The sequence below is a fragment of the Spodoptera frugiperda genome, chromosome 1 (assembly GCF_023101765.2).
Source record: "Spodoptera frugiperda isolate SF20-4 chromosome 1, AGI-APGP_CSIRO_Sfru_2.0, whole genome shotgun sequence".
NCBI lineage: Eukaryota > Metazoa > Arthropoda > Insecta > Lepidoptera > Noctuidae > Spodoptera > Spodoptera frugiperda.
The window spans coordinates 9,650,887-9,719,314 of NC_064212.1; the positions used below are offsets into that span (position 1 = coordinate 9,650,887).

At 37.6% G+C, this 68,428-nt stretch overlaps 1 protein-coding gene across 2 annotated transcripts; it reads left to right on the forward strand.

Moving 5' to 3' along the window:
* The first annotated feature begins 12,028 nt into the window (after positions 1-12,028).
* LOC118273442 (T-box transcription factor TBX20) lies at positions 12,029-46,280 on the forward strand. 2 transcript variants are annotated; one of them, XM_035590414.2, is made up of 7 exons: positions 12,029-13,580; positions 17,682-17,967; positions 34,477-34,750; positions 34,856-35,020; positions 44,222-44,298; positions 44,814-44,888; positions 44,980-46,280. In XM_035590414.2, exons 1-7 carry the CDS (start codon positions 13,337-13,339, stop codon positions 45,446-45,448), a joined length of 1,590 nt encoding a protein of 529 aa, XP_035446307.1. In that variant the 5' UTR covers positions 12,029-13,336; the 3' UTR covers positions 45,449-46,280. The 2 variants fall into 2 exon arrangements, with proteins under 2 accessions (XP_035446307.1, XP_035446310.1); XM_035590417.2 differs by lacking the exon at positions 44,814-44,888 and having other exon boundaries at positions 12,030-13,580.
* Positions 46,281-68,428: the final 22,148 nt, after the last annotated feature.

Sequence of the window (68,428 nt, forward strand, 5' to 3'; positions counted from 1 at the left end):
TTTTAAGGGACCAGACCTAGTTAATAAGGACAACACTACCATAACAATTGAATACAATGTCTAAGTACGAGGTATATTAATAGTCCAGTCAATTTAGGTCACCTCGGAATTCGAGATACCCATTAAATACTTGTATATTACCCCTAAAACTTGTCTCAAATGACAAACCCAGTCAAAGGGCCCAAAAATCGTTTTTTTGCGGTTTTTCGAAATATCTCATTTCCTATGGGTTTTTGGTAATTGTATTCAATAGCAATATTGTAGCATACATTCTCTGTAAACTTTTTTTTATAGTGAACCGTTTTCGAGATAGAGGGCGGAGAGCGCGCGGTCACTGCATCTCTTCAAAAAATTTTTTTTTAACTAACCTATCCGTGATGGTTGTCATAAAAAAATTCTAAAACCATTTTTCGTCAAAATCAATTTTTTGAAAGATAGGCGCTTCCAAAGTGAAAAAATGAGGTCTATCGAATGTGTCCTGCCCCTAACTTTTAAAATAAGTTAGTAAGAAAACTAAACAAAATATATGCTGTAGATTTTAATGAAAACTTTGAACGAAAATTGGTTTGAACGAGATATCATAATTAGTTTTTAAGAATTGATACATTTTTAATAAAAACACACTTAATTTTCCACTTTCTCAATTCTTTTAATCAATTCTTAAAAACTAATTATGATATCTCGTTCAAACCAATTTTCATTGAAAGTTTCCATTAATATCTACAGCATATATATTTTTTAGTTTTCTTACTCACTTATTTTAAAAGTTACAGGGCAGGACACATTCTATAGACCTCAGGAAGCGTCTATCTTTCAAACGATTGATTTTGACGAAAAATGGTTTTAGGAACCATGACGTATTTTTTTATGTCCTATCCATAGACAACCATCACGGCTAGATGAGACGAAAAAAAATTTTTTTGAAGAGATGCACTGACCGCCCGCTCTCCACCCTCTATCTCGAAAACGGTTCACCGTATAAAAAAAAAGTTTAAAGAAAAGTTGTAGAGAATTTTGTATGCTACAATATTGCTATTGAATACAATTACCAAAAACCCATAGGAATTGAGATATTTCAAAAAAAACCGCAAAAAAACGATTTTTGGGCCCTTTGACCCTGAATTTTAAGGGTTGCTTACACCCTACCATATGTAGGTTTTGAGACAAGTTTTAGGGGGTCAATATACAAGTATATACAAAATTACAGCTGGGTATCTCGCATTCCGAGATTCTTACCTAATTTAACCTTATTTGACTGGACTATAAATAGTTATTTGAAATGACAAACAGACAGACACCTGGTGTCACATGCTGTGCAGTGTTGGCTAAATAAAGCCATCTTCTCTTTCAACTTGACAAAATATTTAAGGGCATTTGAAAAGCTTTATTATTGGTTAATTTATAAACCAGTTGTAGGCCACAAACATTGTAACTTGTAGAAAAAGACATTCATTTCTTTGAGGGTTTTTGAAGGTGCACCTATGAAATAACGTAAGTAACATTATCTTTTCATCAGCAATGCTATGCCTTCCATATTATAAGGAGCACGTCTTTTGTCAAAGGTACATTAGCAAAGCACTGTTCCTGTCTCTGTGGTACCTCCTACTGAGAAATACTAAAACATAATATCTAGGTAGGTCATATTTTTTGGACTAGCTTGAATTCGAATTCAAAAATATATTATAGCTCTAAAAGATATATAGGTATATAAACACAAGAAAAATTATATGAGCATTTAATGCTTCAACGTTTTGTTCTTCACCAGTTATTTACTCGTGTATCGACCCGCAAAGTCGAGGAAACGGCCAATTTAATGTTCGTAGCCCATGAGCAAGCAAACGGTCTCAATTTACTACATACAGGTTCGTACTTAGCTGCACTGCTTCTTATGCAAAGCTACATTACATTATACATCCGGCATAAACAGACCTTGATTTGAACTTTAATAAATGTGAAGATATTAGGTATCATAGACCATATCATACTAAGCAGGGGATTACTCGCTGTAATATCGTGACACTCAGTAATGAGCCCTGATATTTATTCGTGGATTATTAACTTACAAAAGCATTATAAAATAAGACGGAATGCGCGTCGTGGCGAGTGAAGGCAGCGGCCAACCGAGCTAGATATGTCTTCGTCACAATTTACATAAATGATGTATGCGATCCGCCTAATACTGCGCTCCGGTCATTTATTAAGCAGTTGAGTAGTTGCGCGCGCGCAGCCAGGCCGCATAGCGCGCGTGCCGGCCGTGCCGTCGACAGCCGGTCCGGCGTGGACCACACCACAACAAGACTCCGACCTCATCACAGAATGCCATGCTAGTTCTGGGTCAACGTTGTTGACGTATGTAAATGGACTAAACGATTGTTATCTCCAGATAAGAAACATGGGACGCCACTCGTCTCACTAACATCGGTCCCATTCCAACAGAATGCAACTCGAGTGAAACTCCCGTTGTGCTATAATTTATATTTTTTTGCAAATATGTCATCTAGTCACAAAAACTACGAAATGTTGGGAAGTATTAGTGTGTATCCACGTGTGAGCGCGCACGCCCCCCGGCGGCCGGTGGTCGAGCGCGGGTGGTCTGCGCGCGCGCCGCCCGCTCCACGCGTCAGCTTCACACGTCTACTCGACACGATTCTATTACACGAATCTCATAAAACCCAAACAGCCCTACGGCTGACGTCATAAGATATAATTTCCAGCAATCCGGAAAACGTCATGATGTTACCTTTGAAGATCGCTGATGTACGGAGCGACTCATTATGTATGATAGTGGGTCTACCGAAAGTAAAGATTTGGATGTAATAACAGATGGGTGTTAATTGCTATCATGAGGCGTCAATAATTGTTTTTTTAGTCACTAATGGCAATGGAAGTTCCGGGTTATGAAAGTTTTTGTAGGGTGTAATCAAGTCGTAATCAGCGGTTTGGCTAGAGCGTGTGAGCTACTCCGCGGGCTCACCTCAACGCGGGGAAATTATTGGTTTGGTAGATCTGCTCGGACGCGAGTTCGTGTTGAGGCGCTGTGAGTGCCGTATGAAGACATTAGAGCGATCTTTATGAGCCGTTGCGTGTGGTTCAATGTGTAATTCATGGAGCAATCACACATCTCGTGTCTCAGTATTCATGACTAAATGTCACTTTGTAAAACCATTGAGTTTGGATTATTCATTTTTTTAGTCAGTCATTACATACATTTGAAGAGGTACCCGGAACTTTGCTACGTCATTAACCAGAAGCAATAAATTAAATAAGGCAAACACAAGTTTCGGAAAACAATTTGTAACGACTTACTAGCATCATAAATCACGGACATGCATCTTGTTTCACAGAAACGGAGCATTGCCGAAATATTTAGAATCGTTTCTGTCATCTCACGGGTTAGTTTTTGTGGATGCTGGTTTTTGTGTGAGACCGCTACCGACGGCGCTAATGAGATGAGACTGATGAAAGTTCCCTGCACCCACACTAGCTGTAAATTCATTAATGTTTAACCTAAATGGCTTTCAGTGTTAAAGATCTAATAAGTACTTTGAAAATAATGAAACAAAATTAATATTTTATTGTGAATGTACCTGGTAATGTAGGCACACTAGTTGTAAGTATACCCATGATATGTACAATGGCAGTACATTTGAAATTAGAAGCACATAAATTTTGAATGAAACTATCTCCAAATTCACAAAACCGATTCTTATCTTTTTCTATCTCAAATTCTCGTCTCACAAAAACAAATGCTACCATTTTTCTATATTTAGGGTTACACCATGGCTTCCTTCCTCCGAAAATAATACAATCAGCGTCATAAAAATGACAAACAAGAAAACGATCTTGCAAATAAAATTTTCTATACAACGAAACCGGGATTCGAAAGATCCTATCGCAAACCACTATTTTCCATCGAGGTCGGCCATATTTTTGTCAATTTTTCGTCTGACGTATCCCATTTCCTATTCAGAAAAAAACATGGAGCAGACGTGAAGTTGGAAAACAAGGGAACGGAAAAAAGAGCGTCTCGTTTGAAACGACAGATAATCGTGTTAGCCGGCCGCACCGGCGAATAACTGATGCGGGCCGCCGAGCCGCGCCCGCGCCCGCTGCACCGAACACAATGAGATTGCGGTGTTTTTTCCGCCGACGCTCCGCTGAGACAAACAAGGGATGCAAATTCGTGTTGACACCGCGATCCATCTTGTTCGCCTCTCCGGAGACCAGTTCCTGAATAAATAGTACCGTGATTGAGACGTCCCAGCGGTTTATTTGTGCGATACGTAGCACGGTTGCAGATGTTTTTCTTGGCGGTCGCACGGAAAAATAAGTCTCAATTTTGCTATGCGAAGGTAATAAATAAGCGTGAGGTCAGTGAGTAGTGGATGCCAGCAGTTTAGTTTCGCTTAATCTTGGAAACAAAAGTGGCGGTGTATCGTAAAACAGGGGCAGCGCGACCGCGGCGCGCTACAAACTGTGACCTTACTGAATGAGGAACGGCGCTCCACTCCAGCTTGGACGCAGACTAACGCTCTACATTCAATATGTAAATCTTTTTTAAGTTTAACATTTTTGTTTTGTTCTATATTGTAAATAAATTGATATCGTATTGAACCTTAAATATCGTTCTATTAATATCTATTCATGACCAAATAGGTACTTAGAAACAAACCACTACCATCTTGAATATTAGTAAAAGACACACTCTTGTGTAAGTATCTTGTTGATATCTTTACCAAGGAAATCTAATTTTCAGTAACAATTTCCTCAATTTTCCCATATGTGAGTTCCGTCGCCTACACGGTGGCAACGTAAGGGTACAACGAATAGATCATCCTCTGGATCGGGCCGCGCCGCGCCACTGTCCAATAAATATATTGTTTCGCGCACAGCCAGCGCAGATAAAGCAAGCTCGCGCCTCGCTCTGCCTCGCTGCCTTTGGGTTCCGCCTTAGTGATAGCGGGATCTTAAATACAAATACAATTATCACTTCTACAGTAATGAAATTAGCTGAAGATAAATCTCAGAAGTACTTAAACGATATAAAGTTCTCATTTTTCGTAGTTGATATCTTAAATAAACAGGCTGTATATACCGCTTGGAATATAAAAACTTCAAATTATAAAAGAATTTACATCATCAGCGCAAAAGACTACACGCTACGAGGCGGCTACGCGACGTATCGTCAGTTTTCGTAGTAGTAGTGATTTAGTTATTTTAATACTTCATATCCTCCTCTTTTATTTTGTTTCTTTTTCTACAGGATGAACATTAGGCTTCTTAACCAACCAATGGTTAAGACATACTTTAAGCTTACTTACTTGCTAAAGCAATGCACAATCATTATTGATTGAAATAATAATTTAAAAACTCATTCCAAAATGAATTCTACTACTTTTTAACGTTTAAATTTTCGTGACCAAACGTCGTCGTATATTTACTAAAGACTTTTCTAGATTATTGAGAAACAGCTGTTTCTCAATAATCTTATGTTTGCCGCTGTAACTGCGACCACTCCCCAGTTTCTATGCCCGGAACAGTGTCAGCCAAACGCGGAGAGCTTGGCGTTTGCACATTATGACTAGCCCAGGGTGCGTTATATTATACTTATTTATCATTTCAGTGTTTTACTACCGACCACTGCGGGTCAAGCATGAAATGGCTACTGGAAATTTGGGTGCAATCTTATTACTTGCATATTGTGTGCATCACACAACTTGATGGTTGAATATTCAACATCTAGTGTGTGTACACTAGAAGAGCCGTTGAAAGAGTTTGAATCCCTGATTGCACAAGGTATTTACTATATATTATGCTTAATCTATGACTTTTTATAGCCATTTTTCAGGATTCCAATTATAATATAGTTTTCTTTAAAACATTTAACCTTTACGCCAACACGTTTAACAAAATATTTACCCAGCTATCGGGGGCAAACGGGTGATCCAAGTGTGCTATCAAAGCGATGCAGAACGAAAAGAGGGCAAATAAACAAAAGTGGAGAGAAACCAATACGATTTAGCGGGTCCCCGGAGAGGGCCGGGACGTTCCCGTGTCGGACCGGACTGTATTGTCACTACGAGACGCAGATATGTTACACGTGGCAAGCTTTACACTCGTATGTCTTTACAGGAATATGTTGGACTTTTCTTGGTAGAATTTGCAAGGTTTTTAATAGGTTATGTTAAAAAAGTAGTCTGTAGAGTCGATTAACTAAAAATCAAGGTTGATCACGTACATTACATGTCTTGAGAGTCGTTAGTTATTTTTTTCCGTGAATGAATTGAATTGCAAAACTATTGATTTGAATCTACTCGAATTAATAAAAACTTTTATATTTTGCTTTAAATATAAGACATGTTTGTATTTAGTTTGATAAGCATGTTGAGACTTTCTTTTTGTAAGCTTTTCCTTCTATTTACTTATACTTCTACATCAGAAGTACAAAATAACATTTAGTTGACAAAGGTAGATAGTATTACTTGTTACCTTCTAATATTCGTCGTATACCTTCTAATTTCTTCTAAAGGTCGTGCTGGCCGTTTAAGACGTCTGCATCTCATGCATGAGGGTTCGTAACCTATCAACGGTAAGAATCAATGTGAATTCTTCCAAGTGATATGTACTTTCTAAGATTATTTAGACACCACTGACGTAGGCGTTTCGTCAGCAGTGGCCACTTATAGGCTGTTGATGTAACGTGCTATTATTCATAGGTCATCCTGTGCCTCGCCTTTGTTAGCTTTAATTTTCCTTTTGTATCTTTAAGCTCACAAAACATTATCATTTAGTAGACAGCACAATTTTTTATCATCAAATTTCGTGAAGATGGATTTGGGAGCAAAACACAAGTAATCTTGTTCGCTATAAACAGCCTATTAGCAAGTGGGATCCATTTGGGTCCTTACACCAGAGGCTCTTAATCACGATAAAAGTAGTCGTAGGATGTGTAGCACATTAATTAAGATCGGACCTTCGTATTTTATTCAGGTGACAAGGAGCGGTGCGACGCGACGTTTTGTTGCTGTCGTGTCGCTTGCAACGGTCGCAAGTCGTTTGCCACGTCGCGTAGTGGTCGTGCGACAAAACCGACTGAGTGAGATTGGGTGTTTAGCTGTTTTGTTTATTGTGGGTATACATGTTTTTATTGTTTTTACTTTTCAATTAACTAATAATTATGGATTTTGTTAACTCGTTTCTATAAAAATGCATGTAAAAACATATAACTTCAAAGTTATATCTATGTATTTATATAATTTCAATATCTATTGTTTTTTACCACAAACGTATGTGTTAAAAACATTGATATATTGATATAACGGCTTTAAATCAAATTCTTTGGTATTTTCAGGATGGCACAATAAAGGGTTCACAGAAAGAAAATGGATCGTGTTTGCTTCACCGCGGGTCAGCCTACAACAGATATTGTACCAACAATTATACTTTCCCTGGCCTTTGTAAAGTTAAAGACGTAGGATCTAATTAAACATAAACTGTCCTAGTTGTAATATTTTACTTAAGAACATTACTATCATTAGCAATAGCTTCGCTAACACTGACACTTAATGTTTTTGTTTAATATTCAAAAGCAAGGCACCTGGTGGCATAAACAGTGATATTTTTATCAATTTGCTTATTGTAGCTATTCTATACCGCATCTAAAAGCTGCGAATTGCCTTTAGAGCTGCGGACTGCAGCAGATGTAGGAACGGGGTGATATTTAAGCATTAGATGATTTCTCCTTTTAAAAAAATCTTAATGTCATAAGTTTAGTGAATTACAAATGCAGATACCATATTTATTGATTGAAATAAAAGTGTCTTCCTGTTCTAATTGAAATTAATATATTTTGATTTATTTTTATCTGCTAACATAATTATAAACCATTCTCCGTAAAAGACTTCTCAATAATGTAACTTAAATCTTAATTATTCAAGTACAATCCTATTTAATTTCCTAAACAATGAGTAGACAATGTAGGTACTTATTGTTTTATTTTTTAAATAGGTACACAAAACACAAATAGACAAACACAGAGTCCATAGTTATGTAATTAACATAATACCATGTCACATTTAGGTAATTATACCACTATCGATAGAAAACCGATAATTAGGTAATAGTACTGCTCGTAATTTGAGTAAAAGAGTTCACCATTTTATTAATAAAGGGTTAAACGTGTTGGGACTTTATTAAAAATTGAAGAGGCACATTGATTTCATTTTGAATTTATTTTTCATTTGGTCTATTGTTTGGAATTGTTATTTTTCTATTATTCTGTCTTTACAAGATACCAGACCATAATCAACATCATTAGTGCGAGGCAGTTCACTGTTGGGCTATGGATCTTCTCTACATACGAAGTAGAGTATATCAATCTCCGAAGCAGCTTAAAGAATGCAGTTAAAAAGGTTTTAGGATTCGTAAAGAAATAAAGTTAAGATTAGACACAATTTTTATGAGATTGCAAAGGGTGCTGAAATATTTTAACTGTAACATGGTGTACCTAATTGAATTGACTTAGATTCAATAATCAATCAAAACTTATCGTAGGTAATTATGTCATCACCACGTCATCACAACACTGCAATTAATCTACCCTAAGTTCACAACAGTAACAATATACTCATTACTCAGTTACCTTTTTTTCCTTCAACTTTTATTTGAACACTCAATATATTACTACATAATATTTACAACGAAACTAGAAAACTTAAAATAAAAGAAAACTAAGCTCACTCACCTAGATATGAAACAAACACAAACACCCTATACCTACTGAATACCCTGTGTACAATACGGGGTGTAGTTTCTTATGTGAGTAATATTGTAGTCTATGATTTAAATGTTTCAATAACGGGCGCGGTGCTAAAATTTTATCGTTTCAGAGAGCAAGCAGCGTATATATTGGGTGGCCGTCCAATACGTCCGCGTTGCAAGTGTGCACACTGCTTATAAAGTGTACCAATATGTTATGTATTGTTATGGACCGTTATGGGATAATATCTGTTGTTCTATTATAGCTAAATATTAGAGTTATATTAAGTTATATTTTGGGAGACTCTACAGTTGATGTTGACACGTTTATTTGTTTTCCTTTTATTGGAAAACATTGAATAATGGTTTTAAGGTAGTGCTTAAAATTACAAGTTATACATAAGAGTTGATTGAATAAACTATTCTTAATTACAATAATGTACCTTAATTGTATATATGTGTTGTCCTTTGTATTGTATTTGTGTATATTATTTGTAAATAAATAATTATAATGAAATATAGAATATAATTTTGTAGTTGGTTTTATTATACCCTTTCCAAAATATGTATCTAAGTTAGTCTATTTAAGGATTGGCTTAAAGATTATCCAAAGTTTCTGAAGCAGAGTTATGACAATAATATAGAAGAAAAATAAACTGAAAACCTTTATGAGTAATAGTTTTCAGGATAAGTTTACATAACAAGGTTATTTAACCATCAATTCGTAAATAAGTAAAGGACCGGTTTACGAAGGTTTTCTATACTTTTAATAAAGTATTTAAAGTAGTTTAAAAAATAAGTATAATTATGTTTAAATGCCTAGATCTTGATTAAATATAGTAGACAAGGTCTTATCTCAGTAAATGTCTAGTTTTCATATCAAAGTATTGAACAGTTTACAACAAATGCTAAAAAGTATGTTGACAGGCTTAGACTTGTATTGTTAAAAGTGTGATTGATTGGTAACTTTTTGTTTTGTTGCATACCTAATATTTACAATGTTTATAAAATAAATGATCAAACAATAAAATAAGTCATTTCTGCGTATAAAATGTATACTTAGAAGTGACGTCACGCGATATTTCAAACCAAAATATATTTGAAAAGTATTTATTTCCGTAAGAAAATAAAATAATACGTATCTCATGTTTTAAAATAATCTACAAGATGGACATTAAAATAAAAATTAGTCATCTACCCTATTTTTTCATATGACTTAAAAATCTAGTTTAAAAGAAAATCTAGCATTTCTTGCATCTCATCAAAAACTACAAAAGGCTTCTTTAGAAAGAAAAAAAAAACGAAGTATGTCGCGTACTTGGACGATACTTACCGAAGAACCTCTCCCACGCCGACTTGCACAGGATGCACACGAAACATGAAAAACAAAAATAAACTCTACGTCTTCGTGTTAAAGTTTAGTTTCGTTCGCTGAGTGGCCGGCCCGCCTCCAAGGGGCGTCTATTCCCCCTCTTTAGCCGTGGTCGCGAGTGCGTTCACACGAGTTGCTACTTTTAAATTTTAATCACAACTTGCTCGTTGATTTGGACAAAAAGTGAAATGGACGATTTCACGTCGATGGACAAAACGTGAAATGGACATCATGTCCTTTTATAACTGAAAATATGTTTGCATTGTCATTTGTGTGATGGAGTGATGCGAATAGGGTGGGTGAAGGGGTATCTAATTGTTTTTTTTTATTGTCTATGATTCATTGGTTATGTTTTGATGAGTTAATGGGAATTTAGGTATTTAGTTATTGGCAAATTGCCTACTGGAAAACGGGCTTTTGCTTGTAGAATTTATTTTCATAGGCTAATTAGAAAAACACTTACTTATATATTTTTAAAAAACATAGAAAGATGATTTTGTTTAAATAAAGAAACTAATACACATTCAGTGTTTTAAGTTATTTTTCAACATTCAGTATTTTAAGTGTTATGAAACGTAGTTATTTAATTGTTATAGGCAGTAAAAAAAAATTAGAATGAGGAATAATATGGCCACTGAAACCTAGCCTAACTAAAACTAGGTAGGTAAAAAAATCTGGGTTCTATAATATGCTTATCATTCTTGCAGAAAAATACTTAAATAACTTACTTAATTCCTGTTTTTTTTTTAAACTACAGGTTGGTATACATTGATAATGCTTTTCAATCAAATATATCATAATAATTGCAATTTTATGCAAACATTTCAGGGTTAACTTTTAAAAATTACATATGTAAGATTCTACAGAAGAAGGTTTTCCATTATTTCTACGATTGGCGCTAATCAAACCCAATGGTCATAAGAACAAATATAGAGGTTACAAAGATTCCTTTTTATATGTGTTATTTACCATATCCCAATTTTTATGTATTTGAGAAATTTAACTTTGACCAATCTTTACGCCAGAACGACTTTGTAATCTTAATAAAAATAATTATTTAATAAACAAATATTTTTTAATGAATAACCTTTCATTAGTTCAATAATTTATTTTTGTGTGTGTCTCTTACTTACTGTATTACTTATTTATCTAAATATTATAATTTGTGTACAAATTATTATATAAGTTTGATAAAGTTTATTTTTTTATTACAATTCATAAAATGAGAACCTATGTACATAATCGTGAAACCAAGATCTGCAAATTAGATAAAGTAGGTAATTCAAAGTAAAAATTACTTCAAAATAACGCGTACAATTTTAATTGTATAATATTTTATTTTATTAAAAGCCAATATTTCTCCTGAGCGACATCTTCACATAATAACTTCTGAAAAACGATTAAAGTTATTAAGAGAGAAGTCATGGTCGCGTCCACCATTATTTAAAACGTGTAAGTAATCAATTTTATTCAAAACACTGAAGGCTATTCAAAATTAACGAATAATAACAGTTATTATCGTTGCCTTACATGGAAATCAACAAAATAATTAATGCGATTCGTCACAATTCGCGTATCGACGGCCATTTGTGCCGCTATTACCGGCTCAACTCCGATAAGCTTTATTGCCTAACGACATGGTTAGTTTGAGCTCCTCGCACGTAATAAATTATTATAAATACAAAACTATGAGAAAGTCTGTGAGTTTAATTTTCCGCAAATTTGATCTAACGCTATAAAGGTGGTCGCAATCTCGCGCGTTCGCCGTGCTGCCGGCGTTGATTGCGCATTAGGTACCACTGTTTACTCTGCCTCCGCGCCGCACACATAATGAAGTTTATAAAGTCGCTCTAATTGAGCGGTTACTGTTCATTTTCAGAGAGGTAAGGTTACAATAACATTGCCTTTACCAATAGAATTAGAGGGGCTGCAAAGCCCGGATGGGTATTGCCGTAGATTCGAATTCACAGTTTCTGCTAATTTAGCCTGATACGAACGCGAAGTCAAGTGATTCTAATCAGTGTAAATCTAGTCACGGCCACTGGTTTCGGATATTTTTTACTAAGAGATTAAAACAAATGAAAATCCAAACCTGATTCAAATTAAATGTTCGATCGGATGTTTTCAATTTGCCCCTATTTTCCGTTTAGTTGTTTTCCTCTAGATTTTAGATTGTGGCATATAGGTACGGTTTTAATACCTTTTGTTAGCTATTTAATTAAACTTTGTATGTGAAATGAAAACTTTGGATTAATTTATTCTTTTAAAACTCACGCGCACGCGAGTTGTTATATTGAGTGCGCAATTTCTGAATAACTCACTTAATATTCCTCTCACAGTCATTGAATTTTATGTGAATGTGCAAGCAGCAAACCATCAGCTCGAAGCTATTTGCATCATGTAGTTAGCTGAGGGCTTATGTATACACGATATAGCCGTGAATATTGTAACGCGGTAATCGACGTATGAGCACAGCCCATCGATGGCGGCAAGCTCTCGCAGTGCATAAATAGTGATGTGAAGCGTCGGCGCACCGAGTAATTCGAATAAATACCTCGATACAATCGGCTCACCGTTTAACGCGAGAGCCTTTTCCGCGCCGCGGTGAGCCGTTTAGCGAATTTCAATAGTTATCACGCGGAGAAAAACTCACTCGGCGAGAGGGACGGGCGCGAGCTCCGAGGCCAGCGCGAGCGGGACGGACTTAATAAGAAAGAAATAATAAAAAAGCGGTTGTGTGTGCGTGGTCGGAGTGTGGTGGCATAGGGCGGCGATGCAGGCCCCTCCCTGTGGCGCGCCGCCTGCCGCCTGCCGCCTGCCTCAGTCGAGTCGACAACGCGCCGAGCCGCACCGGTCCGCTCTACCCGCGTCCAGAGCGCGCGTAAAAAGTTTCAACACACTCTACGAAACTTGCACACCGCGATTACGATACCGAACTTAGTAGCGATCATTCATTCTTGCGTTGTTCTGTAGTAGACTAGCTGACAAGTTTGTGTTTTTGATTTTATTCGAAAATTCTGTGATTTTGCCTGCATTCCTGTAAAAATACTTTATCTTTGAAGTTTTACTCGAACTTCAAATATTTTTTGACGATCGATTATTTATTTTGGAGTTAATTTGGACGATATTCGTAGAATCAGCATTAGAAGTGGCAACTGCGATAAAATTTTTAGTTGAAAGTTGCAAAGATTATGTACTGGAACATCGATGGGATGTTCGGACGGTGACGTCGAGTGGTCAGCTGTAGGCAGGCTGGGCTCGCAGGCGGTCAACTTGATGCTGCTGCAGGGAGAGGGCCGCGAGCGGCAGGGGCCCGCCATGGAGGAGGACTGCTCCGCGCGCCCCTGCGCCACCGACTTCTCCATCGCTGCCATCATGGCCAGGGACCGGCAGGAGAGGAGAGAGAGGCGAAGACACAGAGACCCTAGAGAAGACACACTTATGCCTTTAGGTGAGTTTTTAACTTGTTAATATCTCTCTTAAGCAATTTTGTTCTCCAACTGATAACGTTGTATGCACTAATAAACTAAACAAATGAAACCATTAAACACCGTTCAAACCAACTTTTTCCATAGTACCTGCATGATAAAAAATATAGCTACAAAACAACAATTTCTTAATTAAAAAACAAAGAAGTTTACAAAGTCATTAGCCAGTTGAAAGTTGTACAAACTCACGTTCCAATAAGAACAAGTCAGGTTCAGAAGCAAAAGTTCAATAAAAACTTTATTAAGTGGAACTAGCGGTTGTAAACATTGTTTGACAAGCTCTCATGGACAAGGTTAAGGGCAAGAAATGAACTCTATGCAAATAAATATAAAGTACAATATTTAATAATTCATTCATGAATTTTATTTTGTATAAAACATATTAAAGAAAATTTAATTAATGGTTTTTTTTTAAATAATATTTTGTTAATCCTTTTTATATTAGTATGTAATTTTGTTAATTGATTTTATACATTTAATTGATTTTAATAGAAATAGTAAAATGTTCGTTAATAACGTATGGTTGTAGATATTTTTTGGAAACTTTTACGTCTACTTAAGAAGTTTTTAATTTTGTTACCTAAGCAAAGGACACAAAATGTTTCCAAATATTGGTGTACATAGGTATAATTATTACTTACACTTATTTATAAAATGCGAAAATAAATAATGATAAAGCATTTGAATTTGTTAAAAGTGTCATCTAGGCCTACATTAGTCAACATTTTAAATACAGTTATGACCATATTAGAAGTAGTTTTTCTAAACGATTGGTCGTGGTTGTTATTAAAGGTTTTCTGTAAAATATAAACATATCGATTGCAATGATTTATTGTTGTTCTTATCGCAATATTTATTGTAAACTGTCAGCAAAATGTTACAAATCTTTTACTTAAATCATTCATAAAATATAAACAAAAGAAATAATCGGAAAGGGTTTATTAAAAACTTTTTAAGCGCATATTACTTAATATAGTACGTGTACTTAAATTAATTAAATTTTAGATTACTATACTTACTAAGATCAATCAACGTTAAATTAAAAAAAAACACTACTTACAGATTACATTTATGACTTGACATGTATTTCTAGATTTCTTCGTTTTCATAATATAAAAATAAATCTAAATATCGTTTAAATAAATAAACAGCATTTATACTTCATAACAATAGCAAAACAACACGAAATAAAGAGAAGGGTTTTATAGATATAAATAAATTAAATAAATAAATAAACCTATGGCTCAGTTTCCTTTAATACTCTATGGACAAACACGCATTTACAACAATGGCCGCCAATAAAATACTCAATCTTTTTAAAAGGTAAAGCAAAGGTAATTTATGATACTGCCTTTTACTTACACTAACTTTGATAGTGTCATAAAATTAAAAATGGAAACTAAGTTTTATATCTTTACTGAGAAATATTTGGTATCAAGCCCCGTCATATATTTTGATGATTATTTATCAGGTGCCTAAAGCATTTTTATTGATATTAATATCAATAAGGGTTCGAGTATAAAATTGTTGAAAAACTGATTATAAGTTATTGTGGAATACTTTTGTGGCCATCTTCTGGCATTCTTGTATTATTTTTAGAAAACTTTTTTAACCACAATATTCATAAACAAGAAATAAAAATGTAAGCATTTTTGGAATAAATAAGTAATTATTTTGTAATTATCAAATAGCATGAGCAAAAGACTTTACACAATAGAGTTTTAGAAATATTCTTGTAAAATAAAAGAAAGATACTTATTGTTAGTTAGAAAAAATATAATAGAGAATGCCACTTAATATCAAATTTCTATAACTGATAATTTACTTATTATTTAGTTAAATGAAATATGTATTTAAATAAATATTTTATCACATTTATTCAATGAAACAATGATCTATGATGAGTTTAATAACAGATTAAATAATCATATTAAATTACCGACCTACCGATGAAATTTTGACTCGTACTTCAGAGTCGCGCTCATAGATACTAAGCAAGGTATTATCCAATATTCAATTTAGGTAATTTTATCATATAAGTTGTCTACATTCACATGGACACAATTACTGCTTCATGAAATTCACAAAAAAATGTAACAGATATGAATTAGCTTTGCCCTAATGATAATTAAATAGTTTATGTAATGTTATTGAAATATTTTAATGTCAAAATTGTTATACAACCAAACAATACACTAATCCGTAGACAACGGTTAACTAACTAGTAATTATTCTACTTGCTACTACTTATCCTACTAATATCATAATGTGAGTGTTATATAGATAAGTTTGTATCACCTTTACTCTAAAACTACTGAACAGATCTGAATGAAAATATGTCTAGAATAAGATTGTAGTCTAAAATAATACAAGGGCTACCTTTTATTATAATAAGTGGTAAATGCTAGTTAGATATTTTCTAGCTAGTTAGATAATATATTTTTTTAGGAGTATACTTAACTTTTATTGTTTTCGTAGCAGTTACTACGGCGTAGCAAGATGAATTCTATTTTAGTTTTAGTAATAATAATTAGAATCAATTGTTTAGTGAAATTCGTGTAAGAATATTGATTAAATACCTATGGTTGAGTTTGATACGAAAGGAAGGAAGTGTAATTTTTTAAATATTCCCAATAAAATCTAGAAAGAAGTAATTTTTAGTTAAGCACTAAACAATGTCGAATTATTTAATAAATAGAACAAAAAACACACAAAACATCGTTAAACATATAAATCAAATTAAATAACACTTTAAAATAACTAGTAAGTCGTAACCTTAAACTACAATAATCTTAAACAAAAACTATAGAAAAATATGCAATTCTACTAACGATGTTTTAATTACTAATATTACAACTGCAATTGCTTCAAGCCTAGCAATATAGTACAGAACCAGCACATAAAACTACACCAATCCTTTCAATATATTTCAAACCTTAGCTCAAAAGAATAAAGCATAAAATGCGTTAAGGCCTTGTATAGCTTGACTTGCTTTTATATATAGGCATAGTACATTATAACAATTGCCATATCTAACATGGTGATTATGAGATTACCTCAGGGTCGCTCTTTGTCACTGGCTAATCGTTCCACTCACCATAGGAAAATTTACAACCTGAAGCGATGATAAGAGTTATCTTAACAATGGACCTATTCATCTGGTATAGTTATAGTAATCAACGTCTTGGTTGGTGGTGGGAAATTTTTTATGTATTTTATTGTAAGCCTATTATAAAGTTAGGCTTATATTTATTTAGTAGCTACTTGCAAATTATTAGTAAAGATTTCTGTCTTAAATATCGCCTATAACCAAAAATATTAATTTTGATTTTCTCAAATTAAAAATTAGTCTTGTGAGTAAATTATAGTGATTTAAATTAATAACACAATCTGTTTAATAAGTTCAACAACACGTTTAAATTGTACTTCTTTATCAGTCGTAAATAAAAAATGTATCTAATAAATTAACTCTTGTTTCCTGTCTGAAATCCAAACCGAAAGTCAAGGTTTTCCCTCTGAAAAAAGTTCCCATTCCTCACGAATCCTCACAACTCATTTAGACGCGTAAAATTATACAAAAGGGCCTCAACAAAACAAAAACATGTTGAAAAGTAAATCCAGACACGCCGCACCTTTTTATAACTCCCAAAAATAAATAAAGACAGTTTGTCGGTTGTCAATCTGTCATTTAATAGAGTGCGAGATTGTGGACGGACAGATACACATACCTATTTATATTTTTATTTATAAAATATTCGCGAAAACTATGTGCTAGAGAAATTAGATATGTTCCAAATTGTTTTGTTCTTAACATTGTGACTTTATAATGACTTCATTACGATGACAGGTTTTTTCTACAACAAAGCGAAGAAATGTTTTAGTAGCTACTTAACTAAATATACATTTTTAATGACACAAATATTTTTCTGGTTTTCGTGTGAACTAGAAGCACAATATTAATGTTGAGTTTTTTATAAATCACGCCACATTATCGACCTCACATGTTTGGCGATATAATATTATTATGTAGGAAGAGAATTAATGTTTATCATTTGTTCTTTCAGAAAAGTTTGTGGACGCGACAGCTTCTGCCTCGGGCTCCCCGTCCCCGCCTCTCGCAGAGTTCGAGCGAGATTCTCCCGTAGATGTGTCGTCGACGTCAGAAGCAGGGTCCGCCAGCGGAGCCCCGAGTGGCTCCCGGCCTCTATCGCCACCTCCCAGGAACCCACAGCTCGTGGAGCGATGGTCCAGCGAGGAGATGCGACACATACAGTGCCACCTCGAAACTAAAGAACTATGGGACAAGTTTAACGAATTAGGAACAGAAATGATCATCACTAAGACTGGAAGGTAAGTCTCTAGTTTTTAATTTAATTCAATATATTGACTTTAAAACCATGGGGAAGTATTTCTTAGTGCCAATCTATCAACGCCTACTCAGTCGTCTGTGGCGAACATATAAATTAATTAGGCGTCGGTCTTCTTTTGTACATGACCACTTTTATAGACACGATTTCCGGCACGTTGTGATTTATCAATCATGAAAATCTCTTAAATTACAATTAATTGAATTATAATTATCTACGTTAAAACGGATGGCCGACAACAAGAGTCGTTTTATCGCAATTAATATTACATTAATCGAACCGAGAGCCGGATTCGTAACAAGCAGAAGTGACATAAAGCACGCGTTATTAACCACTTAAATGACGAAACGAATTGTTTTTAGGCCTCTCGTGCTGAACTTGACGAGAAATTAAAATCTCTGTGGTAGGTAGGTAATCGAATCGCGATTGTTGGTTAACGAGATCAAGGCAATATCGACGGCGCGTTTCAGAGGCGATAAGGTAGGTGGCACAGTGAAGGCGACGGCGCGAGGCGTGTCGGTCGCGGCGCGGTGTCGAACAATGGGCAATCGACCGCCACCGCGCCGCGACCTGCCCGCGCCGCTCCGCACGCCTGCTGCCACTCGCGCAACCAACAATGAACGCTACAATCAAAATCGTAACGATCACATCAATCGAACATAATATTATTGCGATCCAAATAATCTACTCGATATACGAAACGACGGAATTTTCTCCTCATTAAAATCTGAAATCCCCTAGTGAGATCTTTCGAAACTACTGTACCTACCTAGGTAATATAAAATTTAGTTTTTACTGAACATATGAGAAGCTCTTTTGAAATATTGGATCTAATCTGAGTGATTGGTGATTTGGCTTTGTATGCTTTGCCACAGAAGAAAATTTGCATGACGGTGATGGATGTCAAAGTTGTTAGAAACCCAATATAAAACGAATTGAATTTGAAGTGCAAGGACTGGTGTCACATAAAAGTCAGATTACAATCAACTAAATCTATAGAGCAGTAGCCTGCTTGGCTAAATTTGATGTCCGTGCAGGTGAAAATGATTTGTGAGTAAGTGTTATCGAGGAAACACTAGGACGGTAGCGGCCGCGCGGCGGAGCGGCGCGCTCCGGCGACGCTTATCGACGCCCGCGTAAATCAACGCGACAGCCCACCGATCGTGACAAATTCGCAAACCTAATCTTTTGATAACGGTGTAGCTTACTCAGACAAACCGCACGATACTCGCCGCCTATAAACACTCCGCCGTCTTTACTGTCCGCTGAGCTCTCTACACCACTTACTTTATACCTAGGTTAGTTTCATATAATTGTACTTGACGTTAAACGCACACAATACACCACCGCTCGATATCTGAGCCTAATTAGGGAATCTAACCCATTTCACAGCTTTGCCTTGAAATTTATTTAATGCTAAATACGTCGTCTCCATACAAATAAATGTGAACAAAGGCCGGGTATAATGTACAAAACAATGAAGGCTCTTTCACGGACTATAAAGCTGTATTAATACCTCACTTATTTATTCCTTATAATGTTCTCGAGTTAACGACGCTTCGGGCGTCCAGTTTTTCTACCACGCACCATAAAATACGACATCTGGAAATATATACGAGTCGCATTCATTTCCGAATTTAGCAACACAGAATACAATAATAACAGTGTTGATTTGTTATAATAACCGTTCGCAAAAAAGATTGTAGCCATGTTTCGTTTTTATGAGGAGGTTTAGGTGCGATAGATCTTCGTAATTACCTCGCGTTATCTCTTTTTCCACATTATCGATGCTTTTGATACGGCCGGTATCGGCTATAAAGATGGAGCGCGATAGCAGGCGTTACAAAGGGCTTTGGGAAGTCGCAATGGGAGACAATTTGCCACACACCGTCACGCGAGCTTATCCGAGTCGGCCCCGTCGATTAGCATAAATCTCGCCAACTAACCGTCACAAATGAACGACGGGCGCGGAACGCGGGTAGCGGCTAAACAAACTGACGCGAGCGACGATGCGATCGCGCGACATTCGCATGTCGCGGCGACGATGCGCGACGAATCGCGACCGTCGGCCGCCCGCATAAATCAGCATTATCTCGCGAGATAGCCGCGCGCCTGGACCCACCCCGCCGTATCACGCGGAGCCCCGTGTCGTTCGAAAAAATTAATGACTTGGAAAAACGATTCGCTTATGAGGGATCTTTCACTGTAATTGAATTGCCCCGCAGAGATCGGCCGAATTGTCGCACAATATGTCGACCGGGTGACACCGAGTCAGGTGCACCGACCTTCTGTAGGTACACAGTATCAGCTGAAAACACGAAAATTTCAGTAAAGTTTACTAAAAATATTTGCTATAGTAATAAGTTTGTAACGCTCTCAATCAAACCCCTATTACTGATTTAATATCATGCCCCATAAAAGTACAAAAGGGAGGACTGTAACAAAATGAAATCCCCACACATTATCTCACCCCAAAAGATAATCGCGGCGAGTAATAGAATAATGTAAATACGTCGGTGTGTCCGTCGCTAGTTGGCATGCTAATCGCGTTTACAGTAAGCTCCGTTTTAAAACCTGCCGCGTTGTGTGCCACTCTTTTAGTTTATTCAACGGGGACCCATTTTTCATCCGCTCGGCAAATATTTTGATGTTTGTCGATTACGCGGCTTTGTGTGCAAAAGCTTTCATAAGCGGAGAGTCCATCTGATGCCTTTGTTTATTGTGTTCAACAAATTAGGAACAATTTATTGATACACTGATAATATCGGAAATGACAACTTCTGCCACAGAATTAATAGAAGTCATTAATTATTACGTTTCGTGGATATTTTTTGTGCTTTGACCAGTGCGGGTTTTCCTTGTGATTTGTTTATTGGTTAAATTGATTGTAGCACATACATTATATTTTATGATATTCCCTTTATGAGTTGACATTGCTTACATTATAGTTACAATAGAAAAATTACAACAGTAACAAAAGTTCAAGACATATGTTGGACAAGATATTACACAATGTTTCTTAACAAACATTTCTAAAGTTATTTTTGTACAGATTCGTTGTCGATGTTATATGTTAACAATCAAATAACAACCAGTAATAAGTAAAGGGATTTTGTAGAATACTCGACCGTTAGAGGCCAAGAGGCTTTATCCAGACATAAAACCTAACAATGAACTGGTTCACGTTCTTTAAGAGAACATGACTAGATTCTACATGCATAGAGCTACATAAACACACGTACGTTAGGTAGAATAGTGCGAACAGATTTAAATTAACATGTTTTACTAATGCACAATAGGATCCGTCGTCGATATCATGCCGGTCGCTGAAGATGTTTTCGCCGGGTCTCGGTGCCAAAACTCTAATCGTTGGAGCACACAGTTGGCAAGCAACACACACTTTGATTTACTTCTCACCAGCATCTAACCATCGTAAATCTTCCACATATGATATACAAATACTTTTATCTTATATACATACATATACAAAACAATTTCAACTTAACAGAACATCATACAACATCTAAATTAAGATTCCTGTTGTTTATAAATTACTCGTCGACTCTTTGTGGTTTCATAGAAGCTGTGTTATGTAGTGAAATATTTTGACATCCCCCTTTATAATGGGTGCCACATAAATCCTTTTTTTTATATTGTCTTTTTTTTCTTCTTCTCTTTATAATCAGATGTGTAAATATTTGAAGTCAGGTCGTAGTATGTAAATCACATGTTTCTCGAAATTGTTTTATCTTTTTGTGTTCACATTTGCTACAACAATAAGTAATTTAGTGAGAAAATTAGAAACGATGGCTGCAATAATTTAAGTTTTCAGAAGTACGAATGTTTTTTTTTTACGAAAGTTACATACATAATTTAGTTACGATTATAAATGAATTATTAAATGTTGTTTTTAACTGGAGAAATTGTAAATCTGCCGTGTAATATTTAGCAGTTGTAATAGATCGATGTGACACGACAGGACATTTTTACCAGTAATGGCCCATCGCGCTACGAATTCCCACAACTAGGTTCTAGCGATTTATCGAACAATATTGCAGCTCCGTGCGTATGTACCATCCTGTTTGTTAAAAGTGCAACTTGCAAAGAAAAAACTTTTGGATGCGTCATATTATAAAAAAAATCTAGTAAAATATGAAAAAATAAGTACCTTAAAGATTTCTACAGCAGGAAGGCAAGGATATATTAAAAATTTTTGAAAGATTGATAAGCAGACTGTCTGTAATCTAAGTAGCCCATTCCTTATTTCTCTTTTCAACACTATTACTCGTATATCTTCCCAGTTTCCTTACATGAAGTTTAATGCCACGCTATATTAAGACATTGTAAAGTGGAAAGGCCCTAAAACTACTTTGTTTTGTATATAGTCATCATTATAATAAAATATCTGTATATTACTCGTGGAATTCTCAAATAATTTTCCAAAAAGGTATTGATGTGGATGTAGGCGTATCCATTGGTTTAAAATATCTTCGGTGTTCAGATAACGCTGGGCGCACACCGCGCTTACACGTGCACTCGGCCAGCTCGCCATTTGTCGCACTCGCGCGATAATTGTTGATATACGATCGCGATCCGACACCGTAATTGTCAACGCTTAATCTTCTAATTGGCTCGCATTTACCAATGCCATCGTGTCGCCTCTGCCCATTCGCATCGATAGTTCGTTTAAAAAAAAAACACATTGTCAAATTTTTCGAACAATCGTTAAACATAACCGACTCCTATAAAAGCTTGGATCGAGCAAAGTCGAAAAGCAATTCGCAACGCCAATTTCAAGAACAGTAAAAAGTGCGATTCACAAGTGCAACTTGAAACGGCGTTTAAGAGCGAACCGAGGGCGGCGCCCACCGGGGGCGAGAAAACAATTTGGAATTTTATCGGTGGCGAGGTGGCGAGGTGGTGCGGGGGCGCGGGTGGCGAGGTGGCGCGTTACCTCTGATTTATGTGCGACATTAGACGCGAGGTGGGCACGACGCGCGAAATGCACACGCGCCGCGAGGACCATTGCCGCTCACTTGCCACTCACTCACAAACCGCGCCGCTACCCGCTGAACCCGCTGCCGTAAAACAATACACATAACGCACCTCGCGACATCTGAACTCGCCGGCCACTTAGGTATCTCTCTGCGAAATTACTATACATGCATGATACATATGCATTAAATAATGTGTTATGCATTTCAAAATAATAATACCACCTTGTAAGTACAGGAAAAACTTAACATGTGTAGCTTACCAATTAATGTAATTGCATCGTAACGTAACGCTCTGTACAAACTTGGTACATAAATACTTAATTTGATAATCTTTTCATCTCACACAGATTCTTGGGGCATTTAAAATTTTATTGAAAAAGCAGGATTAATTAATGAAACCTTAATACAGCTTAAACTTTACCAACTGATGCCGTGGATATTTCAGTGTCATTTCAATTCAAAAGCTAATTTCACTAAAACCTTAAATGAATCGAGTTGGTCGGAGCTCGCACATTATTTAACTTGTTCCAAGTTTAAATTGAAAACGCCACCAAACTCTTTGCGGAGTCAGAGTCAAATTTTGAACTTTGCCGCTGAATCGGAAATTTCTTTATAAATATCTTATTAAGCTTAAATTCAGTTGGTGTCACGCTGCCGACACTAATTTCATTCGTGAAAGACGGCGACTGAGCGACGGCGAGACGCGCGGCCGTAGGGAGCACTGAAAATGTATGCAAACGGGGAAACGCGATATTTGACGGAGCTGAAAACGACAAAAGAATTAAGGAGGATGCGACCGAGGGGTGGCCGTCACACCGCCAGGAGAACGCCCGTCGACGACGTCGCCCGACACCCCCGTCACATCGCGAATTCACTTTACTCTGTCTTATTAAGAGATTAGCTGTCATTTCAGCGCGACCTAACCCTTTTATTAGAAAACAATGTATAAATTACTGACAACCTCTAATAGCCACATAATTGTACGTCCGCGCCACGTATTGAAACATGTCAAGGAAACGATTGCTGTACTCATAATTAAAGTGGAAACTGAAAGAACTAATTTGTGGATAGGAATGGATCGAAATGGAAATTTTAATTTTGGACTATTAATAATTCAAGCAATCAATCCTATCTGTTGTTATCTAGGTTATGTGAAGTGAACACATGCAGGGTATTTGAATACGCGTGTAATAGATGTGTGATTCATGTAAATGTACCCTTAGCAAGTGTATTGCAAGCTAATCTGCCCGCACCCCCGGGCCGCGCCGCGCGCCGCCAATATGCCGCGGGGGTGGCGGGGTGCTCGAGAAAATGTGTAAACTAATTATGTACATTTTCGTAGCCACTTATTTACATAACCACGGCCTGAGCCCCGCTTTCACCGTGAATATTTCATTCGTAATCTTTACTTTGACGGTTTAATATGACAGCTGTTGTTTTGTTTGGTGGAAACTTTTAATTTTTGTCGTTTTCTTCCGGTAGTAGCGCCCTTTGTGTGCGCGTTAGGCCGACGCCTCCCGTAATGATAGGTGATTGTCGAACAACTTTTTTTAATACGGATAAACGGCTGGGAAACTTTATGAGGTGTAATTTGAAATTTTCACTGAGACGTATCGTTGTTGTATTGTTGTCTGACAGTGGGGAAGGTGCTTATTATATTGATGATTGTTTTGTGCGCTCGGGGAGTTGTGTGGCTAGTTTGAGGACAACAGATATCGATTGATTCGTGGGGTTGTTACGTAAAGGAGTACATGGTGGCAATAAGAATGATTCATGAGTCGTCAACAGGCTGGGTTGTTGTGAAGTGTACAGGAAGCCGATAAGTAAAACTATTAGTAGGTAATGAGCGAGTGTTGCGCCGTTTCGCGGGTATTTATACCGCGCCTTCGCGGGAACTAATTTATGGAAGTAAGTACGCGGAAAATGTTTATGTAGGTACTTCGGCCCTCCCGCCCTGCGTCGTTGACATCCGGTGACTCCGCTATTTGCTGCTACTAGGCAGCAGACGTGGAATTATAATTCAGTAGGAGTTCCATTGTCAGGGGTTCAGTTGGCAAGCAAATTATTGTCTCTATAAAATTGCTTCTTGGAAACAATTATTTATAAAAATAAAGCGATAGAATTCTCGGAGGTAATAAAGGCAAGGCGTTGTTTCAGCACAAAACGAATGGCAAAGACCACCGTGTGCGCATAGCTTCGGCCTTTGATGCTGCAACGTTCGGCCACGAGCTGATGACAGATGTGTTTCATGTAGGAATTACTCACGACTCCGTCTCACTCACTAATGACTCTTTGTGATTATAAACGGAATCTTAATTCCCTTCTACTTTGTTATATTGCATCCAATGTAACTAAATGAAGACACAAACTTGTAGTCAAGTAAAAATGTATGATAATATTATGTAATTTTAATGATAGAAAAGTAATTTCTAAGCACTAAAACCCAAATTCTAATCTGGAAATCGAGCCCGAGACTTTTTACTCAGTAATAGTTCAGCGTGCCTTTACTATATCCTAACCTTATAACTCAAAATTATCCAACAACTTACAACATTTCCAGTTCTACCAGAAATTCTAGAAACATTCACCTATTCCATTACTACGAACCACATGTCAGCCGTTTAATTATGAACAAACCCTAGCAACAAATTGGTGATGCCTAACACTCGACTAGGACATCATATAGGTCACGACATTATCGCTGAGCCTCCATTGCTCTGAGACGAGGCCCCGCCCGCTCCCCGTTGACATGTAGCGTTTTAACAGTCAGTACGTGCTTCTCAACCCCCCTTACACCCCATCCCCTCAACACCCCCTACCCCCCAGAACTGACGACATTAGCAGCCGCAGACATAGGGCACGTCCCGGCCAGACGTTGACATAGGTAGCTAAAGTTAAATTTGCTTTTAGATACGTAATATTTTCGAATTTTCTAGTTTCTAAGTTAGGCTTTATAGGGGCTTTTATGAGCCGTTAACAGTTCATGATGCGACCATTTCATTTTTACACACGAATTTAGAACTGTGTTTAAAAATGAGTTTAGAATAGACATTTCGTTTAGGTTAAATGTATCGTTTCTAGCTCTTTCGTATTTATCCTGAGATTAAATAAATAATATAAATAGTAACGAGTAAGTATTTACATAACACATCTGTTTGTCGTAACCTCATCAATCTACGTCAAAGCCTACAATCACGCAATGACAAAAAACTATTTGCAGTAAACGCCCTCCATTGTATCTACAAGTATTAATTTACTGAATTGATTCACCATAAATAAACATAACAACACACTACAGACCGCCATTGTATATAAAAACCGCAATGTCAAACATGGTGAATGTATACGATTATCTTCGATATTGCTTTTGATTTAAGGGCTATAGTGGTATGTGCACGCGTTAGATGACATAACTAACTGCTGGCAACGGACTAGTGAGTTTACGCGACCGTCGCAATGGCTCCCTCTTTATGGAAATGAAAACAACCTAACTATAGCGCTTGTACCCTAGTGTTTCTAACTTACTACCTACTCAGCTGTGTAGTTACCTAAGCCCGGCTTAGCTAACTTATGGAACAGTTGTTGCAAATTATTCTTTGAGAAAATACTGGCCATTAAGATATGGAATTGCTTTTTTCTTCGTTAGGATTGTTGCGACAATTTTACTTTACGGTTCTCTTTGAAAAACTTTTTATTTGTTGTTGATACTTGCTGAAGGTTTATTTTTACATATACTCATATAAACAACTGGTAGTATATGTGTATTGTCAGAAAGAAATTCTTTACAGCGTTAAGTTGAGTGATGTAAGAAAGAGTTTGTTTAGCAATTTTGTTTATTGATTTTGAAACATTCCTAAAATGCCAACTCGGTGACGATTTGTATAAAACAATAGCAATGTTTCTGAAATAACGGTAGCTACAGAACATTGTTTGTAATTTGGTAAGCATGCACGGGTTACTAAACATCGCTATAATAAGCAAGGGAGGCAGACGTGGGGTGCAAGCGACAGTTTTCGCAATATTGTCGCCAAACTTCCCAATTTTGGTGTCGACTTGCGAAACTCCTCGCCGTTTCGTGAACCTTACAGGTGTGAGTATCTACCTGCTATATGTAGCGTGCTACCCATCTATGAACGTGACTCCGGATTGTGGCTTTGCGAGAATTAGCGGCGGATTTACAAGGAATAATTCGTATGAGCACTGTGTGGAGTGGAGCGACTTACTTTACCGAATTCATGCATCAGTTCGAAACAAAATCTTCAAATTATACGCAATAATATCTTCAATAATTTACCTTTAACTATACAATCCTTACTACTATAGTTCCTAGTTGAACAAACAAGAGAAAAAAGCTGACAGCAACATTCGCTCCTCCCACAAACACCGTACATTATTATTCATTCTCTAAAAATTCACTAACGACCGAAATAAGCGGGCAACAAGAGGAGTGTGAGCGTGTTCTGACATCGTTCGGCGTGCTATGTGACACCATTAGCGTAGCAAACCGTACAAACAATACGAACAAAACGAGGTGTCGGAATTTCGCGCGGCGGCGGCGCGGATACCGCGCGAGCCGTCTCCGCCTCCAGTTGTCCTATACTGAATTACACGCAGCTTTTATATAACTCCTACTACAATATGGTCAGGCTATCAGGAAAAGGTTTCGGTTTCACTAAATAAATCTCTTGTAAAGAATATACGATGACACTTCAAATGTCGTAGCGCTCGTAGCAGTTCGTAGCAGAAAAGATCGTCTTTTCAGAAAAGGAATTAGCTCTAATTATGACAACCAAAGAAATTACTGACGTAGTATGTTGGTATATTAATATTTTTTCTGGATTTTAAAATACACAAGTATTTATCGTTAACATTGATCAATGTAAAAGGTGTAAAACCACTTTGCGAGTCTCCAACATGATTAGCATACATGAACATTGATTATATCCAGCGACGCGACGTTGACCACTCGTATACTTCCTGACTGTATGACGTGTCAGCGTAGGAGCACTATATGTTTGCTCGGCTGACAGATTCCACGTTAAATTCCACACACTCCCAGATACCGTACGACCCGCCTCCACATAGTCCACACATTTCATTGCAAACGAACGATCTCAAAAGCTCAAAGAATGTTAAGTAGCTACGGATTTTGTCAATATGTGGACGTCTAATTAATGTTTAGAGGTAGCTGAATGCCTTTTGAAAACTATAAGGGACAAAAAGGCAATGTTTCCGGTGCAACGCACAACACGCGCGCTGCAATAAAGGCAGGTACGCACGGTGTGTCATTACCTCGGCGTGCCGCAATTAAAATGGTACGCATAAGTAATATTTGTTTAAATTCACTAATTATGTTACCGCTAATAAATACTTACACGCCACATCTGCTGTGCTAATGGCGACGTAGTGCATTGTACAAATGTTTTATTTGGTGCGCGCGTCGCCGGCCGCGGATATGTCGTACTTACCTTGTAATTTTCTCTTTGTGTGAACATGGTTTTTACGTAAATGTTTAGTAGGACATGAATAAATGTCACATCGGTGTCGCAGAACATGTGTAATATTTTACAAGCTATCGGTACGATCCATGTTCACAATACATTCGAACATGTCTATCGGAACAACCTGCTCTGTATACTGTATGGTATACAGTTACTTTACGTGTCATCACATACTATTTCAGTTCAAACCCATCTAGTTAAGCGTCATATTCATCGTTAAATAAACTAGCGGAACCAGTACAAGTCAAAAGTGAGTAAGACAAATGATTTATTACGCACACGTTTGATATGGCAATTGAAACTTATTAATAAATTAAGCGTTACAAATATTTTTACGGACATTAGCATTAGCGAGTCGCAGGCGGTGTGTGACGGCACCACGCCGGGCGGCTGAACTTATCTCAGATCTCCGTCTATCCGACAGAGATATTAATCAACAGGATTGACAAAATCGTGCGAGTGTCGAAAATTTGACGCGGTTTCGTACCCGGACCTCCCAGGAAGAACTATATTTCACGTGAGCCGCAGCCGCCGCCCAACCACGCCCCACACCTCATTAGCTGCCTCTAATGCGCATTAATCTCATACTTTCTCCCTATATGAAAAATTCAGTCGGAACGACACGAGTTTTTTCTTTCAGTAACGCCTTAACACGAATACATGTGTATTTCAGTGTTCGAACTCCAGATTGATTCGATGCCACACATGCTGACAAAACAGCGGCGTCTTAATACGATATTGATGATAGCTTACAAATAACCTATTCTAACGTTGTTGATATAGCGGACAGGCTGATGGACATAATAATTAATTAGCACTTGTGAAAAAACTAGTGTTCCTTAATGATGGTCGACGGGTATAGGCGTACAGGCGTACAGGCAGATCCTGAATGTAATGATCCCGGGCGACGCGCCATCATTTGTCATCGCGTCACTCACACGTCAGCGCCGCTGATACGCCCTTTTCCTTTATAATCGCAAATGGAGATGGTATGAAAAAGCTTAATAAGTCAAGTAAATATAAGAAGGATGTATCACGTTTGTGAGTAATTTTAATGCCGTCGGGAAAAAGTGACGAAACATTTCAAATGATGCGAGATACTCGTTGGTCTGGTAAATGTTATGGGTATACCTTGTAACGGGACATAGATGATAGGCATATAGTCACTACATGTTTGTTAAATAATATCAGATTATTGGACAATAAATAACTAGAACACAATACCTGACCGTATGAATAAATGACGGCTTAGTACCCGAGTCTGTTCTCATGCCCTTAGCAGTCTGACACTAAATGTCACGGACTTTGTTTGATATAGGTCCACTACGTGTTGTGAATGCTACAGATTTTGCTGATAGCTCATTGTACTCCTGTAGGTACTTATAATTGATTTCAATATCAGAAGTCGCAATGACGAGATGGATCCAAATGTTAAAGATGAGGGTAAAGTTTTTGTGGAGTCCATATAATTGATCGGGTATCTCATACCTAATGCAGAGCTTCTAACAGCTGAAACCCCACTATTTTCGTACTGAAGTTGTTTTAACAAGTCCATCACCAGCCTATCCCAATATTTCATAACGAACTGCAATGATTAAGAGCTTGGAATTAGTTCATAGTTATTGGAGACAACGTGTAGAGTTTCAAACGCATGCCGGATGCGAGGAGGCGACGAGTCGTGACCATGTCAGAAACGTCTGTCGCTATTACCCGACACCTTGCCATCAGTCAGTCACCAGCACCTGACACCTGACATCAGTCAGAGATGGTGACCATGACGAATACTACACTCCTGTTCCACGGTTTACCGACCGCGGATTGAAGTTCTGCAACAAACGCTTGCAAATCAAATGTCATTACAAAATAGAGGCTCATGTTCCTACCTTGTAACAGTTTTCTGTGTGTATTTTCAGCTGAATGTTTGGCTATTGCATTAGACATTGAGTATTAAGAACGACTGTAATGAAAACTGACACTTCTTTTGCACTCATTTCTATAAAATTACTTGACTATGTGTGTTCCTTTCATACACTCTAAGACAAACTTAAAAACAGATACCTATGACTAGAAGAGATGTAATATTTTGTCAACTGCCATTTGCTAATCTAAATTCCACTAAAGAAATCGTTCCAAATTAACACATTCAAAATTTTCAGTTACAAAGAACCTACTCCTCTTCTATCAATCCGTCTCACTGATAAATCTCCATTGAAGAGATTACCCCAACTTACACAGTTGTCCGTTGTTTATCATCGCTTAACTGTACTACAATCGGTAAGCGGGCCTATTATCCGACATGAAATATTCATTGGCCACCGACACAGATTGTTGTCACTCGTATTATGCACCAGAAATCACTTAAGGCTGACTACAGAGTACTATTAGCGATAATTCGCTGTAATGGCTGCCCAAGCGAGTTTGCTGTGTACGACAGGACACGACGCAAATGTATATAATGCAGCTAATGCCGTTGATAGCAGTGTAATACATGCATATAACTGGGCTTTAAAAGAATTATGTGCAGTTTTGTTACATATATGTATGTGGGTATGACAATACACGTGATGTTTGTTTGTTTGATAAAATATGTTTACTTTATCTTATTGCCCTATTTTTGTTTGGTAGACTCTCAAAGTTTTGTACCTAGATTTCTTTTTGATTTAGAATTAAAGAACGTAATGAGGTTTTCATTAATATTGATTATCAGAAAGCATATTAGGAAAAAAGTGCTGAGCACAAATCCAGTCAAGTATAATAGAAAAATAACCTATAATAATAAATTATAGTCCTTTTAATTCACACGCAAACTTTTCATGTTGTACATACCAGTAACCAATAATTAACACGTCTGAAACTAATTTATCTAACGTTCGCATGCATTTTTAACAGCATAGGCGTCTAATCCAATAAATCAGCGACCATTACCATTGCAAATAGGTAACAGATCTCTATGAAAACATTTGCAGTTTTACCAACAAATTATCAAGTATTAACATTAACAATATCACGCTACAGTTATCGAGTGGCTAGCGTCAAAACTGCGCTAATGAGCGCTCAGCATTCGCAATCTCGCGCCATCTGTCTCTAATCAACGAATCGAGTTAATTAAAACGCTTGGCAATATGGCGGCGGGGTGTAATTGCTATTAATAAAGCGCTTTCCCGTATAATTAGACGGCTGCGCGCGCGGATTGGCTGCTCGGCGGGCCCTAATCACGACGTGATAACATTGCGCTAATGGCGTGCATAGCTTTCTATTGCATAATCACGACCTGCGCTCTAACTGTCGACGGACTAATTCGGCTTTACTGTGTGAACTTACGTTCCATTTATATCATAATGTCCTAGCCTAATTATATTTCATTATACCGACTCGGATTACATTATTATCGTTCCTCGTTCAGCCAATGGCTTCCTCGTAAATATTTCGTCAACTCGCCGTTTCAAGTTGTTAAAATTAAAACACGTCATAAAATGTGTTAATTGATTAATCAAATTCACGAATGAATTAATAAAACCTGAACATTCGTTATTTTTAAGTAACGTTCATACAGGATTTATGGTTGAAAAAAATCCAATTATGCATAGCAACAGATTCATCAAATAAGAGGTCGAAGGAAACAATGATTGACGAGTTCGCACCTCGGTTCGTGCCTTTCTAATTAAGACGACATGCGTGCGCGCACTGCTGCAACTCTTCGCGCTCGTTTAACTCGCAACACACTCATCTTGTCTCTGCAGCGCTTAATTGTTACATGAGCTCTAACAATCTTCTAAACATTCTCAATATTGCAGCTACCATTTAATAAACTGCAATCAACATGACACCCAACATTTCCGACTCACATTATAATAAAGTACATTTCTGATACCATTTATAGCATAGAGAGAGAGACCTTTCACATGGACATGGACAATACTAATCTAAAGTAGACACTAATTTATGACACACGAATAAATTTCAATCATAGAAATGTATTTTAACAATGTCATAACGATAAAAGCGCGCTGTAAACGGGCGCCTCTTATTTCTGTCTTCGGTACATGCTCATTAAAGCGAGTCATGTGCGCGCTCGGCGTTCTTTTGCTCTCGCTCGCTTTTCCGCTAACTTTTGGGTGGTAGGATGATGGACGACGTCGGTGGTCATATATCATTGCGGTAATATATCGCGAGTGCGCCGAGTGTCGCCATTAACGCATGCGCGCAATTGCCCGTGCTCAAACGCCTGCACGCGCATGCACTATCGCGACTGCTATAAGAAGCGTCTCACAAATCGACGCGCGCGACCACAGCTAAACGTGCATAAATCTTATTAATGCTATTCTTATTTTCGTCCACTCTCTCGATCTTGTAAAATCATTAGAACTCGTAGAACGGCCGTGCGCGTCGTGAAGCTTTTGTTAAATATCCCAACGTTATATGGAGACATAAAATTTACTACGAACGAACGTCCCAATCAAAATTATATTGTAAATCATAATACGTCTACACAATGATGACGAACAGCCTGGGTGGTCGACAGTCATCCCATCAGTTATGAATGTTCTTGTAGTTGGCGGGTCAAAAGCCGCATACCGTTTGCGCAAGCCCGATGGCGAATTGTCAAGCGATCTCGCGCACCGCTGCGCCTCTGGCATTGTCGACAAAAAGTGAGAGGCCGCTAGACGAAGCTGCGTCTCAGCTTACAACTAAAGATTTGTTGTTTCCGTTCTCGCCGCCTCAATGACTACCATTTTATGTCGATTAGGAGATAGTGTTTCACGCGCCCGCTACCGACACCAGTTTTTGTGACACTCCTTTCTGCTTACAACGAGTTTATTATCGTTGATCAGTTGCTGTCAGTTATTTTTTGTGATTTCTACATCAACGATTCGTTGTTCTACTTTTAGTTTACTTTTATTTTGTGCTAAATATTATGTACGGTTCCCCTCTTCAAATTAGGAATGAATACAGGAAACCGCAGTGATATAAGAGAACGAAACGGGAGCTATTACATCGACCAACCGCAAGCCACTTTACTAACTGAACAAAAACATACACCTTTACAAAAATGTCTACCCATTCATCTTTCTCCAACGGAGACATTAAAGAATGTCTCCGTTAAGAAGGGGAAGGGGACGACAGCCTAGTATCAAAGTCGTATGAAACAATTCACGCTGAACCTTTATTTTTCCTTACATCACCACGAAGGAGTATTGGAATTTGAGCTCTATCGTTGTAGCTTAGAATTTTTTGTAGGTTTTATTGTAAATATTTATTATTGCTGACAATGTATCTGAAGCGGGGAGGGAACCTAAATATAGGCGGCGACCCTCTTAACTAGGGACTACGTTTATTGAGGGACACGCTGCACTGATGTGCCATTTGTGAAATATGAAGTGGATTTTCCTTCGTTGGCCCCTTTAATAGACGTTAAGCCTGTGTAACTACATCCATAATGCCACTAAACTTTTTGCATTCCGATAGAGTAAGTAGAGTAATGTACATAAGTGTACTCAATATGATACTTGGTACGGAATGGGACATTTTATATTTGTGGTGTACCGAAACACGTAGAGTACCTATAGGTACTAATTACATGCGATAATTTGCGATACGATAACACCAGTCCTTAATGAGGGAAAGTAGATTTGTGTCGGTCTCAGCGAGCGATAACTTCAGTTCAGCCGAGTAATTGACGAATAATTGCGTTAATGTGAAAATATACGGTTTAACATAACAATGGAACGAGGAAGTCGATAGTATAGAAATGTATATTGTTATAATTTTATGTTTTGCACAAACAAGCGTTTTGAAATAATTGCTGAGTGCGGTTCCTTTGTAGTTTGTCTTAGTTTTATAAACGTTTCAGTTATTACTGTTTCCTTTTAAAAGACCAATACATTTTGGTCAATAAAGACGAGTCCTTCTAACCTAAAGCGGCGTTTAACATTACTCACAATTTATAACTTTTACTTAATTAAATTCTAATTTATACTCTTTCATTTTTGTCAGACGCATGTTCCCGACGGTGCGCGTATCGTTCGCGGGGTGCCGCGCGGACGCGCGCTACGCCGTGCTGCTGGACGTGGTGCCGGTGGACGGCAAGCGGTACCGCTACGCGTACCACCGCTCGTCCTGGCTGGTGGCCGGCAAGGCGGACCCGCCAGCACCCGCGCGCCTCTACCCGCACCCTGACTCGCCCTTCTCCGGCGACCAGCTGCGCAAGCAGGTCGTCTCCTTCGAGAAGGTCAAGCTCACCAACAATGAAATGGACAAGAATGGACAGGTGAGTCAAAATAGTATTCCATGTTAACTATTAAGGAGGAAATAATCATCAAATTGTACACTGACCAACATCTATAACACTTTATTTTTACCTCTTGTGAAACAGCTGGTCCTGAACTCCATGCACAAATACCAGCCGCGCATTCACCTGGTGTTGCGGCGAGAAGGAGCCGTCAATGCGCCCATCACGGACTTAGAACAAGAAGAATTCAAGACGTTCATATTCCCCGAGTGCGTGTTCACTGCCGTCACCGCGTATCAGAATCAACTTGTAAGTACCGTGACAGTTTTGGCACACCTTGTTTACTATTGAAGTCCATTTGCTACGTACGCGGTTTATTTGGCATCAGGAGTCCTGTTCTTAATTCTATCATTTGATTTCTAAAATAGATCAGAGAGACAAACGTTTGAAATCGCATAGCGCCGGTCGGCTGACTATCGACGAATGCTATTTGAGTCGCACTAATTGCATCTCGCTGAAAGGTATGTCCAGTCTGAACAAAGGGAGGTGACACATAATTTTTTGTGTATCGACGGCCACACGCGGGCGACGCTGACGACGGACGGACAGCGCGTCTGACGCGTGCAACACGGTGACGATTAAAGTTTTCACCCGAGCTAAATATAAAGTCCTAGTAGATGTCGAGCCGATCGTGTCCAGCGACGTCTCAGCTATTAGTTCCATTGCTTTTTCCATGTATAATATCCTCGCCGAAGATTTCCGAGAACTGCCCGTTAAATTATGTCAACTTTCAAGTTAAACGTTCTCTGAAACTCACGTACCAATTTCGATCACCAACGGTAAAACATTCGTGAGTCATTGGGCTGTTGTGGAAATAAGCTTCACAAAAGTTTCTCGCGGGTTGCGCATTGTAATTATTCGGCGTGCGAAATGTTTAATGACAGGTTGGGTGTGACTATGAGTAGTAGTTTGATGATTAAATGAGATGTGTATGCATTAAATAAATCGGACGAGTTGATTAAGTAACGCTTTATAGTGTGGTTCGCTGCCCGCTCCGCTCGTAAAGTCGCGGGTGTAGTGGCCGCCGCCGGCAGCGCATGTGTCGCCACGCGCAATTAATTCTCTGTCACAAGAGCGTTTGGGCGTCTCCAAGTTCCTCGTTTTGTATCATCCCGTGTAGTAAAATAATTAGGACGTTTTGAGGTTCATAAAGGAAACGTTACTTTATATCGACAACGCGGTACATAAATCTTCATTCGTTCGTTAATTAGCTGTTACGGGCTCGGTTTAGTGTTACCATTTGTAGATATTTTGTTACTTGAACTAAATTTATTTATTGTTGTATAAGAAAAGCTTTTTGTATTGCCACACAATCAAATTATTAATACTTGGTAAGAATCTATTTTATATGTGAGAGTGTATTTGTTTGTTTTTCTTTTACATCGCAAACGGAGTGTTTTATAGTATGACATTTTTGTCTTGAGATAATTATTAGGCTGCTAAATAGTTAAAGACTACTGTTTTCTTTTAACCTCGCAGCGCGGGTGGAACCGCGAACGAAACTCTAGTATACACTCACCTGAATAATATCAAGTGCATTGGACATAAATCCTAAATGTTTACTAACACTACACAGGATGATAATGTTGATAGGAACAGGTGGCCATTAGTGCAAAGCATCAGGCATCCATTGATCGCTCTGCGGAAGCTCCACCTTCGCAGTCGGCTTCCAACGACTCCCCAGGGTCGGTGATTATAGATTTTCATTGATTCTAACGCGTTCCTAGATTTACTGCCGCTGTCTAGTGACACTGCCATCCATTACGAATGCGATGTAGCTACTTAGATATGCATACATGTGTACGCTCCCTACAAACTACACAAGTAGAATGATGATATGCATATTTAAAAAGTTAAACTACAGCTAAGGGCGTTATATTAAATAAGATATAAAAAGGTCATTTGGTACCGATTACATACAATTTTAAAATGTCGAAGGTAGATAAACTACCTACTTGACGAGGTAAAAAGCTCGATATCGAAACTTCGATCGCGAGTGTCCAGGCGGGCGGCGCGCGCGCACCTCGATTTGGCTGACGTCACAACTCTGACAGCTAAAACATTTGTCGAACAGCGGAGATAGTGTCATTGATAACTCAATCCCTTATAACAATAAGAACACACTTAGCATGTTTGCACCTGCGCCGTGCCAACCGAGATCGATAGAGCCCGCATAACTTTATGATGTATAAAAAGTGGCCAGTTTAACACTTCATAAAAAACGATCATATAATCCTACAACACTCATTCGAGAGATAAGAAAATGTGAATATTTTAACCACTATCTAGACGTGTTTTCTGAAAAAAGTGTCACCGATTAAATGCGCGCGCGACGTTTGTTAAATCGATGGGAATGAAACATCATTATTGGTGCTTTATCATATCGAAATGTTGATATAAGATGAGATAAAACGTTTTACAAAAAATGTGAGGTGTGTTTTTTGTGTGTGTATCGCGGTGTGAGACTGAGCGTCGCCTGCGCGCGCGCCGCGGGGCGGTTTCCCGGGAAAGCGCCGTGGGCCCGACCCGCTTCAATATTTAACATTTTTACACCCACCACACTATTGTCCTGTTGCTCGTTTTCTCTAGAATCCTTTGTCTGAGATTGGACTCGCATCGAGGTGACAATGTTTGTTGGAGTTTACGCATCCTCAATGCACACAATGCGTTTTTTTATTAGCCGATGACTTGTGAATTTGTTATGATCGATGGCCTCGAGAGGATATTCTCTGAGTAAAAACTTGCGGATAGCAACCTGCGACGATATGTTGAGCCTTTGTAAACAAACATGTATATTATACTTCGCTTTGTTCAAAATATTTGTATATTAATACCAGTCTTTGATGAATCCTTTCGCAGAACATTTCAAAATCATTGTTAAGTAGGTACAATATTACCCTACTCATATTTTGTTTGAAATTGTTGTTTGTACCTATAAAATAAACATATACTTTTCTTTTAAGGTAAAGTAAATTTCATCTTCAACCTGCCGTTACTCGGGGTCAACTTTTATCTTTTCAATCATCGTTCTAAAAAACCGATTAGGTATACATATTTATTTTGATTTCGTAGATACGATCAATCAAAGCGATAGGTTCATGCGTTCTGAATATTAATTTTATTAACAAGTAGGTGATAGGTATTACCTACAGCAGAGTCCAATACGACTGACGGGTCATACAACGAACTCGAACAGTATACGATTGACAAATACAAAATAAGATAAAAACATTAGAGAAATCGTGTCAGTAGTAGACTACTAACTGTTGGTCATGCTATATCACATTATTACGCGGCTTGAGGAGATAATCACGAAAATAACTGCGCACGCTCACTCACAAGTCACAAGTGTAAGTAGAAGCAAACACGCTCAATACGCGCTTAATTGAAATTTATATCTCATTTCTCAGTATCAACAATCAATATTCTAAAATCTCCGAAGCTATTCTCACATTGAGCATCCACAAACGAGTTCCACGCGAGTATAATCGAACAATATAATGAAGGAGTAAAGGTAAACACAATTTCAATAACAAAGGGCGACCATGACAAATAAACATATTTCACGGGCCAAAATGGCTGCGGTCAGGTGTCACGTGGTGTCCCCCCCGCACCACCGCCACCCCACCCCTCACGTTTCCTTTTCTTCACCAATAATCGATTCATTCTTTTCAATACGATCCTTTTATATTTGTTAAGTTATTGCTCGTTTGTACAACATCGCTTTGTTGAAACACTCCTTTATCTTGTCATTAGTTTCTTCAATGGAAAGCTACTTTTTTTTTATTCAATAGGTTTTCTTTTTTTTTCATATTAATGCGTGTGTATTATACGCAAAACGGTTTCAAATAAGTGGAGCATTTTATGAAATGTTGTTTTTAGAGATCCAATAATAAGAACCTATCTCACTTGTTTATATTTACAAAGCATTATGGACTGGTGCAGAAGTATAAAACCAATAGACAGCTACATTATTATTCGACACAACCAATTAAATAAAAAAACGTAGCTATAAAACCATCAATGTCTCTGCAACAGTTCATTATTTAATAATTCAATAAATAATAATGCTCGATAACACGAAACGCACATAAGTCAAAAATACAAGAAGTCAACGTACTTGCTTAAGAGTGGATTTAAAATAATTTAAGATGAAATTATTTATTAGGTTTGTGTCCCTTTCTCTCTTGAGCCACGTTACCCGGTGAGTTATATGCTGGTCTCGGTCTCTCCTACCATCGATCACTGGAGGTGTGACGTCACGCAGAGCCGTCGTGTGCGGCCCGACTCAATTTATTGCGCCTGCGCACCAAGCCACTACAGAAAAACTAAATATTTGTTTGTATACCAAGTCTTTAATTAAATTTACAAATATCATTCTGTCTTATTCGTAGATATTATATTAAGTTTGATGTGCAAAAAATACTCAATAACAAAGAGGAAAAGTTAACACCTCTACACTGATGCGTGATTTAATTTTTAACACGTTATTAAATTTATAACGAACCTTTTTGTATGATTTCTTATTGTACGTATTTGATAGCTATGTCTATAGAAACGAGCGTCAGTTTGAAATATGTCAAACTCACTCCGGATAAAATATTTACACCATTACAAATAATTGATGTTTTAAAAATTTATTTATTTTTGAGATGTGGCAGATTGCCTACTCGCTTATATTTCGAGTTTACAGCCGTAACTACGGGCACGAGTGTAAAGTAGACTTGATACTTACCGTGGGCCCTTTGAAAGACCTTATGAATCGGTTGAATAGGGAAGCGATCGATAGAGTTTCGAGTTACTAAAAAGCGAGTTTAGCAACAGAATGAAATTGACAAAGGAAATTCACAAATTGAGTACCAGACCTGAAGGTAGCTGAGATGTGGATGTGCAGGATGATTGTGAAAATAGTGACGGAGATAGCTGACGACCTGTACAACTTGCACACGTTGTCATTTATTGTGTCCGTGGGCACGGTACGGGAGAGTCTGCAGCTCATTGACGTCCTAGACGAGGACGAGAATACCTGACAACCCCCAAATTTATTTATTGATCTGAAAATAAACTTTATTTTTACAATCACTAAGTTTTGTTTTCGTGTGCCGAAGTTGCAAGTAGCTTCGAAGATGAAATTAGGCGACTCGATACAATATGCTTGCCCAAAATGCTCTCCACGTGGATTTAATTGCTTCAAATCCACGAACGAAACTGTTACCTTGCCTTATTGACAAAAGTTGTTTACAATCCTGTAGGTAGAAGTGCATACTAAACAAGTTTTGGAAGTGCAATTAATTCGGAGTGTTCGGAACACTTTCTGGGAATATTATCACATATATTGGTCCGGTTATACGTGGATGCCACATGCAGCGTTCATTATTTTGGTGCATTCACGAATTACTGTCAATAAAGCATCGGTTTTCTGGAAAGCATCGTTACAGTGCGCAGCTGTAGGTCGTGCTGGTTTCACGAGACTTTTGATAGCAGAACACTTTGCGGAACTCTCATTAAACAGCTTCACATAACTACATTCGCTTAACTGCCATATTATTCAGAGGTTCATAATCGCGAATTAACGGAGGAGTAAAATTAAGAGAAACAGCTTTTCTATTACACTTAAGGCATAGCACTTAAACGTTAAACGGTTTTAAATAGATATATGTATGTATTTCCAGTCGATTAAGGAATGTTTGCGTTTATTAGTTTCTGTAAATTCTCTCTAACAATAGAAAATACTAACTTCAAGCATAGTCAATGGTTTTCTTCATACTTAATCTCTGTTTATTGTGTTTTTAGAATTTAGATTTTCTAGAATTAGGGATTGGGAAAATTGGGGAGGAGGGTAATTGGGCCTCCGGTAACCTCACTCACAGGACGAAACACACGTTATTTGACGTCTGTTTTCTGTGAGGCCGTGGTATCACTCCGGTCGAGCTGGTCCATTCGTACCGAAGCATGGCTCTCCCACACTTAAATGTTACTTTTATGTTTTCTTTTTCTGTAAAGATTCTACAACGAGAAACATAAATATGCCGTTGTTTTGTCTGTTAATACATCACTAGCAGATTGCTGAGTCGTCGTTCGTCGCAGTACTGCATCAATCAATGAGATATGTAGGCAGAAGGAGCGCGCGCGCAAGCTAACGTGACATTTATATATTCTTCACAATGTTCCTGTCGTGTCCCGATCGTCGCTCACGTGTCCCTTTACACTGCGCACCATTTCGTCTTGTTATGAACTGTCACTAAACATTCTAAACGGCCATTCATTAGCATACATTTTTACAACAGTTGTTTCTTACGTAGGAATATTATACTAAATTAAACTCGCGACATTGGAACAATAATAACATTTGGTAAAATATATTTCATGCAAATATCTCATCTCTTATGTCTTCGTATGTAAATGCTTAAATAAGACATAAATTCTCCTCAACTCGGCAGCTTCATTTACAAGCGCACGTGCAAGACATCTGTGGACAAGTTTTTACTGTCAAATCGGAGTATGAATCGCGGAATACGAGGCTGGTACTTCCATAAACAATACATCACCACCCCAATAATTAGAGCATCGTTTGCAGAGCTGCGCGCGCGGCGGTCGCGGTGCGGCGGTGGCGCGACGCTCGTCTTTCTCTCCTTGACGCCTTTTTGTAAGATTTTTTGTTTCCCGCCCGGGAATAATGTCATTATGGCGCCTTTAATGTTGTCAGTGAACGGGAGCACGCCGCCACCGCCGCCGCCCAAGGCGAACGTTTGTTGATACTTAAATTAGGTTGTTTTGACACGCCTCGTTCTTATGTTTGTACTAAATCTAATAAACGTCAGTAGCGAGAAAGCGTCTCATTCATTATTTCGGTGTTCTCTTAGTGATAATATATTTTAAGTAGTTTTGTATAATTGAATGCGATGGTACCGTGGATGAAATGCCAGTGGGAGTAGACTGGGTGTCGTTTACGTAAACGGAATTCAAAAACAAACATGAGGAATGGAAACAATTACGGCGCGGTGGGACAGTGTGGCATACATAATGTATAATCCGTCAATATTGTCAGCTACTACTCGCATTGTGGTGGAGTCATTACGTGTGGCGCAGGCGCGTCGAGAGTGTCGCCATTGTAGTCAATGGCGCTGCCAGGTGGGTGTGCAAGTGTAAGTAGGTGCCGCGACATGCCGGTGACCCTCGCACCGGCCGCGCCCCCTTACTGACTTAATGCACTCGGCTAATAGGCATCTACATGGAAAGAAACCTAAGCTAAAGACACCCATTAATTTCCAATACAATTCCCCTCAACGCCAAGATATCCTTCGCAAAAATCCATCATATTACTAAAACATGTAATTCATGGTAATCTAATGCAAGATGGAGCACATTCTTCGAGGCAACTGACAACGCTTCATTCATGTCCCGAGGATGAATGTCGATTTGATGGCGTGGTGAACAAACCGAGCCAGGATCCGATTTCCATTCCACGGGGGACAAATATTTGAATGAAATTTACATATTCCTGCAGTTGATGCTCATAATTATTATTTAGAGGTTACCCTTAGGTATCTACCAAGAAACAAATAAAAGAATTTTAAATTCGGTTACTGATATTTTCGAAACAAAATTCATTCATCAGAGAAGATAATAAGTAAACGACGGCTATAGACATATTTTTAGAAGAGATAATGTTAAATGGGCCACGAGTGGTAACAAATGTTCTTTGTCTAGTTTCTCTGTAACTATTTTCGAAATCATTAGTCTTCGAGTGACACGTTGCTCGTGAAATTACTCACCGCAAAACAGAACATGACGTGGACTGGTCAATATTTTGTACGGTTTATGAATTCCCTTTGATCAGGAACAATGAAACGGAGATATTTAGTCAAAGCATTTCATAGATTAACGGTGATCAAGTCGAGCCTGATGGAATACTTCAAACGCAACATAAATATCTTCAACGAAAATTAAGAAGTTAATTGTCGCTACAATGGAATGTCCGCCTGCAATAAACTAAACGTTTTACAATGTAACACTGATTGTAATTGGTTTTTTCTGTGGGTTTTTGTAACTTGTCTTTGTTTTGAAGTGATTGGACTCAAAAGAATTCGATAATTAATTGTAAGACACGAACATTTCAAAAGCGTCACAGAAATAATTTCGCCATAGATCAGCAGTTCAGTCTGTTATCAAGAGAGAAGACACATTGTCTTATTTTTGACAGCATTTTCGTCGATTTAACACTTGGCTAGACGCGTTACATTTTTGCGTAATTTCTTGAGTTCGTTGTGCTAAACCTGCGTAGTGTGAGTGTGAACATGTGAGAACAATGTACAATTAGGTGTCGCGTAGGTGTGTGGGCAGAGCTACAGGTATGCAGCGGGCGCGGCTGCCGGCTGCCCGCTGCCCGCTGCCCGCGACTCAATCGCCAGGTAATTACCGTCGCCGACTGGACACGCTGAAAGATTGACACCACCGCGACCACTCTCGATGACTTGTTTATTGCCCGCCATTAAAAAATAATACATTTTTCTCACCTCCACGTCATAAAACTGCCAAGAATATGCTAAAATTAGTTTCGATATTGGTTTAATCCGTTCGGATATTAGGCGAGCAGGCGCTATTTAATGGTAACAGGTTTCCGTGGAAGGTTTTATCGTAAATATTATTCACAAATTGTGTGGAGCCGCAGCAGGGGTGCTGCCACTCAGCGAGGGGGCGATTTTTCATCGACGCTGCCTCTGCTCTGCCAAACACATTTTTTAACACCTCGCCCCGAACTTAAATCAAATATTTACCCAATATTTAATTTAACTTTTTTCGTATCTTTAGTTGTTGCAAAAGCACCTTTTGACACCACTAACAAATTGGACACCTAAATACATATGTTCAATTCTATCACTAGTACCTACGCTTCCATTAAGTACCTAGTTCTATCACTGAATGAGCAAGAATCATACTACTATCTACTATATTAATGAATAGTAAACCATAATAAGCTTCCTTATTTCGTCCTAATAGAAAACGCTAGACTATCGTAGACCTGTTTGTACAAACAATACTCAGTAAAACACTATGAAACCCACATTACGTGGCAGGTTTAAAATGTGCACAGTATCGTAATAGCATGGTAGTCAAGTAAAGTGATAAACTGATGTGGAATGTCGTCAATAAGTTAACCTTATTAGTTGGTGTGTGCTGAACTCCACGGGTGGTACTGCTACGGGCCCGTTCACACTGAGATATGGAGAACCTTTACTGACCCATTACAATATAAACGGCTGCATAATGAAATTAACTCGCTTCGTCTGAACAGCTCCTTATGATAATCGTCGATCCTTCCCTTCCATGAATATCGAAACTGTACTATTATATCGATATAATTACACCATTTTTTGTATGAACACGTTTCTATAAATGTTTCATCTAAATCTATATTCGGAGGGAATCATGGTGTCTCTTTTGTTTCAGATCACGAAACTAAAAATCGACAGTAATCCATTCGCTAAGGGATTCCGTGACTCTTCACGTCTCACCGAGTTCGAGAGGTAACTATCACATTAATGTCTGCGGTTAGAGGTGTCATTTATTGATACTGTTATGTAGTCCCAGATATTTTTTTCCAAACCAGAGTACTTGTAGCGAAAGAAACTGTTATTTTGTAATGATAATAATTAATTAGATGGACACACGACTGTGACAGCTATTTATTATCACTGCTAAGTGTTCATTAAGCTCAGCTCGTGCTACACAATTCGGTTAGTTCTCTAATCGTACACGCATTGGACACGCTCTCAGAAACAAACATAACTGTCTGATGCTGATTGATATCTCCACGCGAGCAATTATGTCTCAGTATTTATTGCTTCTTAGCCAATCCGATGTATTTAATAGCGGGTGAGCCGACATCAAGTTTCCACCCGTGTAATTTATAATGTAACAATTTCTCTCACCACATTCGCTTTGCAAATACAAGTCTTATTGCTCGCTTTCGCATTTCTAATGCAATTCTATGTTCTCTTTATTATTGGGTGTTTTATTTTTTTTTTGTTTGTCTGTTGAGATACTATATCACGGGGGAGCACGAAAGAACATCAGTCTTCCCCGACGACGCGCGCTACAGCGCCGCCAGTCATAGGTAGATACGATCATACAATCATATTACATATAACTGCTACAACTTTTTCGGATGGAGCAAATGTCTAAAGTGTAACTCCTTACCGTTTCAGGGAGACCATGGAGTCGATGTTGGCAGAACAACACTTCCTACGTTCACCACTCCGACCGTTTGATCTGGATCAACATAATAACAACTTAACGCTGGAGGAGAAGGCGATACTGGCAGCACGGTCACAACTGTTCCTGCGTGCAGCGTACCCGCTGTACGGCGTGCCGGCCGCGGCGCTGTGGGGGCAATGGGCGTGTCTGGCGCCACAGTTGCTGGCACAACAGCATCTCGCAGCCTCTGGGTCCGGCCTGCAGCTGCCACGGCCGGTGTACCCGGGAGCGTTGGGTGCGGGTGGCGCGGGTCCGCAGCCGCTGGCTCAGCACCGATTCTCGCCTTACCCTGCTCGGCGTGCCTCACCAGGGTCCTCACCAGACTCGCTGCGTGACGCCAGCCCGCACCCCTCGCCGCTGCACCCACCGCATACCCCGCACACCCCGCACGCGCCGCACCCGCCTCACAGCCCCACTTAGTGATAAAACGCCGAATAAAAACCTCCCCGAGATCTCCCTGTAATAATATGCGATATTGTATGAGAGTCTTTATATGGAATGTTTCTGAGAAAACACAAAAGGAAATTTGAAGTGCGTCGGTGTTTCGCTGGGAAACGAGATGGCATCGTGAACTTCGATAATTTTATGCGCCGAGAAGTGAATAAACTGAGTGCGAGTGCGTGGAGAACATTTCGAAGTGCGGCCTGAAACGTCCGAGTAGGAACACCGCGCACCGCGCGCTCTGAAACTGTCGTTACTCAGACTGTGAACTTGTATTATATTGTAAAATATTATTTAATTGTACTTTAAATCTGTAATTATTGTTATATGTTCCTAATAGTTTCGTCTCGTAGTGATGGTTTCCGCTAAATTCATGTTATAGCAAATTAGAGAATCTCGCAAAAACTAAGCATTTGATTGCCGTGTACATTTCGTTTGATTTATTTTGTAACTGCAGAGGTTTAATATTGTGCGAGTATTACAGTATGAGCTGTTGATGTCGTGGACGTTGGTATCTCAATATTAGTGGCACTCGACACTACTTGGCTGATTTCATCTTGTTTAGGTAAAATGTGCAATACAAGAGAATTAAAAATTGTTTTAGTGAAACTTAGAAGTTTAGTAAGATATAGATGTATCGATAAATAATTAAATAGTAGAAATTATATTGCTGTCTATGTTTACATTAATTGCTGCATCCAAACTACAAGCGGATGTATAGATGTACCTACACGGTTACTTTGTAGTTAAATTATAGTTATTAAAAATAATATATTGCTAAAGAAAACAATTAAATGTTTGTTAACATATATTTGCTTTGTTTTATTTTTTCCTTTTAATGGGTAAGTTGGAACTTTACAATACAATACAAAAAAATGCAATTTGAGTAATTGTTTTCACTGGTTATGTTATGGGTCCCAGATGTCATCCACCAAGGTTACCGAGGCTCCAGCTCAAAGCAGGAGAAGGAACGGGGTGGTTTTTAGTCAGTAAGAGACTGACACTCCCTCCCGCCTCACCCAAGGCGGGAGAAATCATTGATGAATTTCGCCCCCCAAAAAAAAAACTTGAGGTTCTAACCTAAGAACTAGCATTACCTACATTTAGGAAACAGAGTACAACATGACATGCAAAATTGGTTTACATAAATCGGAAACAAGAAAACTAAAAATAAAAGGCAACGGGGACTACGGTTCGCAGTCGAGCAGGTAGGTTACCTACCTATACGTACCTATATTATATTCTGAGATCAGGTAAATGAGAAAAAAAGGTGATCTTAATTATGATCAATTAATCCTCTGCTACACATAGGCTACCGCCAATAAATTAATATTTAACCCTTCGTCTGTCGGAACGCAGATCTACGCGAGACACAATGTGTTTTCTATTGTGTCTTATATACCGAAAGACAAGAGATTAATATTCATTTCAACATCTTTGATAAGATGCACTATAAATAGGGGAGAAGAATAACAATTATTTTTTATTAAAAATAAATATCTAAAAAACGAATACGAAAAGGTATAGAAATCATATTTATTAAACACATTTTTTTCCCTATAAAAAAGTACTTGATCTTACTACCTTATTATAGTAGAGGGCGAGCTTTATACCAAAAACAGGCTAAAGGGACCAAGGTAGTCTAAATCTGACCAATTCTTGCTCGGCACAAAACTATCAGAATACATCATCGATATCATTATACCTCTTCTCTTCTCTATTATTAAACGCGTACCTAAATAACTTCCTAACCTTCTCTTGCTCCTGAATTTCGAAAATCGAAAACTCATTCACATTGCTACGATCTGGTATCGTAAAGGACACCTCCACAAGATTATTATCTATCTATACCTACGTATAAAAAAGTTATTCAGACAAATTGAGAACATGTATAAACCACTTTATAGCTAAAACGTCACAAAGAAGGATGCATGTGGACGCGATACAGCTCGAGCTTCTTTATACAACTCAGTTCAGTAAGTAGGTAAGTCGGAGCTGCAAACTGCATCGGAGCTGCTGACTGCCTAGCGGGTTACCGGGGCTCCGGCTCGAAAACCAGAAGTAGGAACGGGATGGTTTTTAGTCTATGAGAGTCTGACTGTCTCATAGTTTGTCTTAAAAAAGTACATAATTATATTTTATGTATAAATGTGTAGGTAAGTATATATCATTAATTTTTAAATAATAATACTGAACCTATTTCCCACTTTACGTGGTGGCGAAAAATATTTTTGTCTACTTTTTAGGGAACAAAACATGTTCTTGTATCCAATCTGATACCTAATAATTATGATTACAACCTAGGTATTATGTAAATACTGAAAATGAACCTTACAACAATAATTAACATTACTATCATAATTTTCATCAAGTTCATAATTATTATCGTCGTTTTTGTAAAAGGGAGTTAGTTCACGACAAATTGTTTGTAATTTACTATATGGCCGGTAGATGGCGGTGGGTGTCGCTTTAGTTAGATACTGTAATGTTGTGGAGAAGCTCGCTTCGGAGTTTCGGAAATACGATAGCAAACGAGCTGTTTGCTATACTTAGTTTATTTATATTTCTCTGTTAGGTAATTTATGTTTAAATAGATAGATAGGAACACGTTCCTTCTTTTAGGAATCATCTGATTATCTATTATTATGAATTGTTCAGAATCAAACCCTTGATACGCTGTGTAGCAGCTGATTGCCTACCCATTGCATTATCAGTGTGGTCAAGATATAATTTCAACTTTAGTTACTTATTCGATTTTATTAATTTCCTCAGTTTCCAATTTTACAGCAGCGTGAGAAAATCTAGTTCTTTTATAATAAAAAACATTTCAATTAGCACTCATTTGTCTAGTTAGTGTATAACAGGAAAGTGTGACAGATTGCGAAATGGCAACAAATTAGAGGGACGTCGGGCAATTATGCAAAGCGGCTATAAAGTTATCTTTAGGAAAACAACGGCGTCACCCCACGCCAACTATTCAATTAAAATGAAGCAGTGTCGGGGCAGCATTCGAGTCACATAGGAAGGGTCGACTGACTACATCGAATTAGTTGCGCGCGTGGCTATATTACTGGGACAAATTTCGGGTCTCTAGGGTGCTAGAGAGACCCGCAGGGCCGTGAATGCAACGCTAATCTAATCGGGATTGTACCTAATAAATGTTGTAGCCAGTGACACTGCCACCAAGAATTTATTGCTTGTAAAAGTGTTTCCAATCGCAGTTATTGTTCGGATGACGCTCCAGATAAACTCCGATTGAATTTAACGTTTGACTGAATATTTCATTTGATTTTAGTGCCGGTGGTAATGCTGTTGCTTTAATTAGTTTATTTATTTGTGACAGGGGTTCCTTTGCAAGGGTTTGATAGTGGTAAGTGAACTGGTGTAGTAATTACGTATAGGTCAATCTCTATATATAAAAATCAACTGCTGTTCGTTAATCTCGCCAAAACTCGAAAAGGGCTGGACTGATTTGGCTAATTTTGGCCTTGAATTATTTGTAGAAGTCCAGAGAAGATTTAAATTGTGAGAAAAATGTATGAAGCTTCTATAATACTTATGATTGTACTTATTGATGGACTCGCCTTAACTTAGGTTACTCACTCCATTTTTATACGTGGAAGAGGGTCGTCTTTCTACAGCAAAATTCAAATAAGACCCCCAATTTTACTTCCAATCTACTGTCACGTCCACTACCCTAGCAAATGCAATGCAAGCAATCTAAACATAAACAAAACAATGCCATATCATGCTTACAGCACTAAAATCTGAAACAGCGACCACCTTAGTGAACATAACATGAAGTGAAACATAAGTGAACGTAGATAAGTAGAGACAAAGCCTTATTCAGTGGCTTATCGGGCGGGATGGTGGAGGGTTTGTAATACGGCGTTATTGGCCACTCGACTCATAATCCCCTTTTAACTGCGCATCCCGAGCCGCGGCGACGTGCCTCGAATCTTTATATACAGTTTCTTCTGGTCGCGAACATTCGCACTCCTTAGCTCTGATGTCGACGACACCGCGTTACGTGTTCAGGTAACTTGGGGCTCCAATTACTGTTTTTCTGTAGTTTAGTCTTGATAAGTTTGAAACTTTGGTCGAAAGTATTATTGGTAATGATTATGTTTAATTTACAATTAAAAAAATTGATAATTCCAGTCAATTGTTAACTGCCACATTCATTAGAAAGTAGTTAATAAATACTCAAAAACATTGCTTCCACTTTTCATTGTGATGACACGGCCTATACCGCGCCGCACCGTGCAAGATAGAACACATACATAAGTTCTCTCGCAATCAAACCGGAACAGAATTTTACGATGTAACGTAGACAGTTGAGCAACAGACATACCTTCTGTTTCCAACATTCGGGTTGTAAAGAACAATGTTCTATATCATTTACATAAAGCTTGATTTAATACATAGGTACGGAGGCTGGGAGACAGGGGTGGAGCACCACAGCCGGTGCTAATGTCGCTCGGCGCGGCGAGCCCACACATCTCCACATTTCAGTAAAACTGCAAACGTAACGGGGTAATAAATTCACGTTTATTACCGCAAATATATGTACTCTTACCTTGGCAGTCGCTACCGGAACAAATCGTAGGTCCGTCGTTTACGCGGTATACGCGAAACGTGTGTTATGAAATATTAACGTAAACGCGCGCGTTTGCTGAAACAATGCATATAGAATAGGTTTTTAGGCCTCATCGCTAAGGTGGGCACATTATCAGAATGGAGCGCTAATGGAATTGAACATTTTTATTTATTGCCCGTGTGTTCAATGGTTCGTGGCGTTTATATGGATCCGGTATAACTCACTGTTTATGATTATTTTATTAACACTTTAATGTTAAACGCCTGGTCTATTACGGTAGAATTCATTTAAACGCAGTTATTCAAAACTTAATTAACTATTTTATTACGTATCTACGTTAATATACAACTTGTGCTTACAATCCTTAAAAATCGGTCTTGTCAGTAGTTTCTGCAGCGATCTAATCATTATTCGTTTGTCGCTCTCACTTCAAACAGTGCAGTTCTCAGAGTTCGTAGCGCATATTGCAACTCGATAAAGTTATTCACGTTCAATAACGCGAATGATCTGACTTTTCCCGTTTTTCCTTTACGAATGGCTACTCCCTTCCTCCACCCCCAGTCCGTCACCTCCCCCGACCTCCCCTTGCGGTGCAAAGTTGAGGGCATTAGCGTGTTATCGGCGGCAGCGGCGTGAAGAAGGCGCCCACCTGAACTGCTATTACACCACCCCCGACGACACGACCAATTACGATGGAACCAAATTCCACCAAACACATTGCTCGCTGCAAATGAAGGGCTCAGGAAACGCTACCAAGGAACAACGCATTGTACGCCAATCTACATATTTAGCTACATACTCTCTAGTATTCTTAATAGGTGTAACAGATACTATCTATAAGCGTTGAGATGTGGGGATAGGTGGGAAGCGTGAACGTGTTTTGCAAACCAGCCGAGGAAATAAGGTGTCCCCAATTTTACTTTGTCGACCGCCACTGATAGCAGATAATGTAGTGTTACGAGGGAACTTTGTAAATGGAACCTTTTTCGTTATGTTTTATTCCACGAATGTTATGGTAATTTCGCCGACAGACCTTTGAGAACAAAACATTTTTTTCAAATTGTCTGTTGTTTTAGGAATGTAGATTATTTACTCACCGTCCTTTTTATTTATCGCACGATCATATCGAAGAATAATGGACTGTCCTATACGAGTATACGCATAAACGACACGCAATATGTTTTAGTGTCGTGACGTCGATAATTGTAATTTATTGCGTTGTATTCAAAATGGATTGTTCACATGGAGAATTTCACACGCCTATCGTAATGCATTTCTAATCAAATCCATGCGGCCACAGATATACGCAAGCATCAAGTGTACGGGGCAGAGGTCCCCGCGGACCGCGAGACCATTGACAGGTTATTGATACAAATAGTCCTCCCCTCCCCGCCGCGCCGCCCCCGCCACTACCCCGCGCACCCCCGCCCCCCGACAACACCAATAAAACCTGATTGATATTGTGTAAGTGCGCCCGGAAAATGTGGGAACTCGATTGATGTTACAGCCAAATTCGATTGGAGGAAAATTGAAAAGAACAGTAGTAACAAAGAAACTTTTATTTTATTTAGTGGTATTAAAGTCGAAAGTTGTTTGGATTAGGTGAGGTTTAATGTCTTTTCAGCAACGGGACTCGTATATTGATAGTAGTTGGAGGCGTGAATAGTGTTGTCTAATGGTGGAACTACACGCGCTACTTAAGTGAACAGGTACATGTGTATTGGTAGCTATTTGTAATTACTACTTCCGATGGTTCTGTCCTAGTATACTTACATGTGTGGACTACTTACTACACAATGAAGTAATGTAAATAAATACAAGCAGCGTGTATTGAGGCGTCACCTACATAGAAGATTGTTAGACAAATGACACAATGGCGTTTGATTGTGGCTTTATCTAACGTACAAGTAAAAGTTACTTACATAAAGTGTCTGTCAATTTATTTTATGTAAATAATGTTGGCTATTTGACTGTCATGTCAATCTAATGATACCATGCGTAACGAAGTGAGGTTCTAGTTTAGTAAGTTGTTTTTCAGAATAGAGTTCAGCTAGGCTATTCTGTAACTGTCAAGTGAGCTCGATCGTATTCTTGCCTGTCATTGGTCGAGATTATTCTCACAACCAATGACATGGCGGACCGCGATCGAGTTTACTTCGATCTTTCAAATAAAGGAAGGTTAGAATATCTTCCAGTTCAGCAAACTCATACTAAGGATTTAGCATAAGTTTGCTTTACGTTTAAATTACGTAATCGGAACGAGAACGTATTTGGCGCTCTAATTGGTCAGTTTATTCGAGCTGGCCAATCAGAGCGCCATACATACTAAGTGCTAGAAATGCCTTTATTACAATTTAAACAATAACTGGTGAAAATTTGGTATTCCGTTAATAAGTACCTTTTTGCTTAGTTCTTTGCGGGATAAAAGGCGTGATGTTATGTTAATCTATGAACATTAGGATAAACAGCTACCAACTTACAAGAGTTATCAACCAATTAATCTTCACGGATCACTATAAAATCCGCGTGGGCGTTATTGACACCATTAGGCACCTATCTACTTGTATCGACACAAAAAGGTAGCCAAGAGACATGGACCAGACATGCAAATACCAGTTCCATAGTGGCGACCTCTGGCGTAGGCGGCAATTAACAACTTATAGGCGTGCCAACTGAGACAAGTTGACATGTGAGGTTTTACACCGCTATTATCGAAGGCTATCTATTGTAAGAAGACCGCAAATCAAGTTACCTTATCCGTCTATTTACATCAAAAGACTATCGACTTTATTCTGAAAAGCATAGAGTTCAAAATTTAGTGGAGAATTTTGTCAGTTTTGGGTAGCTTTAGAAGCTGGTGTCCACATAAAACAGTTGCTATTTACATATGTACGTAATATTTGACAGCCATAATGTAAGTTAAGCCTTCAATTATTCTCGTAATGATATTTAATTTGCTTGCTTGTTTAATTGCTATTAGTTACGCGGATGTTATTAGTGCGAAAATTTGTAGGCAGTAAAATTGTTGAACATAGATTATGTACATAAGAGAAATCCGCATGTCATGTGTAGTAGGAAGTCTTGCTTAATTAGCTGTAGGTAAATTGAGAAATCTGTCACGACACGACTAGTAATCTTAAGGACTATTATGTTAGTCGTCACATGATGTAGTCCATCTGTTAAGAATCATTGCAGGTATTTTAATAAAAGTTAGTAATAGTTATTAATTGTATATTAAAAGTTACAAAGTGCCTATAGGGATAGTTTTTTACGCTGAAAGCTCTCAAACTACGCTAACCTAACATTGACATCTAATCTAGACAAAAACGACATAAAACTAAAACATTTATTCTTGCTTTACTTTACAAAACAATAACAAAATTAAATTACAAAATGTATAAAAAGCAGTCACAGTCAGTTGACAATAAAATTCAATTGACAAACGGTAGCAACTTTCACAAATCATTTATCAACGATTGAAAGCCCGCAATAATTGAGACAAGCAACAATTTTGCTTAGTAAGTCCACAGAGGGCAGCCGACTAACCAAAATGGAATTTATATTTCTCCGATCAGTCCTGTTTTTACGGCACACTTGAGGGTTAACGGGTACGAATCGCCACCCCATTGTGGGAAAATATCTATTAAATATTTATGAACGTTATATTGAGCTCTGAATATTACTTGTATCGGCAAAATGTAATGTTTATAGTAATGTGCTGTGCGAGTGCTTTTATTGCTCATAACTGCTGAGCAAAAATTGATACTTATGTCGTAACGTTAAAAAATGTAGTAGGTACATAAGGTAACGGCTGCTTTCAAAGAAATGTTCACGTTACTCCAAATGTTATGTTCGTAAAGGTTAGCGAACGAGCTCTCAAATTGTGGACCACGTGGAAAACCAAAAATATTCATACAAACTGCTACGGCTCGCATAAAAATTAAAAACCTATTTAAAATTCAGTTTGTAAAATCATCACGTATAAATTGTCTGATACAATTACGAAACCGATAATAATTGGCAAACAACATAACAATAAAATCATCGAGCTATAACTATCGATAAGCATTTGCCGAAATCCCCTGTCGCAGGCAATCACGGAGCCGAATGAGGATAGTGCAGGGCCGCATTACAAGCATGGAATAAATCAATTACGGACACCCGCCGCGACAATTACACTTGTAAAGTTGTTTCGTGGTGATTTACCCGCACACACCCTCGCTACATCTACACACCCACACACGCACCACGCCTGACCCCTGACGTTTCGGTAATAAGAGTATCAGTGTCGCTGTCTGTTTCAAACTACACTCACAAGCTTATGATACCCCAATCAGGCGACCCTATGATTTGAGAGAACGATACCTTGACTTCTACGAACGATATTAAACTCTAACTCGTTAGTGTAGAGTTTATTTTTATTGTATTTTCATTCGAAGGAAGAGTTTTCACAAATAAAGCAACGGATTCTGCTGTACAGCAATTTTATTATTATGAAATGAGTGAGTGTAGAGGCGTAAAATTAACTTGTCGGCGTCGCTCTGAGGGAACTTTTACATTGCGAAATGTTTCCACTGAGATGTTACGGGCGGGGTGAATGATACTTTATACAGCTGTTGTTGTATCATTAGGTAGGACTGACTTATAAACTAATTATTACCATATCTAAATTTTATTGACACCGTAATTTGTTTTGCGGTCAACCATTTAGTAGGACTTTGAGTCAGAATTTGTGATGCTAACTGTTTTATTTTAACTGTTGCAATCTACTATTAATATGTGTAGTCCAGTAATTAAGTATTCTTTTTAGCTCAAAGATAAGCTAACACCCCATGACATAGTACTAAAGACGGACAGAAAGATACCATACCTAGTATTTATCTACCACCACATTCAGGGCATATTTAACTTCACATTCAACACAAAAGTCATTCAAATGGCTATGAAATTAACTTTTTTGTAACAAGCCTCTTAAATGTGTGAACATTGTATTCTTATAAACGGTTTCCATTAAATTAGTCATTCATTAAAGTGCACATGTTCAAGGATCAAGTAATTGCCGGCTTGTAGGCCTCATAATTACTAATTAAGTATCGATGCCACATCGACAGATCAAAGGCAAAATGGCAGTAATACGTACCTAATAAATGGATGAACTTGAATACTACTTACCAATAAAAATATGGGTGGGATAGGTAACATTTTATTATCTGTTCTATTAGTTGCTTTTTTATTGTTTAATATAATGTTAAGAATGTAATATTCGATTAAGTCTTAAATCATTAAAAATTATGTCCAATTATAAATTAATTATTATTTATGTTGTCGTCATTTTATTGCGCTGTGCAAGATGTCGCAGGCTGTATTCCGGCACAAAACTATGAGTATTTTTTTATGTGAGGTGGTGATCGCGTCTTCGAAGAAAACGTACGAATGGATTATTTACTCCTTTAGACACTACGGCAACTTTTGTTACGTCCGTCATTACATTACTGACATTAACTTTTACTTTATATTTCTTTTAGTTTGGTTTTTATAAATTTCCAATAGTGTAACGTCTATAAATAAGCCCAAAACGTGGTGGTGTGCATTTATCTTATAGTTACCACTTATACGTATTACAGTAATGATGGAATTTCTTTCCATTCGAAACTACGGTTAGGTCACGGTTTGAGTTTTCAAAAGGACCTAATTGAAATAGATAGGTAATTGCTTTGACTTCGACTTTACCTTTATAAAGACATCATAACCATATATAGATACACATGCCGTAACAACCAAGTACCTACGTTTAATTTGTATCGCTAGACCTATCCCTTTTCGGGGATAAAAGGCATAATGTTATTATACCAGCAACTTTATAGCAACATGAGCATAACTTGCACAGCTTAGTTAGCGGATTATTTTAGCTTAGCTCAGGTGTAGCTGCAAGTTTAGCAGTCGCCACATTCACGAAACTCCAACGTAGTAGTTTGTTGGCAACGCTTGCCTGAAACAGCTTACGTTTTTCAGTTTAATCAGTTTTCAATTCGTTGTGAAACGGCACAAGATTTAATATAATTTTATTATTATCTGAAAATTTATCATTATTGATAATTTTAGTATCTGAAAATGAGTGCTATACCAGCCATTTTGTTAATAGTCAAATTAAAAATGATTGATTATGAATTCTTTGGTTAAGCATTTTTTTGTTCGAAAACAACTTAACATACTGAATTGTATTCACAGAATCATTTACCTAATATGTACATGCAATGCACCTGTTGTTAAGAAAAATTAGCGAAAAACACAGGCGAATAAATTCTCCAGTAAACAAGCATTGGTAATAAAATAACTCAAAGTTTTACGATACGAGTTTCCTTTAACATTTCATTGGTATTTCTATATAACGTAAAAGTTCATGTCAAGATACATATCGAAACACACTCATACACATCCTTGCTTAAAAAAAACTGACAATCTATGAATAAACAGGAAGCAAGTATCACCATTATAATTTTACTAGCTACTTCCGCGCGGTTTCACCCGCTCTGCTTGGCTCCTATTGGCCATAGCGTGATGTTTTATAGTCTATAGCCTTCCTAGAAAAATTCACTATTCAATACAAAAAGAGTTATTCAAATCGGACCAGTAGTTCTGGAGATTAGCGCGTTCAAACAAACAAACAAACAATCAAGCAAACAAACTCTTCAGCTTTATAATATTAAGTATAGATTGTAAAGAATTTAAAACAGTGTCTTGTATTGACATCGTAACGCTAGACTTTCTAGAAAACTGGTGTTAGTGTTAGGTGTCGGTATAATGTTGCAAGCCCATAAAATTTTAACACGTAAACACTTTGTTTGTGACTATTACGCTTTTATAGCCTAACGTACATTACATTTATATCGAATATCCATGTTCGTTTTTTTTTCACCTCGCTTTCATTACTCTGGAAAAAATAACGTATAATGTTTGATATTACTGGTCGTAGGAAGTTTTCGGTTCGTGCAGAACTGGCATGAGAAATTTTACGATAACAATTAAAAATATTGACTTAGAATGCAACGTTACGCCTTTTATCCCCGAAGGGGTAGGCAGAGGTGCGCATATCGCTATACCATGTACGCACTTTACACCATTTGTGTTATAACTTTATAAGTCTCATGTAACAAGGCACTAATATAATACTGGGTACAATTTCAGACTCCGTGCTTCTACTGAGAAATTTTCGAAATATCGAAAAAAGCCTAGCATTACTTTGCCCGACCGATCGAACCGAATCGAACCCGAGGCCCCTTGTCCGGCAGTCGCACTAGCGACCACTCGACCAACGAAGCAGTCACTTAGGTATAAAAATATAAAATAAATAAAGGTTAATAAACTACGTTATTAGAAAGCATCTAGGGTTCTCATCGGGACAAAAAGGTGGTTTGAAAAAAAAATGATATGTTGTTCTGCACATATTTTGTGATCGACGACGCAGTGTAAGCATCGTAAAACTCGATGCCTTAGGAATGTGAACAGACCCTGAACGTGTTCAAATAACAACACCTTTTATTTTACAGCCTACATAGTCACCAATCCACAGGTTTTGCAACATAAACTTTGATAACAAAATAAACTAACAAGCAGGAAGTTCCTCGAGATCTGGCTTTTAATAGTTCTATTTATTTAATTTCCCATGCTTTTTCCATGGGATTATTTTACATGTAGTTCACATAAAATCGTATTAAAAATTAAATGCGTTCGTTCTTTGTGAATTTCTAATCATACATGACAATTAAATAAAAATCTGCTCGCGTGTTTATAAGCGAACCTACAAATCGGAAACTGTATAACTTTGGTGATTTACAAATTCTAGAGAGGTAAAAATATATACTTATGTATGTAGTTTAGTTCCTGTTATAAGGAGGTCCTTACTAGTCAGGTGACTCAGTGACTATTTGAAAAATAAAAACTAAAGCGCTACTATTTAACTTAACGCGCGGATTGGCGCCAAGTGTAAAACTATGCATTTAGTGCTAAAAACATCCTTGTGCCTGTTTTTAAACGGTTTCATTTATTTTGACCTATTTGTTTGTTTGGGTTAAGTTTAGTAATTGGAATTTCACAACATTCCTGACAACAGATCAATCTGATTTTTGGTACACACTCTTATTCTTGATGACCATACACATTAAAACCGTTTAACATAATTTATTTCATGTTTTACTTGTTTTTCAAGTTAACAAGTTAATAATTACTATTGTCTATATAAATTCTAAAGTAAATAATAAAAATTTACTTCAATATGCATAAAATAAATAATAATATGAAATGATGGTTACGGTAACTCGTTTACAATGTAATTTATAGGTATTATCTAGACTCCATGATCGTGACAAAAAGTTAATTAAGACCTTACAATGGAACCACTTAACTTCTTATTTATTACTGGAAAAACGTTATCATATATTGACATATGTCTGTAATAACAGTTGCAGTAATGACACGGTTATAATTAACTTCTTAGTAAAACCTATATCAGATTAAATTTCATTTAAAAGTATAATACATTTTTCTCGTAAGCCACGATTATGAGAAAAATACAATGTGCACGTCTGTTGCAAAATAATACTACTAACAAAATACTTTTGAATGCACGGTTGACGTTGTGGCTAGGTGACAAACTGGCTGCCGTCCAACGTGTCGCAAGTTCGATTCCCGCACGAAACAACTCTTTGTGTGATCCAAAAAATTGTATTCCGGGTCTAGGTGTTATGTGTATGTTTATAAACGCACCCACGACACAGGAGAAAATATTAGTGTGGGACAACATTTTATTTAAAAAAAACTACTCGTTAAAAGTTACACTTCGTGGAAATTAATTAAAATTCAATGCAAGACTATATAACCTGGTAAAAAGTGTTAAAGAAAAAGTAAGTATACAACTAACAGTCTACACCCTCAAGCAATAACTGGGATAGTCGTTTATATTTAGTACATTCACAAATACAGTACAATAAATAAAATATCAGTTTGGACCGTTACTCTTTCTTTGAGAGGGGCAAATCATCCAATGACTTCTCCCGCCTTGGGTGAGGCTAGAGGGAGTGTTTTTGCTGGCTAAAAACCAGTTCGTTCCTACTACTGCTTCGAGCCGGAGCCCCGGTAACCCGCAGCTCGACTTGGCATCAGCTCTACTGGGCCCCAACCGTTACTCTACATTGGTAAAAGTACTCTCTACTGCATCAACAGTTTTTTATTATTAGGGGCATTCTATCCGTACCATAGACCAGAGACCATAATGTCATCGACTTTGTTTTGAAAGGAAGTATCACTCACTATTTAGTTACTTATAAAATTAAATAATAATTAGTGTAATATTCTACAGCCAGTTATTACAACAATTTTATGCATAGAATACCATCAATAACAGTCTCCTTTGTCGAAATATATTTTATTTTGTCCATTAAGTTCACAAAAGAAGTAATTACGTTTTATAATTAAACGAATGTCATTGTTAATTGGCCGAGGCGATGAAAAAGTGGGCGGTGGCGTGTTGATGTGTTTAATGCAAATATTGAACGTTCAAATGAAGCAATATATTAAAAAGGTCGCCGCCGTTTTATTGCGACTTTCGATTGCCGTATTAATCGTTGCAATTTATTTTTTGCTTTAGTTTAATGAATAAATACAAATTAAGTAGCTTTAGTTGCCATTTGTCGTTGTTTAAATGGTGTCCTATTGCGTTTAGTTTTACTATGTTAACTTAACATTAGTTTAGAATTGATACTGTTTCATGAATACACAAACACGCCCTACTACTTTCCTAACTATTCACTTTAAAACCCAACTCACCTCCAAACAACAATAAAGAAATAAACCACCGAAATGAATCACACAATCACAAAAATACATCTCAAAAGAAAAAAACTGTTTAAGATTCCGTGTCACATCGAAAATCATTCGTAATATTTGATAAATTCGAGGCGATTGTCTGGCTCGGCTTTGATCGTTTTCTTCAACGCGGCTTCGTCTTGTGGGCTTAGTGGTAGCTTGATGGATGGACGCCGTGGGAGTCGCCACAATGGTGCCGAAGATAGTGGCGCGATAGCTTTCGGCAAACCGCGGCGTCACCAAGCGGCGATCGTATCTCAGTTGCGCACATTGTGACAAGTCACTACGGATCGTCTGGTGACGGTTGACGACTCAAGACTTATGTATATGTAAGCAAATATTTTTGGAGCTTAGCTACGCGTATCGAATGCGGGCTATGTGCTACGTCATCCTGCTACGGTTTCGTAGCAATGTCTTTTGTTTGAATTATCATTCGTAACTTACTAAGTTATATTTAATTTGGAATAGCACTCGTGCCCAATACAATGCACTTAAGTACTATCTATTGTCTTTACCTTTAGTACTATAGTATAGTTCTCCATTTCCTATAAACTTTGTAGGAGATCAAATCATAGCATGATTAGTGACTGCTGTGAGGCATTAAGAGATATTCTATCGCTATCCGCAGACTCTATGAGCACACTTATCTCCTCCACATCCTGCACTATGATATATGACCTAATATTTTACATAATCATATCTCTAGGCTATATACAAACCAGTACACGATCAGAATCGTCATGGAAGGTGCTGCGATATCAGACCAGACCATTTCTATAGCTTCCGTGCTTTTGTTACAAGAAACAGTTAAGTATCTAATTTATTGACAGCGTTTTGTTACATTATATTGGGCATTTATTACGATACTTAATGGACTGCAACCAGATCTGTTATTGTTATGAAGCATTCGGCACATTAAACTATAGAGTTAAAATTATCAAGTAACAAATTAGTTAATTAGTTTGGGTACATTAAGCAGAGTTCGTTGTCGAATGTGTTGATACCAAAGGTGTTTTGTGAGAGCGGGTAACATCAAACGGTTGTAATGGAGAGTAGAGGCGCGGGCGCAGCCGGACGTGCCAATTAAACTATCACATCATTCATTACTTTATTACAAAACATCCCCCTCGCACCTCAATTATATATACGCTCGTAAAACTTGCAACATACTGAGCATACGCCTCACCAGTGTGTCATCACTTTCCATTAGGATTTCTTGTTGCACAAACTACAATTTACGATTTCCTTATGATATTTCATTTCAACTTAATGGGTTTACTTACTTATATAGTACCTTTAGTACCTTAATAATCAGACACATTGAACATGGTTTAATACATGCAGATTTTCATTAAGTAAAGTTTGAAGACAAAAGTCCTGAGAATTATGTTATTATTTCGTTATATCAACAAATACAAATATTACCTATCTGCCTGCTAATCATTCAATGTATTCTTATAAAATACCGTAAACAAAAGTATAACAATAAATCAGCAAAAATTCTGCAATAAAATGACACAAATCTTTCTAACCACATTGTAAGCTTGTTGCCGTAGCGTGTACTAAATGTGTTGTCTCAACAGTTTGTAGAAGTTCACGTAGATCGCAGTGTAACGGTCATTTGGCAAACGAAAGCTATAAAATTTACTTTGTTGACATCACGAAACACCTCAACTATAAGGTTCAGATCGCAATAAAGATTAAATTTAAGATAACGTTATGAAATCGATAAAAATTAAATTAATTTAAGCACTGACCGAAAGGGTCATTCGTATTTGCTACAAGAGAAATTGTACTTAAACTGTGCTTGTAACTATTTTATTCTTTTAAAAGGTTGCTTTTCTATTTATTGTTATTTATAAAAATAACTAATTGATAATAAACGCTATTCAGGATTATTATTTTTCGTAATATTTGCAGTCACAGGAAAAAATATAGGTTACAAACAAAAATCTATCTAAATATTTATAGGTACTCTTTTCCTTGTTGATAAAGCTTGTTTCGGTAGTTAAAGCTAACACTTGTCTTACTTCTAAATTATTGTTTTTTGCTACATTACCGATCGACTTTATTGGAACTGTTATTGTATTATGGATGGATAAAGAACATTTTTGTAAACACCCCTAGAGAATTAGGTAAACGTGAAACGCGTTCTAAATAACGTGCACGTTTCCCCGTATTACTTTTTTAGTTTTCTAATAAGAAGATTAACAAAACAGCCAAAAAATATAGCCATATCATATAATAAAATAACACATCAAAAATCAGATTAGGAACACGACAAAGGAGTGCATTATCTACATAATTACAATCGGAACGGCCTGTACATTTCCCGGCACGGTTCGTAAATCGCAAGACAATTAACAACAATGTTGGCGGGTTGCGTCGATCGTCTTGTAATCAACTATCAGAGTAATAATGGCTCTAATATGACGCAGAGGAATGTGAACATGATATATCTGCTTTATTAATACATAATTAATTGGGATAACTATCTTGGAGGTAGGTGAAATGGCTAGTTTCGATTGAAATGGTTGATAGTTGAGTGATAAGTTATAATAGATTTGCGTATGTGTTATTATGTGAATAGAGTATGTGTTATTACGTGTTGGAACACTGTTTGTCTTTATAGTAAGATGGCGATTAAATAATGGAAAGCTTATTAAGACTGTTACTGAATAATAAAACTTCCGACGTTTGGCTCCCAAGTTGGAACGGACGGGGGCTGCCCTAAAGCGGCTCCTAATATGATATGCTTGCATGATATGCTATGTCATTTATTGTATAGGCTTTACAGTCCATTAGTATATAGCCGTTGGAAGTCCACTTCCAGACTTTCAGAATAGAAGACTTTCAGACTTTTACACATCGAAAAGATTTGTATCACTAGAAAAACTAAAGGTTTTACATAACCAGGCTGAGAAGACGTCGTCGCTAGCATGAGAATCTTTGAGGATATCTGAGGATCCAGAAGCAAAAGAAAGACACAAACTTCAGGAACACACTTAAATCCTGCATTTTCAATTTAATTCCTAACAGTCTTGTTATAAAGTTGATTTTAATAACTCCCATAAAACTCGACTGAGTACCAAATAGTAAACAGTTCTTCGATGTTCGACGACAACGACCTTTATAACAGAACCGTGCCTTGTTTCCGTGCTCACCCACTCAAACGCAATAAAGTTATTAATATTCTCATTTTTAATTACAACAAAAACATGTCTGTACTAAAGAAACACGAATAATCGACACTAATGCGTTAATATGCATGTTTATTGTTGTAACTGTTAGTACAAGTTTTTACTGCTTCATAACTTCATTGTTTCACAACACAATTACGAAAAACTTGTTAAAATTCCACCAACAAATTGGAGTTGTTCATCTCAATTAATATTCTTCACATATATGTGAAGAATATCATAACTATAAACTTATGAAGGCTATCGTCGGACAATTAGACGTTCCAGTACACTGGCTAATTTCAAAGTACCGACAAAAATACTATCAAAGCTCTTTAGGTTTCATAAGTGCTTGAATTAACTACACAAATCCAATATGTTCTATATTTGCATCTTTGACCGTCTTCCCTCAGCAAAGTTTCATTGAGCGAGCTTACAGACGTTTCGATTGCCTCGTTAATCCAAAAATAAAAGTATTTCTGATTCTGTAGCTGCACCAATTGATGGCAACAGATATAAGTGTTTATGAGCAACACGCATTTGTTGCGGCATCGCCTGCAACGGTGTGATCTGCACCGCTCGACGGTCGCGGCGAGGCGTGGTCGCGAGATGTTATCACACCCATTAGCGGCCGTCGCGCCCAGCCACTATCTGCTACATCGCCACAACTTGCACCACTATCAAACATCATAATTCACACACACAACACACGAATCCTAACCAAAACCCCACCAAATAAAGGTTAATTTCCCTTACCACTTCGAACATCGTAAAGGACCTTGCTCAGACACCGACAAATGAGGCTCATCTTTCTCTATTTTGTAACATTGTTCGATGTGATTTTTTCCGCGTTAGGTTTTCGTTAGCATCGATGCGTATCACATTCGTAATTTGCGTGATTCGGCCGTTTTCGACGATGATAGGTCGGAGGCCTTCGAGCCTTCGTCAAACGTCATTATGTTGAGCGGGGCTATCGAGTTATTCGGGGAATGTCTCACCCACGCCACAGACTGGATGGGGCCTAATGCGTTTAGTATTGAATACAGTCTGATATCGATCTTGTTCGTAGAATTTGACGGCACTGCCGAACGAAAGTTTATGCCATCAATAATAGGTTGAAGAGCTTGTCAGTGATGTGTTATGGAATCATATTTAAGTTGATACTAGTGGTCGCCTAGTGGCCGAAATTCGACCATATATGATTTAATTTACAATACCACTTAACGTACGTTGAAGGATAATTTTTATTTAATTCAAACTCTTTTATAAAACTCTTTTCATATGAGACGTGAGAATATCATCGCAATGTCTATCGATTTTGACGTTTTGTCAAATACGATCAGATACTATGCATGTGTGTGTAATGTTTTATTTATTGATTTAATGTACTTTATAAGAATTATTTTTGAAAAATATTAGCGCTATGCACTTCTCCTACACATAAACTATAAGTATACCAAATTTTATGCTCCTACGTCCGCGCAATTTTCGTAAAATGTGGTCCAAAGTTTTTGCATCACGTATTAATATATAGATGATTTTATCAAATTCATTTTGTAGGATGCTCGAGGATTATTAAAAAAACGGAGCGGTATATAAAACACATTCTCTTTTGGATTTCTTATTTTTAATCGTTTAAAACCCAATAATACCTAGTTGAAATGAGCAAACAGTAGTAAGACACGCGGTCTCTGTAATGAATAGAAGATTTTTTATAATTTCACACAACCATTTCTTATCTACATCCTACATAACAAAGTAAGCCAATCTCCAATAGATTGAAGGTGCAAAAATGTTCACGTTTTTGCTGCATACAGCACAGTAGATATTATGTAGATTATACAGTGTTGCTAGATATTTTCATAATGAGCAGTCGTTATATGTAGGCGAGCAAGCGTGATAATTGTCGGCTGATCATCGTCCGAAACATCTGCTACTCGATTCCACTCATCGCCCGGTTAGCATGCACCGTGCCAATTTTTTTAATTACTTTATAATGCAGTGCGGAAACCGCAAGAAAATTATTCGCAATTATCTGTATAATCGAAAATTAAACGCGGCTTCATGTTTATTTCATTGAGCATTTGTTTGAATGTAAATCACAAGTTTTATGTCAGTAGTTAGCTGCTGTGCAGCTACTACATAAATATGTGCATGAAAATGAAATTCATACGTTTTACATAATGTATTTAGTCTTCACTTACTACGTTTCGCTAAGCATTTATATGTATCACAAGTCTAAATTATAGGACTCAATATGACTTAACTATACAGTACATATAGTGTTAAATATTTGTAAATGTTTATAAAACAGTGAGTAAACTTTTTCACCTTTTCCAGCTACCGACAGTTTAAAATTTTCCGATAGCATAGTTGCAGATTGCTGAAAGTAAATTCTAGGGCCACGACTAGACAACCGTGACCGGAGATCGAAAGTGAATCGATTCGGGTCAGGAACGGATTACAGTCAATCCTCGTTTACCTTTAATATTTATCTGAATCACCTAGTTTACGAACTCTTGAGAGAGGCCTATTCTGCTGTCAAATATGGATCTAGAATAGAACTTGGGATAGGTAGAGTTGTTATTTCAGCAACTGTGTTTTTACACACACGATATAGAATTATGAAAATATAATGCAAAGAAAAGTATCATAAAGTTAATAAACACGCAGGGAATGTAAGAAACTGATATAATTTATGATGCTATTGCACTTCCTTCCTACGTAGCGATATCATTGAACAAAGATCGATATCACCAATACCGGCTACGTCAAATAGCAACAATTTATGATTCGCGTAGCATACTCGAGCTGCGCGGGCGTCGTGACCGGCCGCGAGCGCAGCCAGACCCGGGGGGGAGGGGGGGTGTTGTCGGCAAGAACAAAGAGCGCCAGTTCAAACGTGCCGCCGCGATGCCCGCTAATAAGCAATAAACAAGGGGGCGGAGTCGCGGGGCGCACCTGAGGGATCACCTCGCCGCGCGATGCTGCGTCCTCGCGACCTCGGCCTGCGCCGGCGCACACGCCCGATACAGATTTGATAAAACTTGTTCTGTTTTTCATATCTGAATATGTATTTTCCTATCTAATTCAGGTAAGCCTATGTTTACGTCCGTAACGGTAAGTTTCACTTCCCATATTTTTTTTAATTAGGCACCCAATGAGTACCCTATATTTTATTACCCATTATACTTAGAATCGTGTGCCTAGTTTTTAGGAGCAGTCTTTATCGGAGCATCGGCGCTCACATTTCAGGGCAATTAATAGGCAATAAAATGGCACAAATTGCGATACACATTGTAGCGCTGCTATTACGGTGACTAGTAAAACTCTCACGCTCTGTACGGTCAACAAAACACGTTAGGAAGGTACTTTACTTACATTTGACTGTTCTTGAAAGGTCTAGGAGCAAACGAGATCGTTCAGGCAGTCTTGAAATTTGACCACCCAAGAAGTGAACACAGTTATATCATTATTCGAATTAATTCCAATAAAATTAAAGGCTATAAATATAGCGAGTACCTACCTAAACCGTATCAGTCTAGTCTTTAACTATAGGTAAGCCAATCATATCCAGAAAATGGAATGAAATGAAGTGCACATTGTTTTAGGTAATTCAGGGTTAGATCCTCTTTAAATCACTATTTCACACTCCAACACCCAAATCCATCCGAACAACAAACCTTTTTTAAACAAATCGTAAAAAAAACAAAGAAGTTTGTTTCAAGTTCTAGTTTATCTGACTGTACTCGATACAATTTAATATTATTCATTGCGTGTGTCTTATTGTACAAATCTTCAGTTTTTGGGTAATAAAGTTGGCTCGATAATAAATAACTCTTCAACACTGAAAGGCTTTTAGTGCGACGTTAATATTTATTGATAGTTTTTGCACACCGCTATACTTTCATCGAGTGAATTTCGTTTTCACCGACATCAAATAAAAAGTTTTTTTTATATTATATTATGAACAATTTACCCAACCGGTGGTCATCAAAGATTGCCTTTTTAAAATGCTGATACTTAAGTTGGTAACATACATAATATAACCTCACGCCTGTCTCCTATGGGGGTAGGCACAGACAATGGAACGCCAACTGCTACGAATCTTACATACCTCTTTCGCTTCATTAATATATAGGTAAGGTGGGTAACATATAGATAATAAATACTTAGAAAGTCTTCTTCTTCAATTGAAGTTCAGTGAAATTATAAGGAGCGAGCCTATTTCCTCGCATGCACAATTCTAGGATCCATCAATCGGCAGGTACACTCAATGTAATTAGGTGTGCATAGTTTGATGGCGCCATATTTAGACTGATACTGAGTCTGATACATTCGCATTAGACACATACTTCTCATATAAAGACAGAGTTCTTTTCGAAACTCTAATAATATCTTCTGATTTATTTCGTATAGCGGGATCCAAGACAGTCATTCACGTCCCTGGGAAAAACGGACATTGTGATGTTCCAGAATATTCAGGGTTGAAATCTTCAAATCGCATCCTAAGTTACAAACTTTCTCCATGGGAGGCTGTAGTCAACAGTTGTCACATTTAACATATAGTGATACAATAATAATTTTACTGCAGGAAACTGTGACTAGAAATCTATTGTTCACCCAACGTGTACTATGAACACCAACCCTAAACACTACGAAGGATGTCTACCCAGTTATCAAGTCACAGACATTGGTACGATAAAATGAAGAGAACTATCGTACAAGTCGGTGGGGTATTAACCCTCAACGCCACCGCTGGTGTTCAACCGTCCAGTGCAACGAAATGGGCCGTGATGGGCACGTTGCCGCCATTATCGTTATTATCGACCGACTACTCTGTCCGTCTGTCTGAATCTTGCGATCGCCTTCAGCTGTTTCTATTCGTGTTTATGTTAATGTGTTAGAATTTACTTAGACCTTGCTGTAGAAAATAGAAATAATTGCTAATAGTGTTGTCTGTGGTCTGGTGTTTAGTTTTCTTCGTTTGGAGGAGAGGGTATTGATGTTAGATGTCGTATTTTTTATTGCTACTAAACAAATAACTTTGTCCTACTCTCGAATGTTTCCAAGGTAGTAAGCTGAAACTTACCCATGTCATATTGTCATACATATATTTCTTGCGTGCTAAAATTCAACACCAACAGTCGGTACGAATGTACTAATTGAAACCAAGTTTCAGTTCAAAAATTAAAATACTATTATTTTACTAGCACAAAACTTTTCGCAATTTGCTTTAAACTAAGTTAAGTAAATTAAAACTAAGTTTCTAAATTGTAGAGGTGAAGAAATAACTTGGTACCACACGAAACACCTTCG

Bases quoted from the DNA above. Each gene is read 5' to 3' on its own strand.
- LOC118273442 (XM_035590414.2), top strand. From the start codon at position 13,337: ATGGGATGTTCGGACGGTGACGTCGAGTGGTCAGCTGTAGGCAGGCTG. The intron at 17,968-34,476 runs GTAAGTCTCTAG...CATTTTTGTCAG, and splicing joins ATCATCACTAAGACTGGAAG to ACGCATGTTCCCGACGGTGC. The intron at 44,299-44,813 runs GTAACTATCACA...TTGTCTGTTGAG, and splicing joins CGTCTCACCGAGTTCGAGAG to ATACTATATCACGGGGGAGC.